This window comes from Anabrus simplex, chromosome 9 (genome assembly GCF_040414725.1).
Source record: "Anabrus simplex isolate iqAnaSimp1 chromosome 9, ASM4041472v1, whole genome shotgun sequence".
Lineage (NCBI taxonomy): Eukaryota > Metazoa > Arthropoda > Insecta > Orthoptera > Tettigoniidae > Anabrus > Anabrus simplex.
In genome coordinates, this window is record NC_090273.1 from 17,481,286 (window position 1) to 17,553,374 (window position 72,089).

Consider the following 72,089-nt stretch of genomic DNA (forward strand, 5'->3'; position numbering starts at 1 on the left):
GGGTTAAGACCCCTTAAATTCCTCTCGGCCGTGCTCAGTCTTCAAGATCGTTTCCCTAATAACCTTCATAATTGTTATGATTTTGAAGTACAATTATGCATGTACGTGCATTTTGCAAAGGAAAACTAATTTTTCTAGAATGATTGTTTTACATCTCGTTGTTTACATTTGAAAAATATTTAATGCATGAAAATCCAAACAGAAATGGTCTTAATGAAAGTACATTGGCAGAAAATATTAACACTCCATAGATTTTAATAATTCTACAATAAATTGCAACCACAGCACTAATGAACACATTGAAGAAATGTCTGTCTGTCTGTTAGGTCATCAGCCCAGAGGCTGGTTGGATCCTCAAATAGCACAACCAAAGGTTATGCGGTTATAACGAAACCGCAAAAAACAATGGCAGCACCAAAATGAGGCGCACTAGGCAAGACGAGGAGTGAGGTAGTTTGCCATTGCTTTCCTCATTGGGTCAGAAAGTGCTATTGCTACATGACTGACCCTATGAGCAACACCTTTCATAACACTCAGATGCACTAGTCGTGCTCCGAATGTCATTACTCACCACCACCCATACCCCAGCAGCTTCCATATTGTCACAGCCATGGATGAGACTGGGACTTCGGTGAAAGCTACACTTTACTCTGGCCTGTGTCAAGAGATGAATACAAAAGTACTGTATCCATCAAGAAATGGCAGCAGGCAAAATTGAAGAAATAATCATTCAAAATATTTATATTTGTATAAATTATCCGTGAAACTGCTAAACAATGCACCTTACACAGCCATCAATTTCAGCTAATTTTCTGTTACTACGCAAAGTAGACAATATTTTAGTACACTGGCGGAAAAATATCCAAACACCCATGCTAGGTTGACGAACGTTCGTTTATACATCTAAAAGATGACGTTGATTCAAATCCCCGCAAATCGCATTACCGTGGTGCTAGTAGCGGCCTCATGACGTTGCACATAAGGTTTGCTGTAAATACGGCCTGTACTGTGCGAGAGCGTTAGTTACCTGTGAGATTGGACGGAGTGACTGTGAGTGGGTCAAGAATGCCTTTACGACGACGAAGAGGCCAGTATCAACAGCTCACTGCGGTTGAAAGAGGCCGTGTAATAGGGCTACGTGAAGGTGGATTTTCCTTCCGCGCTATTGCAGAACGACGTGGCAGGGTTGTCTCCACTGTGCATGCGTGCCGGCAGCAGTGGTCACGAGAAGGTACGCTCACAAGAAGACCGGGCTGCGGACGTCCCAGTGGCAGCACCGAGACGGAGGACCGCCGTACTAGGGCTATGGCGCAGCGGACTGCGTCTGCAGCAGCAATTCGAGCGGCAGTTGGCACCACAGTGACGAAACGAACTGTTCGAAATCGGTTACTTGAAGGACAGCTCCGAGCCAGACGCCCTGCGGCGTGCGTTCCACTTATCCCAAACCACCGCCGTCTGCGTCTTCAGTGGTGTCAGGCGAGAGCTCATTAGAGGATGAAGTGGAGGTCTGAGCGCCTGAATTCCACCTGTCTGCGGCGTCGACACACTGGACCTACTCCGGGAGTTCTGGTCTGGGGAGCAATTTTCTATGACAGCAGGAGCACTCTCGTGGTTATCCTACGCACCCTGACTTAAGATGTGTACGTCCGTCTGGTGATTCGACTCGTTGTGCTGCCATTCATGAACAGCGTTCCCCGGGGGTGGGGGTTCGAACAGGATAAAGCACGCCCCAATGCCGCTGTTGTAACCCAATATGCTCTATATAGTGACGACATGTAGCCGTGGCCTGCTCGATTCCCCGATATGTCCCCAATTGAACACGTATGGGACATCAGTGGACGACAACTCCAGCGTCATCCAGAACCGGCATTAACCGTCCCTGCATTGACCGACCAAGTGCAACAGGCATGAAACTCACCCCACAAGCTGACATCCGGCACCTGTACCACACAATGCATGCACGTTTGCATGCCTGCATTAAATTGTCAGGCAATCACACCGGTTATTCATGGACCAACATGGCACATTTGCGATGGCTTTTCTCGCGCGGATATTAACCTGTAGTCTTTTACCTTTAATCAATTAAATATGTTACCTCGACAAATAATTTGCCAAAATTTGCGTGTTCTACATTCCTTATTTCATGGTGTTTGAATATTTTTTCCGCCAGTGTATATAGACATGTTGACAAAACAATGAGTGTTCGATACACAAGGTATAATTTAACTAACATATTCTGTTGCTGAGTAAAGAAAGAAACAACTTTTTCCTTTACGAAAATCAAATCATCATAAATATGTCTTTTGGTCATGGCCACCTATATAGGGCTGCTAATGATGACCGCCTGCACGGTTGCTAGTTAACATTGTCTGACCATCCATCCATACCTTACATCATAGCCTGCATGGTCGCTAGGTAACATTGTCTGACCATCCATCCATACCTTACATCATAGCCTGCATGGTCGCTAGGTAACATTGTCTGACCATCCATCCATACCTTACATTACAGCCTGCACGTTTGCTAGGTAACACTGTTTGGCCAATCATCCGTAACTTACATCACATTCTGCACTGCTAGGTAACATTGGTCATCCATCCATACCTTACATCACAGCCTGCACGGTCGCTAGTTAACATTGTCTGACCATCCATCCATACCTTACATCACAGCCTGCACGGTTGCTAGGTAACATTGTCTGACCATCCATTCATACCTTACATCACAGCCTGCACGGTTGCTAGGTAACATTGTCTGACCATCCATTCATACCATACATCACAGCCTGCACGGTTGCTAGGTAACATTGTCTGGCCATCCATCCATACCTTACATCATAGCCTGCACGGTTGCTAGGTAACATTGTCTGGCCATCCATCCACACCTTACATCACAGCCTGCACGGTTGCTAGGTAACATTGTCTGGCCATCCATACCTTACATCACAGCCTGCACGGTTGCTAGGTAACATTGTCTGGCCATCCATCCATACCTTACATCACAGCATGCATGGTTGCTAGGTAACATTGTCTGGCCATCCATCCATACCTTACATCACAGCCTGCACGGTTGCTAGTTAACATTGTCTGGCCATCCATCCACACCTTACATCACAGCCTGCACGGTTGCTAGGTAACACGGTTCGGCCAATTATCCGTAACTTACATCACAGCCTGATCGTTTGTTAAGGTTTCACTTCCGGCACGCAAAATTTTCAGATGACGCTCGGCCATAAGACGTTTTTTGAAGTTGAAATACAACGTATATTTAAGTAGTTAAATGTGTAAGTCCCCTTAATTGATCATCCTAGCAAGTCTTTTTGCGATCGATCAGGTGCAGTTCACTTAGTTATCTTGTATGACTTTCTTTTTACTCTACAAAGTATTTGGAAATGAAACAGTCTTGAAGCCTGAAGGCACCGGTCACCTCTTCAGTCGGTACTGTTCCATTCCACGACTCCAGTGTCCTGGAGCTGGAATTTTTAATGGTTGTTCATGCATAATTATGAAGACTACCATATCAAGTGCACTTTTGTTCCACTGAGATTATGCACCTGGTTTTAATGGCCAGTGGAGGTATTAATTTGAGAAGGAATTGCTTCGTAATTACAATGTCGGTTGCTAAGAATGTCTGGAACTAGTACTTTGGTATCTCGTTCGTCACAAGTAATCGCCCGAGTTAAACAGACGTGGGGCGTCCAATTACTGTGAGCGACATTTGAACGTGTTGAACTAAGTTCAAGAACAGAAACTACGTTTAATTAGACACACATCTCCATTATGGACTCTTATGCATTTCAGCGATCAGTCTGCGAGCCTATGTGAATTAATTAATTATCTCCATAATTCTCTGTTTGCAACCGGGATGAAATTCATCGTAGCGTGCAGTCTCTGAATTTTCCTGGTTTGAAAATGGGAAACCAGGGAAAACCATCTTCTAGGTTGCCGATAATGAGGTTCGAACGCACGATATCCCAAATGCAAGCCACTCACTCGATTGTCGGTAAACGCAGCTGCTCTTTGGTAAAGTGACCACTGTGACAGTTCATATTCCAAGAAGTGTTGACCGATATCTAAGAATTATTGTCAATTTATATCGGAATCAATCTGCTTCTGTGAGAACAGAAAGATAGAACACAGGGCATATGCAAATCCAACGGCAAGTGACCCAAGGTTGTATAGTATCACCATTGACATTTCACATCTATTTAGAATATACCTTTAGGGAGGCATTGGAGGAATCCAGTGGAAGTGGCAATGGATCAACAGCATTTGCTATGAAGATGACTCAGTACCGTACAAAGACGCGATTACAGTCTCAACATTAGACAAGGGCAATGACTGTTTCCCTACACTTCATCTTACCATCAAAGAGAAGCCCGAAGTACAAAATTCCTTGTTCGATTATTAATGACCAGTGGGATTCTTCTGAACAAGTCAAATGACGTACTGGGGGATACAGGGCGGTATTTAACATAATCGGTAACACGTTAAAAATTTATGACTTAAGAATGAATTTGAAGATGAGGTTAGTGAACTGTTAAGTGTTCTCTGTCCTATATTACGGAATTGGATCATGGACTCTAACAGAGTCGCTCTCTAAACGCCAGGAAGCCTCTTAGATGTGGCTCTACCGGATAATGCTGTGGGAAGGGTTGCCAGGTTTTTGAATGTAACGGACTCTTCACTTCACCGGCAACTACTGTTATCAACCTCGCCACGCACATAACCTTTTTCTACAATTAATATGGACTTACCTTCATCTGGATACACACCGCATTTTCTCTTCAACTGGAACTTGCATACTTAGCTGGATTTGCACACATCATACCTTGCACGAACTTTGCTCTATCCACCTTTACGACCGACGATAAACTAACCTCCTTTTCGCTGCCTGACGTCATGTGACATCGCCCGCTTTGTCACGCATGCTCCACTAACTTCTGGAATATTCCAGACATATCTCTCATTATTCCACACTATAAATTCCCGGCCTTCCTCTGAATGTGTTGAGATGGACTTTGGCCTGTGTGGAGGGAAGAACCTTTAACGTCATCTCCGTCTTTAGCGACATGTGCCCTGGACTCTCCATTTTTTGGGCAGAACTACTTGGTTCAAGATGAGGTATGACAAACTAAAAATGTCCTTATTGTAAATAATGCTGTGTTGCATTTGGAGCTATTTTCTTTGCAAATTCTAACTGGGAGCAGTGCATTTCCAGGCCGAGATTTTGCTTGGATTTTCAATTTCTATGCCTCATTTGACTATCCAGTGACTATTTGCTTTCCAAATGTGCGTGTGGTATATCCGCAACTCTGCGACTCCTATACACACTTGTGGTTAATTAGTGCTTCTCCATTTATGTTTTGGTATACTTTGAGACTGTTTCATTATAGTATACAGTGACTTACGCCAGTATGACAACGTTTGTTTGTGTCTATTCGGGTGATAATTGAAGAGGTGGCAACTTTCATATGACATTAGACTTTGCTTAGTGACTTCATGTTGGTATACTTCAATCTGGTAACTGCGAACATTCTTTTCTTATTCTCGTTGTTCAACATTTTTCTTTAAACTGTATTCATCCCTTTCTTGTCCATCCCTTTCCTCTCCTGGCCCATTCTCTTATTTGCTTTCATTTTCTTCGATATTTTACTCTTGATGTAACAATTTGTATTACTTGTGGTTGGGAAAATTCCGTATTTGTACAGACTTCTATTCTTCTAATATTGTAAGACCTTGATTAATTCTTCTAATATATGTATATTTCCAAATTTTATCTTGGTTTCTCATATTTTCACCTGTCATGTCCCTTATTTCTCCTGCCATTTTCTTTTAGTTTTTTTTTTAAATATTATCTAGCATAGTTTCCACTGCGCTATCTGTGTTTATTCTGCAATGTTTATTTGGAGAACCCTGTTTACCACGGCCTCAACTTGGCATTTTTCTCATTGCGTAACTTTATTCCCTACCGTTTGAAAGCACTCGGTGTCACCGATACTTTGGATTTCCCTTGGCTGGATTTATGAATAAATATATATATATATATATGCATATACCCCCATATAGGGGTTACATGAAATACCAATAAGGAACAGGTCATCTCGACACGACATAACATTTGCTCAAGAAAACACTGAGATGTATTTCTTTCTATCTTTCTTAATACGTTTACTGTACAGGGTTGGTTTTCCCTCGAACTCAGCGAGGGACCTCACCTCTGCCGCCTCAAGGTCAGCGTCCTGGAGTGTGAGACTTTGAGTCGGGAGATACAACTGGTGAGGAGGACCACGACCTCGCCCAGGCGGCCTCACCTGGTACGCTGCACAGGAATCTTTTGGGGTGATGAGAAGATCGGAAGGTATAGACAAGGAAGAGGGGAGCAAGCGGCCGTGGTCTAAGTTAGGTACCATCCCGGCATTTGTCTGGAGAAAAAGTGGAAAAACCACTTCGAGGATGATTGAGGAGGGAATCGAACCCCCTCCACCCAGATGACCTCCCGAGGCTGAGTGGAACCAATTCCAGCCCTCGTACTACTTTGCAAATTTCGTAGCAGAGCCGCGAATCGAACCCGGGCCTCCGGGGGGGTGGCAGGTAATCTCACTAACCACTGCACCTCACAGGCGGACAAGATATAATTTACTGCACTATAATCACATCATAGGCACAAACTTTATTGCAGTATTTTGCCGTTTCTTTTTCTACATAAAAAGTTTAAACCCCCTGTTTCTTTGCTTCACTTTTTTTTTCAATAATGCTAAATCTCCCTTAATCAAGTCATGACATTTCTGACAACTACGATCAAAATTAAGTGAGATTTGAATTTCTGACTTTATCAGAGTCGCTGAACATCTATTCCTTTTATCATTCCATTTGATTTTAAGAATCGAAAAGAGTTTTGCAACATTCCAAGGAAGTATACTCAGAACATTAGTACACTTGGAACAGCATCTAAATTAACGTTAACCCATTTTGAGTTCACATTAAAATTCTGATCACTATCAGTACAGCATCACGTAATTGAATGTTATGGGAAGAGAATTCTTCATAGAAAGCCGGACATATTTCGGTACATTTTAAAGAAATAATCCTTTCTTCAAACCCAGAAAACCTTTCCGATGTAAAACCTCTATTTTTTGAAACTATTAACATCGCTGAATTCGCAAACATTTTCCAGATAGTTTATTGCGGCGTTTTAAAAGCCCTTTAAGTTAAATTTCACTTGATTCATTCTGAAGGTTTGAAAAGAGTTGATCTATTAATGACTAAACTTCCTCACCGAAAAATTATAATCTTTCCTACAAATTAAATTGTACCTCAGTTTTGACGTTGTGTCCTAAATTTCAATAATGGTAAGTTTGTTTTTGCAAGCTTCACTTAAAGCTAATGTAAATAGATAAATTTAACCATGCCAGAAGTGAGTTATTTAAATATGGGAAAGAGGGCGTCCTGTATGCTGTTAAAACGGGGCAGTAATTAGAACTATAAATACGGGAAATCCCCCATGATACGCGATACCTGGCAACTCTAGCTGAGGGTGTCAGGGATAGACCATTTAAAAAATGTAGCGATTCTTAGGGGGATGGAAAAGGATAAGGAAGTTCGGACCACCGTGAAAACAAGGAAGCTTCAGTACTTAGCTACATTATCAGGAATGGAACCAGATATCAAGTTCTGCAGTCTATCGTTCAGAGACATTTATATAGAGAGAATGAAAGTGTTGGTAGGAGAAGGAATTCCTGGTTAAACCTGCAGCTCTACGTCAACTACAGAACTACTCCGAGCTGTGAAAACACTGCCAAGGTGGTTGTTTACATCCGGATGGCATGAGGACTAAAATGAAGAATAAGAAGAACTTCTGGTGAAGTATCTGGTCACCTGTAACTGTAGATGAAGACTGTGAGTCTCTGAAAGTGTAGCAGCTAAATTGAATTGTCTTGTGGTGCTCGACTGAAGAAGGTTAGCTTTTTCCCCGAGCCGCTGCCAGCGACCTGCTGCATTCCTGGGTATCGGATTGCGGGTCTGCTGGGCCCAGGTGTTCTGGACCGGGGACGCGTATGACCTCTTGCCCTCTCTTCTCTCTCTCTCGGCCCACGGGCGGCTGCTGAAACAAAAACACTGCTGCCACTCCACAAACAGCAGCATCTTCGTAGCGATTTCTCGCTCCTCTTGTGGGGCTATTTATCTTCCGCTCGCTATTGTGAGCCATGCACAGTTACTCTGGAACGTAATAATAATAATAATAATAATAATAATAATAATAATAATAATAATAATAATAATAATAATAATAATAATAATAATAATAATAGTAACTGCATGTGAAACTGGACTCGCAATCTCATACGAGAAAACCGAATACATGGAAGGTTTTCCTCGATACTTATACAAATAACCACTGGTAACTCAGTTTGGCAAAATCATCCAACCATCCGGATTAAGTCGTGAAGAAACAGAGAGCGAATTTTAATATTAAGAAAAGCCTATAGAATCACGTGAAGCAGGTACGACAAAAAAGCAATAGCTCGGAACGCTAAATTTAAACACTATAGCACACTAATCCTGAAACATTATACGCACCACAAACCTTTGTCATTGGAGGCAGATTACTAACTAAAACTTTAGAAAAACAAGAAAGAACAATCCTGAGGAAAATATTTGGCCCAGTATGCAGGGAAGGAGTGTGGGTGAGAAGGAGGTCTCCTGAATTATAGCAGCATTCTGAGAATATATCAGACACTATTAGAAATGTTATGGCCATATTCAAAGAATGGGAAACGAAAGACTTACTAAAAAGATATTTAATTATGCGTCCTGGCTAAATGTCAAGAATAATTTGGATAATCGAAACTGAAAAAGACCTTCAAGAAATCAGCATACCAGGTGAGATTATATGACACAGGCCTAGCTTTAGAACGTTGGTGAACAAACAAGATGAGAACCGCCACTGCATGGTCGGAAGAACGGGAGAAAAAACACAGCGAGAGGAAGAAGAGATTATGTGAAGAGAAGAATGTAAATAAGTTCAGTCGCGCTCGTTAGTTGAGCACAAAGTTGTGAAATAATAACTAACCCCGTCGCACTACAGCCGTTGAAGGGCCTTGGCCTACCAAGCGACCGCTGCTCAGCCTGAAGGCCTGCAGATTGCTCGGTGCCGTGTGGTCAGCGCGACGAATCCTCTTGGCCGCTGTTGTTGGCTTTCTAGACCGGGGCCGCTATCTCACCATCAGATAGCTTCTCAATTCTAATCACGTAGTCTGAGTAGACCTCGAACCAGCCCTCAGGTCCAGCTAAATATCCCTGATCTGGCGGGGAATCGAACCTGCAACCTCCAGGTAACAGGTATGCATGCTACCCCTACACCACGGGTCCAGCAATAATAATAATAATAATAATAATAATAATAATAATAATAATAATAATAATAATAATAATAATAATAATACGTGAAAAACATTCACGATAGAATCGCACGGTACCACATTTCTTTTCCTTTGAGAGCATGTATGAGGAAACTCAAGTCCTGACTAGCATTAGGCAGTAGGAAACCGCACTGGCTCTCCACCACTGATAACACCGTCCTTTCTATAATGCCTGTATACATCTCGCCTGATATACTGACCAGTACTCGATAGTTGTTGCAATCTTTGCTGTTCCCTTGCTTATAGATAGGTCCATTCAGAAGGTACTTCACTCAGATTTGATCACCATCAGAATGTTGGCCGGTAGGGTAGATTGCGTGCTGAAAGCCTGGATTCAATTCCAAACCTCTCCGCAGTGTTGATATGGAGTGACTGGCGAATGACTAGCGCCCGGTCCGGCTCCATGGTTAGCGGGCTGGTCTTTGGTCACATGGGCCCCGGGTTCGATTCCCGGCATGGTCGGGAATTTTAACCTTAATTGGTTAGTATCGCTGGCACGGGGGTGGGTGTATGAGTCGTCTTCATCATCATTTCATCCTCATCACGATGCGCAGGTCGCCTACGGGAGTCAAATCAAAAGACCTGCATCTGGCAAGCAGAACTTGTCCTCGGACACTCCCGACACTAAAAGCCATACGACATTTCAATTTATTACTAGCGCCTGAATTTTTACGTAATATCATAGTGCGAAATGTGTACATAAAAATGTAGTAAATGTCAATGGAATATGTAACAGTCACAAAATATATAACAGTATTAATGCACTAAATATACAAAAATATTCGTATATTCCTTTTATTATGACTTATATGAGACAATACCATTGTTTTAAACACCTCTAAATTTTACGACAAAGACAATGTTTTTGTTTTAGCTAATTTATTTATACTACTGTCTTCTAATTTTGACAATATTAAATAATAAAATTAAGGGCATAATCAAAATAGTTCAAATATTTTAAAATAATGTTATGCACTGCAAATCCCGGAGTATATTGTTGTAACTAATTTCTTGTCGCCCTCATGCGCTGACGATGAAAGAAATAAATGTTACTAAATAAAGTTAATATAGAATCTGACTTTAAACCCCTATTAAGTAACACAAAGAGTACGGTAACTTCTTATCGTGATGCGGAGTGTGTCACCAAGTACTTCTCCATATTTTCCATAGTGATGCTTCGGCGCAGATCCGATAAAATTTTCTTCTACACTGAGAAGGACCATTCAGCAACGCAGGAACTCTCCCATGCAGATTTTGAAAAGTAAAACTAGCTGGGTGGAATATCTTTCTTCTTGTTCGCCACTAATGACCTTGCAAACAGGTAGAGAGCTTGAATAATCTGGATCTCTTTTCGCTTTTTTTTTTTTTTTTTTTTTTTTGCTATTGGCTTTACGTCGCACCGACACAGATAGGTCTTGTGGCGACGATGGGACAGGAATGGGCTGGGAGTGGAAAGGAAGCGGCCGTGGCCTTAATTAAGGTACAGCCCCAGCATTTGCCTGGTGTGAAAATGGGAAACCACGGAAAACCATCTTCAGGGCTGCCGACAGTGGGGTTCGAACCTACTATCTCCCGAATACTGGATACTGGCCGCACTTAAGCGACTGCACCTATCGAGCTTGGTGGATCTCTTTTCAAGACAGCATGGGTTTTGTTAGAAACTCTGACGAACGAAAGGCAACAGCCATCCAAGGATTAGAGCTGTTGTATGTAGTTGAGGCTCTCGGTCCCAGTGTATTTCACAGACAAAGCCAACCTTATGAATTTAAATAATATATATTCTACATGAGATTAAATTCGCCAAATATTTTACTATTTTCTGAAAATTAAACGAGCTGACACAATTTTTACTTTTTTAATAATTACCTAGATATGTAGAAAAATGTTACATTCTTCACATAATATGTAAATATATGTAATACTAGCGCCACGCTAATGCGATTTACGGGAAATATGAATCAACGTCATATTTCAGACGTATAAACACGCCTACCAACATTCGTTAATCTAGCACAACCCCTTCTTGGTGTTTGGATATTTTTCCGCCATTATATTATATTATATTATATTATATTATATTATATTATATTATATTATATTATATTATATTATATTATATAGGATAACTCGTTCCATTCCAGTGTTGATATTCTATATCTTTCCCAGTTTCTTAAATAATTTTTCACAGTCATCTATTGCAAAGCTACGTTCTTCAAACTTGGCAGATCTATCGAAGACATGACATGAATCACGGCATGTTTGATTGCTATTTCCAAATAACAGGTACAGTCATGAACATCATAACAAGACAGGTACTTCATAAAACTGATGGCGTGTTCCAGTTCTCCTTTATACAGCATTTTCCGCCGGACTATCATGATACACCGTAAGCTGCTGTCGCCTAGCGACAATCTGTCCATCAAGTCGATCCAGTCTTGGCGCGGGTTTGCAGTTAAATTAATTACACACAATTCCTACTCATCGGATTACGTTCAAACCACTTCCTAAACCGCCTCAAGAGTAATAAGAGCAAATTGTGAAAATCTTAGCGAAATCGGTGGAGGCGTTTTGGAGTCAACGGAGACAAACACACACAGTTTTAATTATATATATAACATAGAGATCATAAACTTCTAAACAAGCTTCACAGTCTTGGTTTTAGCCCTGAACTGGTCGAATTACTTAACTCCTACTTCAGGAATAGATTTCAATTTGTTAGTTTCAAACGGGTAGCTTCAACCACGTATAAACCAAGGTTCAAAATTAGGTCCACTGTTGTTCATTCTGTTTATTAATGATATTGGTTCTGCATTGAAGAATTCTAAATTTCAGTTATATGACGATGACGTGAAAATTTACAGACGGAGTACTTCAAACAAGCAAAATGAAAAATTGCAAGACCTCACAGCACTGGTTGAATGGGAAAAACACAATTGCTTTCAATTCAATGTTAATAAATGTGAATCAGTGTTCTTTACTAGAAAAAGACAACCAAAAATCCATTCTTATGAATGCACGGCATCTACCTAAAACGAAATGAAGAAAGGAACGATTTAGGAGTAATATTTAATAGTAAACTTCAGTTCATTGTACACATAAACAACGCCGTAAATAAGGCCTATAGGAACCTAGGATTTGTAATGAGAAACACAAGCAAATTAAAAAATATCAAAGCCATTATACAGGTACACAATTAACTAGTTAGAACAGTAACAGAATATGCATCTATAGTCTGGAATGCATCATGCAATAAACGTATAAAAGAACTAGAAAATGTTTAAGCGTATTTCTGTATCTCTAAAACTACTGCAAAAATATGTGGCATATAGTGATTTAATACATTTTTTGGGATAGATAAGTTGCATACTAGGAGAATATTAACGAGTGTAAATATCTGCAATAGAATTCTCAAAGGTAAAGCAGATAACCGAGAGTTACTCCCTCTAATAAACATGTATGCACCGTTTGAAAGTAATAGAAATAATTAAACTTTCCTTATTGAAAGATAAAACACAAATCACCATATGAATTCACCAGAATATGTCAGTCAATTAATAAAATGCCAAACGTGGACATAATTCACGAGGAGAGTGTCCTGTTAAGGACAGTCAGAGGGGAGCTCACACAGAGAGAAGACATAAATTAATAGAGTACAGTAGCATTTATGTGTACCATGAATAGTTTAGTCCTTAGATTAATTTAAATTAACAAAGTATATTTTAGGAGAAATTAACATAATAATTTAAAACACACACTTACCACTGTCCATAGTTCATCAGTATAGCATTAGGTTTCATATTATAATTTTTATTGTAAATTATTTATAGAATAGGAAATAAGAAATGGAAATGGTCTGTAAGTGGGCAGAAATGCCTGTTCAACAATGAATCAAATAAATAAATAAATAAATAAATAAATAAATAAATAAATAAATAAATAAATAAATAAATAAATAAATAAATAAATAAATAAATAAATAAATAAGAAAATGTAAAAATAAGTAAGATGAAACAGAGGTATAACCATATCAGAACCAAACAACAGATAGGGAATCTGGCACCTGGGCGACTGCCCTAAATGCAGATCAGTAGTGATTGATTGAGAATTCACCGACATTTTTCGTTTTCAGGTGTCGACAATAAAGGAATCACGTAATAATCTGGGCCATGCATATTGGCGCTGTAGATGGCAGTTCGTCCGTCAGGTGGGCGCTCCATGGTATGTGCCGACTCCGGGTTTCACCTTCTCCCTACCTCATGATCATCATCATCCCACACCCATACGCGCAAGTCGCCCCCCACCCACCCAATGCCTGAACCAGGCGAACCGAACATGTCCTCAGACAATCCCGGCACTAAAAGCCATACTATAACATAATAATTAAAAAACCACTTCAAATCTAAGTTCATCTATTCTTGGTGCTTTATGACACTGTAATTTATTTATCCCCTGCCTGTCGTAACATGCGACTAAAAGGGGCCACCGGGGCTCTCAACTTGGGAGCGTGGGGGGGGGGGGGGGGTGACTAAGGGGGCCTGACCTGATTCCTGGCATTGTTTCCACTTACTTGTGCCAGTCTCCTCACGTTCATTTATCCTTTTTGACCTCGCTTGGTCAACTCTTGTTCTTTTCCGACCACGACGGTATTAGAGAGCTCGAGGCCTAGGCAGTCATTCATTTTCACACCCTTCGTGGCCCTTGTCTTCCTTTGGCCGATACCCTCATTTTTCGAAATGTCGGATTCCTTCCGTTCTTTCTTTGATTAGTGTTATATAGATGATGAATGTCTACTGGTGTGTACATTCTCTTAAATCAATAATCACCACTGCTCTCCACTTCTGCAGACGTAATTAATTGCATTGTAGGTCTGGGATGGAAGTGGCCGTTGCCTTAATTATGATACAAACTCAGCATTTGCATGCCATGAAAATGCGGAAAACATCTTCAGGGATGTCGAGAGTGGGGTTCGAACCAATTATTTCCCCAATGTAAGCTCACAGCTACTTGATCCAAACCGCGCAGTCAGCTCGCTCTGTAAATGAACACGTCTATTTGAACATTACTCAGAGAACATTTGTCTGTGTAGATTCTTCTGAGGAGTTGGAAATATAACAGCTTCAAACACGGCAAATGTACGGTAGTCGGATTTGTCATCTCACGCTCAGTTCTAACTGTGCTTAACAAAAATCTGTCCAGGCTATTTGAGTATTCTCCTATGTAACAACATTTCAAAGGCCTCTAATCTGTTTATGGAGGAAGCTCTGATAGTCCAGGTCTTTACACCATAAGGTAATGTTGAGCAGACTTAATATCTCTACATTTTTTGCCTGAATTTGCCGTTAAGATTATAATTCTTTTTTTGTTATTTGCTTTACGTCGCACCGACACAGATAGGTCTTATGGCGACGATGGAATGGGAAAGGTCTAGAAAAGGGAAGAAAGCGGCCGTGGCCTTAATTAAGGTACAGTCCCAGCATTTGCCTGGTGTGAAAATGGGAAACCACGGAAAACCATCTTCAGGGCTGCCGACAGTGGGATTCGAACCCACTATCTCCCAGATGCAAGCTCACAGCTGTGCGCTCCTAATTATAGTAAATGTAGGTGTGTATCTTTAAGTGTCACTCGCACATTAATTAACGTGTACTCACCACTAGAGACGGGAATTTGCCCATTTTATTCCTGTGTTCAGAAACGTAGGCTTTTGAGATATAAATCCGTTTTAGGGTCTTTTTAGCTATATTTCGGTAGTTTTATTGTGCCTATAAATGCCTATTTCAGGGGTTTGTGCCTATTTGGAGTATAAATGCCTATTTGATGTCTGTTTGATGCCTTTTGACTGTATTTTAAAAAGCCGATTTTCTTCCAGTGCATTATATTGTAGCTAGAGTGCTCGACGAAATTATCTTCTCTTTTTCCAATATCTGTTTACCCTACGAACAAAAATTGGGAATTCTCAGAAGTCATCAGAAATAGTTCTAGGGAAATTTCCATCAGGAGAAACAAGGAACAATTTGACCTCGAAGCCTTCAACCCCTCCAAGACATCAGCGAGAACCAGTCAAGGTCGAACTACGTTGCACAACCCATATGTCCTGTACCTCCCTTTCGATGCGAACTGTTGTACGCGTACGCTTTTTGTTCAGAACGTGTTATGATTTATTGCGAAGTGGAAGAAGAAAAAAGAAGTGTGTTTGCGGCAATGCCCAAAGAAAAATCTTCGAAGTCCTACTGGCTGAAGCAGTGGATCACAGGGGATTCCAATTTCACTACGGATGGAAGGGTAGTCTGACAAGCCTGCAGTAAGGAGGTAAGTTCGATTGAGAACTATGATCGCATTTCATTGTAGCATATATAGACCTATTAATTCATGTCTTGTGGCAAGTTGTTTTGTTGCAATGATGTGTTAGTCGTGAACTTTCAATTATTCTTTTATATTGCTAAAATATAAATAATCATTAAATTACTGAACGAGGAGTTAGAACGCCGGTGGTCTCTTGTCACAGAGTGGATGAAAATTAAATGGGTACTTTGAACTGTAATTCATTTCCTGTGAAAATAGAGATTTACAACTGAAATGCAATTTTAAAACTCTCTTTAAAAAACTGTGAACCGAGCTCGATAGCTGCAGTCACTTAAGTGCGGCCAGTATCCAGTATTCGGGAGATAGTGGGTTCGAACCCCTCTGTCGGCAGCCCTGAAGATGGTCTTCCGTGGTTTCCCATTTTCACATGCTGGGGCTGTAACTTAATTAAGTCCATGGCCGCTTCCTAACCACTCCTAACCCTTTCCTGTCCCATCGTCGCCATAAGATCTATCTGTGTCGGTGCGACGTAAAGCAACTTCCAAAATAAAAGTGAATTCTGTTACACACACTTCTGCTAAGCCTTCGCGAAACACAGGTTGCAGATTCAATGTAGCCCGGCTAGGACGATGCTACACCGTGTTTTACAAGGTTGCCAAGGCTATATTTACAAGACCAGGCCAGCGAAAAGACCGTTGGTCTGGATTGGTGAGGTCCGGTTAGTAACAGTTGTGCTTGGGGGGGGGGCAAAGAGAGTCTGAGGGGCGTAAGCTCCCAGGTTAACAAGCCTCTAGCATCCCCTCTAGAGTCTTACTAAATTGTGACAAAAATAAGGTTATGGGCGTATGTCACGACAGTTTCAAATTACGCGGTTTTTAATTTTCAACGAGGGTGGCGGCCTTGTGGGCACACATGATGCAGGATCTATTGCAGGCGACAGAATATAGTCTTCATGACAGCTGACCTGGCTGAACAAAGCTGGCGAATAGAAACAAGTAAAATGTTCACAAATCTGAGATTTATAGTGCCTCCGTTTTCATTCATCTTCTTGTTTCCGAATTTGGCCGCCTATGGACCGCATTGAACCTAAGGCTTCTTCTTCTTCTTCTTCTTCTTCTTCTTCTTCTTCTTCTTCTTCTTCTTCGTCTCCTCCTCCTCCTCCTCCTCCTCCTCCCAGCACCTCTTCATCCTTTCACTTCTAACCTTCCTTTCTTTCTCAGACATGACCAATTTGAGTCTACATTTTGGTGGTTTCTCCTGGAATGTTTTGATGCTGTACATTCGGCTTCTAAATTCTTTTCTGTTGTGAATCATGTCCATTGTAAGTCCACTTTCTATTGCATCTTTTTTTTTACCTCTTCTACCCACTTCGTCGAAGCTTTTAGTCCAGTGATGTACTTGAATATTTTCTTAGCTGTTCCTCATCCATTCTTCCTAGATGCCCATAGAATTTTAGCCTTCGCTTTCGCATGGTGACAGTGATTTCTTCGGTGTATTTGTAGAGACCATCATTTATCTATTCCTCCACTCCCCATCAGCATTTTTCTGTGGTCCTAAAATTTTCCTTACGATTCTCCTCTCCTTTTTTTTCGAGATCTTGAAGCTGAACTTTTTTATTCATTGCCAGGCTCTCTGAAGCTCTGGCTTTACCACCGTGCTGTAGTGTCTAAGTTTCGCTTTCATTCTTCTATATAAATAAAAATACTGCTAGGGCCAGCTTGGTGGGTCCTTGGCAAGCATAAAGGACGGATCTCTCCTTTACGCTACTCCGGTATCGTTTCACGTCTTTTTTATTATATTTTTCACTCGGTGAACTCGACACGATACTGCCAAATTATAACCGAAAATCCTTAAGGACATATTTCCATGTAAATTACTAATTCCCTTGTTCCTACTTTAAAGTTTTGTACTTCTAGAAACGTCATCTCTAATAGTATTTTTTTATGAAACAATTGCATGATATATACTAAGCATTATTGTCCAATTAGCCCAACTGTAGAAATTAAAGATATAGGGGCAATGTAATTGATGTCAATTTTTTTATTTTTCAGATCAAATGTGAGAAAATTACCACATAGATCAACTTAGAAATACTGCGATGCATCTGATACGAGTACAGAAATCTGTATCAACGCAGCCTTTCTACCAATCCACTTTGAGCAGCGACCAACAACCATTTTCTTCAGACCTGTGCACTGCAATGTATTCGTAAATGGTACCCAGGGTCTTGTAAAGTAACGTGTTACTTATTCTCATGGGATGATTGATTAATAACCGAGATATTGATACTAACTCCATATTATTAAATGAAATGGCAGGAATGCATACAGCTTGTCTAAAAGTTCAACTGCGTACAAGTTCAAATATCTAAGTATTTTCAAAATCGGACAGTTACTTTTTGAGATATCAATAAGAAAGCATTTGGGCTTCTGCGTGCCGTATCAGGCAGCGTACGGTCGGCCAAGGATGCATTGACATGCAAGCTGTTTCCTGGCATTGATTCCGGCCACAGAACGGATACCAGGCATGTACTGTAAATTATCGTACACATAATGTGATGTACCGTAACATAACCTGGGTGCGTAACGTTATTGTATGACTAGCGAACACACAAAGGGGAAGGGGGATTATTCGGACATTATTCATTTTGTTTTCCAGAAGGAGCTCTTCCAGTGTCCTGTATTATGTTTATTTCTCAATTCATACAGTAGTACTGTACACTCAAACCAGTGACAATTATAGCTTTCGTTATGTTCCTTTGGATTCAAAGTATTATTTTATTCCTTTTAAAAACATCAGACCTCCCTGACATGAGTTCGCCTGTCATACACACTTCACAAACCCATCACATGTACGATATGCTTACATTCTTCGTATCCATTCTGTGGCTGGAATCACACCCAAGAACCTGCTGGCGCGTCATTATGTCCTTGCCCGACTTCACGCATGCAAAACGGCGCATTCTGTTCTTATTGATATCTTAAAAACTAACTGTCCGATTTTGAAAATACTTAGATATTTGAACTTGTACGCAGTTGAACTTTTAGACAAGCTGTATGAATTTGTGCCGTTCTATTTAAAAATATGGAGTTAGTATCAATATCTCGGTTATTAATCACCCCATGAGAATACGTAGCACATTATTTTATAAACTCCTGGGTACCATTTACGAATATGAAAAAAGAATGCCGATAACTTTAATGGTTTAGAAGTTATTTCCGGGTAACATCTTGGGTGAATAACCCTGTATAATCGACCCTACCACCTTAATAAATAATAGTAAGTACTATAGAAAAACAGGAGAAGAATTTATAAACACTAATACATTAGAGGAACTGACCACCAAACTAAAATCGATAGCAGAAGAGTTAGCTCCAACAAATCCCAGAAAGAAACATGAATGGTGGAATGAAGAATGTGACCAGGCAATTGAGAGAAGACACCAAGCTTAGATAAATCATCAAGCCCAAAAGTCAGACAAATCAAATTTACAACTAATAAAAAAAGAAAGTCAACACATAAAATCATCAGACAAACCAAACGCAAACATCTTAAAAATACCTTACAAAATCTAGAAGGGAGTTTTAGCAAAAACAGTCACGAGATTATTATAAAACCTTTGGCAAATACCTTAAAATATGAGCCCCCAATATTAATGCGCCAACGGCCGTAGCCATGTTGAAACACCGGATCCCGTGCGATCTCCGAAGTTTAGCAACATTGGGCGTGGTCAAGATTTGGATGCGTTGCCACGCGCTGTTGGTGGGGGGTAAGGAGTGGAAAGGAACTGGCCACCCTACTGTACGCACCCTTACCCTTTTAATGTTAATGCTGAGAGGTAAATCAGAAAATGTAGAGACATTCAACAAACTTTTAAACTGCGATGACCCACTGGAAACGTTGGAAGTAAATACTAACACACCAATTTCAACCATCCCAGATATAATAGATTCGCCAACTATCAGTGAGGTAGAATTCGCAATTAAGGAACTAAAAAATTTTAAGGCATGTGGTGAAGGTCTAGTCTTTGCAGAAATCTGAAATAAACGCAGGGAAACCAGCAATCATAAATATCATTAGCATCTAGTCAAAATGTGGATCACAGAACATTGGACCTCATGCGGAATCCATCCATTACTCAAGAAAGGAAATGAAACTAATCCAGACAATTACAGAGGAATAACCCTTTTGGACTGCACTTACAAAATGTTCTCGCGCATAATTTACAATAGGATAAAAAACATTCTGGATCCACAACTTGGAGAATACCAAGGAGGATATCACCCTACAGAAGTTGCCCAGACCAAATTCTCAGCCTGAAACCAATCACGGAATATTACAAATATTACAAATGGATTTCGAAAAGGCTTATGATAGTATACACAGGCCCACTCTTTTAAACATCCTCAGATCATATGGCCTGCATCCTAAATTAACAAAAATTATTGAACTGACTTTCATGAACGCAATCTCAAAGGTAAAATTCATGGGAGAATTGTGAAATGCTTTTACAATAAATACTGGCCTCAGACAGATTATCATTGTAGCTCTAGATTATATCATGAACATTTGGCAGGAATAAAGCCCACCTAAAATCAAAATTGGATCAATACCCTCAATAAGGACAAACTGACTAGCGTTTGCAGATTATATAGCTCTCTTAGCCCTTGACATGGAAGAAGTCCGTGCTCAGATCACCAGTCTCCAGAAAACTGCATTAAAATAGGATTACAAATATCCTTTGAGAAAACGGAGATCATCCCTATGAAACCCCTAAACATAAAGGAAGTCATCATAAATGATCATAAAATTAACCTAGTCCTACAATTTAAATACCTTGGAGAAATCATTATGCACAACTTAAGCGAGAAAGCAACATGGATAAATACAACCAACAAAATGAAAAAAAGACAATTTCTAACCTGTCCAACTTATAACAAAAAATGCTTGCCAATAGACATTAAGACCCAACACTACAAAACTGTAACTTTGTCCGAAGCTACGTACGCTTGCGAAAACTTGTTCGAAATTTGAAATGAAAGAAGAACTGATGAGCTCCTCAAAACTGAAAGAAGAATGATATAAAGTACCAGGTTGAAGGAGTCTGGAGAATCGCCTCCAGTTACCAGCACGATGAAGAAGAAAATAATTTCTTATTTCTTTCACATCTTACGATTACCAGAAAGCAGGATTTTACGACAAGTAGTGATGAGAAGACAGGAGGGCACCGCATCAAAGAAATTCAAGAGGATCTCAAAACGGTTGGACTCGAAATTATAGATGCAGGAAACAATAATGAAATTACCACTCTTCTTAAGAATCACAAATTTTCAACTGGCATAATGCACAGAAGGCCTGTGGGGATTTCAGAACGAATGAAGAAGTACGGGGCAGATAAGAAGAATCAAACAGTACAAACTTCAAAGAAAACGTGTACCTCGAAGACTCAAGTGGTCCAATGAGGCCAATATAACAGCCGCTGGTATACGACCTTGCATTCTAAATACAGTAAGCTTTGCCTTTAGGCGGCTTCGAAATGGGGAAAGAGTAATAAATACATTTCTCACTATTAAGGTCTTCAGTTGCCATAAAAATAAACCTTATTAAACTTGTGATTCTTTTCTTCTTCTTTGCGAATAGATCACTTAGGACCACGCAGAATCAACATTTTTTTGGCCTTCCTTATTACCGAATAGTTCTTTATTCTTAGGAAATGTGCATGTTTCCGTTCATCAGACCATTTCACCCCGTATAGGTTGTTGTTGTTGTTCTTCTTCCTCAAATCACCGTGTTTGGAATATAATCCTGATTTAATTCCGATCCAGAAGATCGGGTGATCCTAGTTCAATATGGTCTTCTCCATTAGTTTATAGCTTTGTTGTGCAGAAATTTGTAAACTGTATGGGAAAGTGTGATAGACTCCATTCTTTGTAAATGCACTGTTAAGTGGATTCATCGCAGTCGCAGTATTCTGGAAACTCGTTGATTTATTTCACAGTTACATTTATGATAATGAATTCCATTTTTAACTTCAGGCCCTAATATTTTTCCTATAATATTTCGTTTTTTAAATCTCTATGTGTTTCATTACTGCTTTCTCTTACCGAATGATGGTTTCTGAAGCATATAGCGCCTCCAGTTTAATCGCTAGGGTTCGGATGTTTATGACCTGAAGAATTACAAAACTAGCTAAATATGCCCTAAAATAGTTAAATATGGCCTAAAACTACCTAAATATGACCTAAAACTAGCAAATATGACCCAAAACTAGCTAAATATGATCTAAAATGACATAAACTAGCTAAATATGACATGAGAACTAGCTAAATATGCCCTAAAACGAGCTAAATATGACCTAGAACTAGCTAAATATGCCCTTAAACTAGCTTAATATGACTTAAAACTAGGTAAATATACCCTAAATGAGTTAAATATGCCCTAAAACTAGTTACGTGTGCTCTAAATAGCAAAATATAACCTAAAGCTAGCTAAATAATACCTAAAACCTAGCCAAATATGCCCAAAAACTAGCTAAATATGGCCAAAAACCTAAATATGTCCTAAACCAGCAAATATGACCTAAAATTAGCTAAATATAACCTAAAACTAACTAAATGTGCCTAAATTTGCTAAATCTGACCTAAAACTAGCTACGTATGACCTAAAACTAGCTAAATATGCCCTAAACTTGCACGAAAACTAGCTAAACATCACCTAAGAACTAGTTAAATATGCCCTAAAACTAGCTAAATATGACCTGAACGAGCTAAATATGACCTAGAACTAGTTAAATATGCCCTTAAACTAGCTGAATATGACCTAAAACCATCTACATATGCCCTAAATCTAGCTGAATATGACATAGAACTAGCTAAATATGCCCTCAAACTAGCTAAATATGACCTAGAACTAAATATGCCCTTAAACTAGCTAAATATGACCTAAAACTAGCTAAACATGCCCTGAACGAGCTAAAATGACCTAAAACTAGTTAAATATGCCCTTAAACTAGCTAAATATGACATAAAACTAGCTAAATATAACCTAAAATAGCTAAATATGACCTAAAACTAGCTAAACATGCCCTTAAACTAGCTAAATATGACCTAAAAAGGTTAAATATGACAAAACGTTTTAGCGATAGGTAGCAAGTACTAACATTAAACGTGCCAACAAGTGATACGCGATAGTAGAGCAAATACAACCTGACGGAGCAACAGTCGGTAAATTACAGTTTATATATTCATTCTGTATCATAGCCCTGAGGTGCAGTTCTCGCTCTGTTTTCCTAAAAACGAGCAAAACAAAGAAGTACCCCATAGTATCTGCCTCCTCTTATTCTCGGAATTATGTCTTCTAAATCTGCTACCTATCTATTTCAGAAAAATAAAGGAAAATACATGCATTACAGTATTTTGAAATCCTGTGTTTGAAACTCGACACAGATTACATGTACCTTGTTAAAATCGACGCCTCAATTTAAACAAAACTGCTTTAAATATAACTGAATATGATCTTATATTAATAAAATCAACAAAATATGGCCAAAGCAATAAAAAATGGCCTAATACCCATGTATATGCAACATAAAATTGCTTTAAATTGGGTCAGGGACCCATCTTTCACAGTTATTTTTCAGATTTCGGGTAAAATTACCTCAGGAAAGAACTATGACTTATCCTTTACATACGAACGTTATTAATCACTGTTAGGTAATGCTGTTCGTTAGTAGGAAAACAGTTTCCACCTTCTGAATTCTTCATATCATGGATTTATTTTTATTGCTATTATTTTTTGTAATCAATTCACCTAGGTATGAAAATTATTTCACTCTGGAGATTGTATTAATACAAATGTTAAATTCCTGTGGCGCAATTTTGATGTCAGTCATAAACTTAGCTTTTTCATACGATATTTGAAGTCTAATGTTTGACTTTCAAAATCAGAATTCTCCGCATTTTCTTCAATTCTAAGTAGAATAAACCAATCAAATACAACTTTCTAGAATATCATTATCGTGCTCAGTAATCTTATATATATATATAAAATAAGAGTTTGTCTGTACATTGCTCAGTAACAAAGAAATGCACTTTTTACCTTTCTGTCTGTCTGTCTGTCTGTCTGTCTGTCTGTCTGTCTGTCTGTCTGAAGATAATTTAATTTAATCAAAATCGGTATGTAAAGTCGGGGAATGAGCCACTACTATCTAAGATATAAATCATTTTATTCACGCTGAGGGAAATGGTAGTTTAGTGGAAAGCCTAAAATTTAATTCTCAAATATTTATGTTATTAGTGGTTCTATCGATAAATATTGCTAACGTAACTTATATAGAATTACATTTACGATCATTTATGTCTTATGACGACGAAGGAACAGGAAAGGGCTAGGAGTGGTAAGGAAGCGGCCGTGGCCTTAATTTAGGTACAGCCCCAGCATTTGCCTGGCGTGAAAATGGGAAACCACGGAAAATCATCTTCAGGGCTGCCGACAGTGGGGGTTCGAACCCACTATCTCCCGAATACTGGATACTGACCGCAATTAACCGACTACAGCTATCGAGCTCCGTTGATACATTTTTACCATGTCGGCTATGATAACAGAGTCACGAGAAAATGAGTAAACAGAATTTGATGATTGGTATATAGAGTCAGGAAATAAGAAACTACAGTCTAAGATGTAAACAATTTTATTCACCCAGGATGAATTGGTAGTTTAAGGGAAGGCGCCTAAAATTTAATCCTTAAATAACTACCATTGGTCCTATCGAAAAGTATTACATAACAGAATTTATAAAGAATACCATTTCCGATCATTTATCTTTTATAAGGTTTTGCCGTACCGACTATGTTAAGAGTGGTATTTGAGAGTCGGAAGAAAACTGAATGTGAAGGTCTACAATATCGAAAGCTCATAAAAATTGATCAACAATAACATTACGTTGACCATGGTTTGTTGTGATGTTCTTTGTCTCTTATGCTGCCACTCATCTCAGATAGATGGGATTACTGCTGCGTACCGAGTATAACAACCTGCCTGAATATTGGCGGTAAATCACAGGGGAGTTAGATTCCTCAGGTTCATACACTTTCTGATGTTGCTGGTACGTAACACGCTGGTTCATCATAGTATTCCAGCTATTCGATCCCTACTCTGACGCGCTGATTGGATTGATCATTGTACACAATTAACGGAGTAATGGCGGAGGCTCACTTATGAACTGGTCTAGAATTACAATTTCGGCCTATTCCAAATTATAGCACCACATTTCACTAAATAACTTAAAATTCAACACTGAAATGAGCCTTTTCTTAACCCTCTACTGCATACTGTTGCCGTTAGGCAACAAATAACTTTACACCTGTATAAATATTGTAGACAGAGATAGTTTTACGGCACACCTTCAACTGCACAGTCAATTAAACACATATCCCAGTGATGCCTTGCTTTTTTTCTTTTTTTTTTTTTTTTACATAACACAAGGTAAAACATCCTTACAACCGAAGATACTCCTTCCACCCCGTCAACATCCACGCGTACCAACCACCGTTTATTTTACGTGGGCCCTCCCCATCACATTACCACAGGCTTCAGGAGTACCTCTGGCTCAACCTCAAAGACATTACCGACCTACGGTCGTGCAAGTTGTACTTGCGTCTTGCAGTACGTACCCATGGCCAGAAGGTAGTAATGTTCGGTCTTTGAATGTTAAAAGCTTAGCGTAAAATCGTGAAAAATCGTATATATATTCCACTATGGCAATCCACAGCACATACGAGTTCACCAAACGAAAACGAAAAATAATTCATGCAGTAGATGGTTAAGAAAAGCTTCTTTTTCTTCACTTTTATTAAATTTACATTCATTTTATTCCAAATTAGCAGCGAAGAGGGGCTACTCCTCTGGCTTGGAAGAAACATTTGCCTCCAAGTCAGATACATTTTCCCCCTCTAGTGTAGTGAATTGCGATTTCTCAACTCATCGGGTAGTCGTAGGAAGCAGAGAGTAAAAAGGCATAGTTTTTGCCCTGGGACTCGCGACTCTTCGCCTCCCCCTCACCCAGGAAAAGAGTGTCCACGGCTGTCTGCGGCCTGGTCATTCCAGCTCTGGAACTTTGAACCCTTAGATCGGCGTCGTACGACTGTTCGTTAAAAGTGTGAACATGTGTGGTTTTTCATTTGATCGAGTAGTTCATATGATAGCATAGCCTTTAATCGCGACATTACTACTGGCGTCATTGTAATGATATATGTTGATTTCAGTTGGGAAAACCACTAAGGCAGTCTTTCTGAGGATTTAAAAAGGCAGGTGAAGAGTGAGAGTCTACCATTATAATGAAAATTCCCCAACTTGATTGTGACTGATGGTAGGCAAGAGGGCCTATCATTACAATTAAAATTCCCTAACTCAGTCTTCACATAAAAAAGACGTTTGGTGGCTTCCCCGTCGCGTTTCTAGGGTAACGTTAAGAGCTATGCAATTTATTACAATCTTACAACATGTACATCTGGAATTCTGTATACATTGTAGAATTCCGTAGCGAAGCACGGGTACATCAGGTAGTGCCTACATAAGACAGAAATAATTGTTTGCAGGTATGCAAGAAACCAGTGTGTTTCAATTATCTCGGTACAGAAAAAAAAGACTTGGTACCTTTTAACAATGATCTGTCCGACTCGTTGCTGAACGGTCAGCGTACTGGCCTTCGGTTCACAGGGTTCCGGGTTCGATTCCCGGCCGGGTCGGGGATTTTAACCTTAATTGGTTAATTCTACTGGCACGGGGGCTGGGTGTATGTGTTGTCTTCATCATCATTTCTTCCTCATCACGACGCGCAGGTCGCCTACGAGCGTCAAATAGGAAGACCTGCACCTGGCGAGCCGAACCCGTCCTGGGATATCCCGGCACTAAAAGCCATACGACATTTCATTTCAACAATGATCTGTTCACTTATTGTGTTTACATATGTCAGAATCGCAATAAATACATAAATAAATAATGAGCGTGGATAATGCCAGACTCACAAATAAATTTTTAATCATGTTTACAAAAATAAGAATGGCCTTAAGTGGATGCAAAGTATAGTGAGAGATAAGGCAGAGATGGGAATAGCAACAGATATAATTCAGAACAGAACAAGTGGCTTTATTATATGTTGTTGTTGTTGTTGCCATCTCTGCTATGCGCTACGTGTGCTGGGGACACACATGATAGGCGCACCGTCAAACGGCTAAAAGGGTTACACCGCGCTCACTTTTTGTCAAGTTGTGAGTGATGACTTTTTAAAAAGCATTCTCTTCCTTTTGATTTAACGACATCATTATTTGACATCCCATTTGGGCGTTATCTGGCCAGCACTTAACGGAGAGTGGGGTCTCAGATAACGGCCGAATTAGCAGTGCACATACCTGCTGCAAATTGGGTGAGGACCGACCACCCTGGGTGGGCCACAGGTAGGCTGCTACTTTCGGGTGGTCACCACGGCTCTTCGTTAAATTACTCAAAATAAAATTTCAGGCTCATTTTTATGGAACAAAAACGTGAGTACGTGATCATTTGCCGCTTCAGCGGGCGCACGTCATGTGACTAGAACTTGCTACCGTTGCTCAGATAGTAAGAGATAAAAGAGCGTTGATACCGGCCATTCTGATGGTGAACTTCACCGGTAAGCCTAGGACCACTTGGACTCTACCTTATTTACCGGTGTAGGTCCTGTTTCAAACACTTAAAGCAAAATAATCCCATCTCCTTAAAACCACGAAGGCCCTCGGAGTAGTTTCTAAAAGCTCGACATTTAAGTGAGGTCGAGTGGTTAGCTCCGTGCCAAATCCCTTTACTCTCTGGAACTAACTCAGGACCATGTGTCCATCCAAAAGTGGAAATCACGTTCCTGATTAATATTTGACTTCCTGGTGGGGAATCGAATCAATATCCTTTCTTGTGAACCGAACACACCATTCTCGTGTGTTCTAGGCACATCCTTAATTTTCAAACACCTACTATGTATTAGCCGGCACCGTGGTGTAGAGGTAGCGTGTCTGCCTCTTATCCGGAGGCGCCGTGTTAGATTCCCGGCCAGGTCAGGGATTTTTACCTGGACCTGAGGGCTGGTTCGATGTCCACTCAGCCTACTTGATTAGAATTGAGGAGCTAACTGATGGTGAGATAGCGGCCCCGGTCTAGAAAACCAAGAATAACGGCCGAGAGGATTCTCCGTGCTGATCACACGACACCTCGTAATCTTCAGGCCTTCGGCCTGAGCAGCGGTCGCTTGGTAGGCCAAGACCCTTCAAGGGCTGTGGTGCCATGGGGTTTAGTTTTTACTATATACCAATTACATACAGTACAGTAGTACGGGTGATCTGACCGGCTGCGTACTAAGTTAGGTGATTATCTCGTACTTCCAGGTTGTGGGATTGAAACGAAGCATTAGGTTAGCATTTAATGTCACAAAGCTGGGATATGTCCATTAGACTCATTTGAGTTATACTGTGAATTGAACCAGGTAAACGCATTTTTCTTGGTAAGAGTCTGAGAATTCTTCAACACTTAAAAACATATTGTCAGTAATGTTTCGTTGGGGATGAGCTAACTAGATATCAACTAGATAATGAAAGAGACCATATAACAAATTGGAAGAAAAACGAGGGATGTTCCACATATCCTTTATTCTGGAAACACTCTTCATTTGAACATCCTTTATATTTTGAGATAGGAACACTTTTCACTCCCACAAATCTTTTCAAGAAACCCGTTTCTACTTTTTGTACTGTGATGGAATTGAAAACAAGCGACGCTTTATAACTGAAGGGGATAATCGACACATCGGTTAGATGGCCTATTCCCCTCATCTGCGTAATGACCATTTGATAAACAAAAGATGTTGTCACGGCTCGTTATGGTGGACATTGCTACGAAGAACTGAATAATTTTCAACAATTCCATGCTCCTGTCTTCAGAATGTCTGCTTATGAAATTTGCAGAGTAAACATTTTGCTCAAATTCAGATTTTATGGTATTTCTTTCCAAACTTCTCAGTAACATTTAATTCACCTTAGTATGTACTTTTGCCACACCACAGAAAATTAGACTTCTCTATATACTAAGTAAAAATTTCATATTCTTCGCTGATCAGCGTAATAGCCTTGGGTTCAGAGGGTCCCGGGTTCCATTGCTGGCCAGGCCAGAAATTTAAACCACTTCTGATTAATTCCTCTAGTTCCAGGGCTGGGGATTTGTGATAGTTTTAATACACATCTTCATTTACTTACAGTACATGACCACCAGAACGAATACATCCCTCCACGTTGAGTTGGCATCATGAAGGGCATCCGGCCGTAAAACTGAGTTTAATCCACATATAATACGAAGCGGTTGGGAAAAGGCCAGGAAGAAAAGTAAATCCTGAGTGAATGAGCTCATTGTTTCTCGCATTTCATATTTCATCAGACGTAATTTTAATTATTATAAAAATGTAATTCCCGCAGGCTTCCGGTTGGCCAAAAAAGACGCAGTCAGACTAAGCCACAATCAGGCGTCGTAATACAACCCTCCCTGCTGCACTGCTGACCTATTTGCATATCACTTGAGGAGCAGAATGCAGTTGACGGGAACACTTCTGTAATGTTTAGTAATATAACGGTGTAAGAATCTCTCGTCAGTTAGGAATCCTAAGTACACAACACGATATAGAAACAGATGTTCCAGCTGTGTTTAATGAAGCATATTTGTTTAATCATCTAACTGATTTTGAAGATAAACACTTCACACATATGTTGCAAGCCGAGTGTTCAACACTACTAAGACAACGTATGTAACTCACAGCCCCAAAATTATGCCACAACTGATTAGGGCTGATTTGACGGTTGCGTTCTACAATGTGATAAACAATATGCACAAGAAATTGGTATTTTAAGGCAGTATAAATCCCTCATCTCTACGGTTCTTTCCCGTATCGAGTGCGAAGGTTTGTCGTACGGTTTAGCAATGGTGGAGTATTGGGAGTTCGGCTGGCAACTGAAGCTTCTCCTATCAACCCGATTTCCAGTGTACTCAACCAACCGGGAGTTCCGTCTTTACGTAGGAGAAGGCAGCAGATACTATACTTGTGGATAATGCATGACGGCCTCAGTTCCTGGAAGTGATCTGGAAGCCACCAGCCAATCACACCCTGTACCCTGCTCAGTTAACGAGTTCTAAGTGGTCCTTATTTGGTGTGGAGAAGTTGCCAAGGCACTTTCTTCCACACTCTGTTCAGTCTTCACGCTTTCTTCGTGTTGAGTGCAGTATACGATATCACAACTCCGGCTACAGTAGACTACAAGCCGCTAGTAAACACTGAGGTGAGGTCGTCATGTTTTGTCCACAAGTATACTAACGTTCGCTGGAAAAATGTGTGAAATGCTGCATCATTCAAACTACCAATGCCTCTTTGATACCCAAACCACCAGACGTACAAAAACCGCCGAGAGCCACGCTACCGGTTGGAATTTGCATTGATGTATAGCTTCCGTCGAGATATGGATGTAGCTATAGGTGTTTGCCTTGAACAGTTCTACGACCGGATACAAAACACTCTATTCCTCGGAGGTCATGACTTCGTTCACCAGTATCCGAAAGCGCGACTTGCCTTCACGGACGGTTCGAAGAATGTTGGGTGCTAGCTCGTTTCCGATGACGTCAGCTTCCTAGTGTCTCTAGCGCGTATACTGTGGAGCTCTTCGTCGCCTTGGACGCTGAGGCTTCTTCATGTGCACCGACTAGTTAAGCCCTCTGCAGTCCATTGATTCATAGATGCCTTAGTTTAGTGCAGGTTGAGGATAGTTTATGTAAGATCTACACACACGTACCTCCTGAAGAGGTAAGACCGGCCCATCGCCAGTGAGCTCATGTAGTGCCGAATTCACCACGGCCCACATCCCTACAAAGTTCGCCGATCTCTCAGGCCTCAGTCGAAACTTCGGCCTGCAGGAGACATTCGAACTCATATTAGCTGATGAAAGATGATCTCACCATTCTTTATGTATGAGAAGGAATTAATCCAGCGTATGTCGATTTTAAGTGTTCTGTTTCTCAGGAAACTTGTGATTCCTTTTGATTTGTTTGTGTCTATTTCGGCTTCTGAAGTTCATTTATGTTTTATTGTTTCCTTCATTTTTTGAAATTCGTCCTTTGAAAAAGTGCTTTCATTTTATAATTATTAGCGTTTTCAATTAGTTTGTTATGAGAGGATGGTTGCCAAAACTTTGGGCTGGGAAGACTTGAAAGTAAAGAGACGAGCTGCTCGACTAAGTGGTATGGACCGAGTTGCCATTGGAGAAATGGAGTGGAATAACATCAGTAGAAGAATAAGCTTGTGTGGAACTTCTAAAAGTAGAGGAGATCATAATATATTAAAAAATTGAAATTCGAGAGGAAACATCGGAGCAAATGTTCATTTTTAGACTGGGCAAGTTGGCCGTAATGTTAGGGGCGCGCAGCTCCGAGCTTGCATCCGGGAGACAGTGGGTTTGAACCCCAATGTCAGCAGCCCTGAAGATAGTTTTCCTTGGTTTCCCATTTTCACACCAGGCAAATGCTGGAGTTGTACCTTAATTAAGGCCACGATCGCTTTCTTCCCATTCCTAGCCCTCAGCTGTCCCATCGTCGCCATAAGAACTATGTGTGTCTGTGCGACGTAAAGTAAATAGTAATAATAAAATAAATGCATTTGTAGGAAGACAAATTAGAGATTGGAATAATTTATACCAAGGAAGATGATGTATAAATTTCTTACTTTTTGGGAATCATTTAAGGAGAGTCTAGGGAACAATTTGTAAGGGATTGATAGGGAATCTACCACCTGGACGACATACCTAAATGCATATCCGTGGTAACTGACCGTTCGATTGATTGATTGATTGATTGATTGATTGATTGATTGATTGATTGATTGATTGATTGATTGATTGATTGATTGATTGATTGATTGATTGATTGATTGATTGATTGATTGATTGATTGAATTAATTCAAAATGTTGCAGGATATTGTAAATGCGGCAGTCTATTGATGTGCTGAGAAATTAATTACGTAGTCATTAAAATAAATAGAACACAGGTCTATGATGGGTTCTACCATAGATTTAGAGATTCGACAAATAGCTGCAGGATTACAAGGTAGTTTCCGGTCACTAAGGCATGTTCGACGAAACCTTGTAAAGAAGCTGTGTCATACAACATCTGGTAACCACATTCCTCTTGGCCGCGCTAACTCATCTCCACTCATGTCAACATGTCACTTGAAAAGTCGATATCTCAGTCAGGTGGCTCGCAGCAGAGCTCAGCACTTCAGAAGTTCATTGCGCGGATACCAGTGAAAATAGTTACGGAACAAATCTGTCGCTATCCGTCGGCTCTGTTTGTACTGGAGCAGTCAGATTTCAATAGAATTTAGGTTAATGTTAAACTAACGTCTATTAGCTGTAGAATCAACGGTAGTGTTAAAATTAGAGTCCAGATGTTGAAGAATTAATACGTTGGGATACACGTTTACTGAAATGCTATATTGTGCACAACAGTTCTGCTATGAGCTTTGCATAAACATTAGGGGTACTGCCTATTAGAACCCATAGACATGTTGGACGACACTTCCTACTAGGGAAATTCATTTGCATTCTAACCTGTTACTGCATAAACATATGGGCTCTACATAATTAACTGGTGAAATTTACTCAAAGTTCTATTTTAAAATTACATAAAATACTTTATATCGAAACAGGATTTTGACTTTACAAACTTCTGTACTATTTAATTAATTAATTATTAGTTCTTCATTCAGTACTGAAGTTAGGGCTCTCGGCCCTCTCTTACAGTTAATAAAATTATTTCGTTTACAATCTGAATGAAAATACTTAAATCATTGAATCAGTTAGAACTGAAATAAATTAATAGAGTCTAAATGAATTTAATGAATTTAAATAAGTAACAAACTAAATTAACATAAAAAAACTGCCAAAAAATAAGTTAAATCTAAGACTTAAAATAATTAAGATCATCGAAGTTGACTATGAGAATATAGAATATTCATTGTATTGAAAAGGTGGACCCTTAACATATTCATTTTACTGGTGAGAAAAACATATTGAGAAAGGTAGGAAAAAGGAATAGCTAGAGGAAAAACAACGATGTGACAAACTCCGTCTCAGCGAAAAGAAAAACTGTGCCTGACGGTAACAGAAAAATAACATTTGTGGATAGCTGTTCAGAAGAAGACAATTGTTATTGTCTGAATTGCGGGAACGCGAATAAAAAACAGGGGAGGTTTTAGTCCAGTGTGTGAAGTGTAAACAGTGGTCACATTGGGTGTGTGCTAAAAACAATATCGTGCCTGTGTGAACCGTTCTAACAATGATGAAGACTCAGATGGAGTATTTCATCATCTTACATGCAGTGTTGCAATTTACCCCTCAAGCGGTGTACATTGCAACAGGTGACACTCATTTTTCAAGTGTCATTTTGAGACACATTATCATTTTCAAATTATTTATAAATGTTGTTTTTATAGATAAAAATATAAAGTATCTCCCTATTGTTTTTAGTTTCAGTATGAATAAATAATCTTAATGAACCAAATCACTATAGGGCCCAATATGTTAATAATAAGAATGTGGCATAATTTGTGAGTCGCAAGGAATAAAGGCAGTAAGCCTGGAGGGCCGTGACATAGCTTACGAGAACCCCGTATAGATCTAATAGAAACCGATTCCTTGAATTCAAATCGAGCCGTTGGCCGGGTACTCAGTCAAGCACACCCACCACTTTCACCGCTAGTCCAATCGCCGCGACCTGGAGGGGATAGTATTTGAACATGAGGATTCACCTAACAGTTGTAACAGATTGGCAAACTTCGTTATCCCAAGACTGGTATCACCTGAATTTTAATCAATATATCCGCCACTGAGCTAGATTCCACGGAACCAAGTTCATATAAAATTGGGAACAGAATTATCATAGGCCAGGAGGCCATAATAATGACTATTAGTGCCATTATAATGGAAGTGCGAAGTTATAGTCTAGCCCGTTGAACCTTTGGGCGGCCGTTAAAAGCCAGCGGCAATTTTTGCTAGGAATTCACCTCGGCAGTGGCGTCATGGCTTGCCTATGCAACCCCGTGTAGAAGGGGAAGCGCCCTCAATCGTTATTTGTCAGTCGTGATATTTGTACGTGCCAGTTGATCGTCGTGTACGCTTTGTGCGTCACAAACACGTAAAAATTTATTATCGTTTTAGACTTGAAAGATTCAGACATAGTGTCTTTTATCTGAGATGCCAGGTGCGGCCTGGCGTAGTTGGTAATGTATCCAATTAAATTTAAATTACGACCTTGATAGAATAGTGCTCAATAACCGTAAAACAGCTTACCAGTACTAACTTTGAATACGCGTCCGCGAGTCGCGAAGTAACGTGTGCGCTCCACATATATAAAGTACGGCTGAGAACGACTGATTTTGACCGAGCTTGACTCCTTAATACAGTTGCGCGCAAATCGGGAGTAATTTATGTGCGCGTAGATTGTAGCAAATCGTAATCCAGCTAGGGTCATAATCGTGTGCACGTTCACGCCAAGCGGTGAAGAAGAAGTCCTAATATCCAGTATTATTGCAGACGATTCCCGGAGAAGAGGGAAGACAGGCATGTTAGTTCAGGAGTCGACTGGACGACCATTCAGCCCGTGATATGTGCAGTTGTGATGGGCTAAATGCGAACATAGCATAGCGGTTATGTAATTCGTCGCCGATAGAGAGGTGCTTGCAAAGTCTTTATTTTTAGCATGTCTATTGTAAGAGTCGAAATAGTATGGAGATTTTCATGTAATTCAAATGTTAATTAAATGTCAGCCATTAGGCACTTGCTTTGTTTAATTTTGAAATAACAGTAAATGCGTTCAGGGTCGTGAGGCATGTGTTAGCCCCTATTAAGTTGTGAATAAAAGGAAAAGATAGGTTAGATAGTTAGGTGTGTGTTTTAGTCCATTGTGTGAGTATGTTCAGATAGAGTTGTTGGATAAAGTCTTTGCATTATTAGGCAGGCTGCACGCCGGCAGCGTTGCGTAAGTCACTTTATAACAGATTAGAGACAGCCAATAGAATAGGATGTCATTCTTTGCATGCCTCATGTACATTCAGCTGTGGCAAGATTGTGTGATGTATTGCAATTCACCGTTGAGAGTAGGGAAATATCTTCTAATTTCGGGCCAGGCGAATTCAGGAACGCGAGGGTATCGAACGACGATATGTTATGTGAAAGCCCTTAGAGGCCGTGCCATGTTAATGGGGCGAAATGAATATGTGAAAGGCTTGAAAAGCCATGCTATGTAAATGGGGCTAAATTATATGGGAAAGGCAGTTTAAGCCGTGATGTTTATTGGGGACACGTATTCAATTATGGTAATAAACTAGCCTGAGGTTTGCTTGAACCTAGAGACGGTGAGAGAATATTTGTGTCGTGTCACAATGAGGAGAGTCGGCTGTGAGACCCGATCAGCCTGTTATGCGCCCAGGGATCCAGCTTGTATTCAGCTGTGTGCCTTGCGCGCCCATTCCAGTGAAAGTGTTTGCGACCCGTTAGTTTCTTGGAACTTTACCCCTGCCCTGGTTATTTAAATGTTTGTTGGTATCCAGTTGATCGTCCAGGCCATTTGGAAGAACGACGTTGTCTCTGCTTCGAGACATGGAAATGTCAGAGCCTGAATATTTTGAGATTGAATCCTGACGACTCTAGTTTATTGCAATATGTATTTGTGTATGTATTTCTATCCTACAGGTAATTTGTGTGTTTGTACCTTGTGGTGTTATTTTTGTCTTGTGTTTTGTTGTGTGCGATATTTGTCCAGCGCTGTGTAAGGGGACATGTCAGCTCGATGGCTCATTAAAGGGAAGTTGACTCTGTACAAATTCATTTGCCAATGGGTACGGACCCGTTCTTAGAATCAGTGATATTTTGGAAGAAAAAATTAGGGACAGCCTGAACAAGTGTTATATTTCTTTGTATCCGAATTTCGGAATGTATATATATATATATATATATATATATATATATATATATAATTTAGTCACACCAAATACTAGTTTCGATTATCACATGTGATGCTAACGGACGGTTTTAGATCGAGCCTCCGGGCAAAAGACTTATGGATATAACGGCGCAGACATCATATCCAAAAATCTATGTAACAATATCAAACTCCAATATAATATTTTGTTTATATAATTTCGGGTCGATACCCGCATTTTCTTTAATTAAATTGTAAATGTGTAAAATGTTCATGTGCGGATCACTTTTCACGACCATTTCTTGGGTCACATTTAATTTGATTTATATGTGATCTACATTTTATTTTTGATTAGTATGAGCGATTTTCATGCTTTTCGTGGAAGAAATATATCTTACTCGTATACCAGAGTTTTCATTCAGTATCTATGTATCCGTATTTACTGTGCATGTGCTTTCAAGTATTAGTTTTATTTACAGATTTTTGTGTCGCCCTTTTTTTGAACATAACCACGCGCTTTACACTTGGCTTAGCCAAATTCGTGACAGGATACGATGCATTAATAAAAACAATTCAAATTTTGGTTACAACATGCCTATGATTCCCCTATTGTTTATAGTGAAGCCGATCAATAGACATGTCATGATACCCAGCAAGACACGTGTGCCGTTTTCCGCATCATTCTACGAAATATTTGGTTGTAACAAGCATTTTGTGCCCAGTCCGGGATACGAACGACGCTGCGCGAGCTCGAGGACAGAAGCTCGAAGTACGCTTAAAGAGAGGGAGAGCTCTCAGTACAGCGTGGCCTTGGTTTGGCGCTCTCTCGTGAAAGCGAGTGCGAGATAGGACATTACGTTCAACTTCTGCCTAGGTCAGAAGGCGGAGTTAAATTTGCAGGGTTCTGACTTGAGAACTGGATATTCTCACTGATTTCCCTGCATATTCTTGGATTCCAACCCACAAATTTTACTCGTTAAGTAATAATAATAAAAAAAATCGTCACAAGCTTAAGCAATTTACAAGTAAGGAATCAATGATCAGCATAATTTGTAGTATAGGGAAATGTAAGAAAATTAATTACTTAACGAGCGCATATTTAATGACGCACTTGAGGCAGATGTGTGATGATGGAAGCTACCTGGGTTTAGCACATATCTCGACGCAGATAGGGTAGTCCCCATTCCGCTTCCCTTCGCACGCTAAAATGCAAGATGATGCTTTAGAGATTACCAGTGAACATGTGACGCGATTCCAACGAAAATAGACCAGTGAATAGAGGACGTTAATATCTATAAAAATGAATACCCATTAGACTCTGAGAGACACTTATTAGCGGAGCGATTTTTCCAATGTGGGAGGAGATTTTCCTCTCCATGTCCGGCAGCCTGTGTCTTCCATATAAGGACATGCCATGGCAACACTTGATATTCAGTATTTTCGATATTGTGCTAGACAGAGGTTTACTCCACGTCAGTCCGTTACCCATTCATAGTGCAGTTACATTTTCCTTGTCTGAAGTGATAGCTGTGGTGTGTGGATATGTGAAATACTAATCGCAGTATTCGTTAAGGGAATGCAGACAAGCAGTGTTATTGCAGACTAAGCAAATACTGTATGTTCAGAAAGAAGGGTAACATTACAAAAATCGTCACGACGTAGTGAGTTAATATAGAGAACCAGTAGTTATTGTACTGTGATTAACGTATGTGCAGTTGTAGGAGACAAACGTCCTAACAAATAAACGTTGTCAGATCAGCCAGGAATGTGCACCATTAATAAACAGTGACGCTCACCAACAAACAAATCAGTAAATAATTATCTCTATAACGAACGGGAATAAAGTAGTGCTCTTCAGGGACAGTAATCGCTACTTGGGTAGTTCATTTCGGGTCTATGAGTGGATCTATCAATGTCGTGTTATTCGAAGTCATAAAACAGTGCTTCAAGTAACCGATTCCTATTTGTTCGCATGTATGTGAGTGCTCTTCGAACTGAGGATTCATCACTACTAGATCGCGCCTGTGTGCCTGCGAAATTCACCTGATTGAAGACAACGCAGAACATACAAAAGCTGGAGGTAGCAGACCAAGACGTCATGGACTCAACCCGGAACAAGATGATCAGGACTTTGTGCTAGCGAGACGACAACAACGGATGAGTAAATCCATATGGGCACCTCTAGATGACAGCAGGTTACACAGCAACAAGAAAAGAACACTTGCATGATATTTTAGCATGAAAATCGCATTAATATGTAAAACTTAACTTTATAAATAGAACCTATCAGCATAGATGTTCATTTTTCTCATAACGCGTAGGTGACGCAATATGCGTGTTTCAATGGGGTAAATTATTTATTAATTAATTATTAATTTTATTTTCTTATCTTCCGTGATTATTGGTTAATCACAAAGTTATTCCGTGGATTTGCATGAACTAGGGTATAAGGCTCTATAGTTTATGTGTGAGTGAAGCATTCGTAAGGGCGGACTTAGATAATTCAGCGGACTTCATAATCCATTTCAGTTTCAATCAGCTGATATGGGTCTTCTCAATTTTTCGAATGTAGATTGTTTAGAGGCTTCAAAACTTTAATGCATGAATACAGTTACTCTCCCTTTTAGTCTAAGGATGCTGACAACTGGAGACAAGAAAGCTGACTCGAGGTGCGAACCGATGACTTTAGATAGATACGCGATTGCGTGATATGCTTATGACCAATCCTTGTCGGTAGGATCATATCAATGTGTGAATAACGTGGATACTAGGTACACGTGTGTGAGAAATGAAAGGGTAAAGCCATATATGTGAAAATATGCAAGGCAACACATTTGAGAATAATAATAATGGTGATGAGAGAAACCAATATTGAAACTGGCTGAGGTATAGAAAACAAATGATATTCGAAGGGTGTTCATAAATGGTCATATGCCGGGAGAATACGAGATAATTGAATTAAGAATTATGTGTTTGTGTCTGGATGAAAGTGGTTACTCAGCTGGGCGGAAGCCCATGCTGTCCTCAAACTGACAGATTTATGACCTCGGAAGGAGTGACAAGAAGGGTGAGCGCCAGACCCTAGCTGCTTGTCCCGTTAAATGTCTGTCGGCCGCTCGCAGAAACCACATAAGATGTTTTTCCCATTTCACAGTGTACTGAATATTCACGTATCAATAGTTTGTTACCATCAATGCTGTGTGTTTCCATTGATCCGATAGATGATACACTCACCCAATTTATATATTTAAATAAGACCGTAATAGGGATTTTCAGATTGCACTTCGAAGTCAAGATAGCGTGGTTCGAAACCCGATGGGTATCAACGTCCTTGGATTGACACCGGAAGTCCTGAACGGGGTCATAGATTTTCAAACAGCTTTAAAGCGTGTGTGTTATATATTGTATTTTTTTGTATTTACAGGGATAATGCTTCATTGTAATATGTGCTTATATTTTATATATTGTATCAGTGCATGTCGATTTCTGTAGAGTTACAGGCTAACCAACGTCGTGTGTCCGCTTTGTAAATATTAGAATAGGTTATTACCCCGGAGAAATGCGTATATTCGAGTGTGATAATAGTTAATGTGATAATGTAGACTTTATTAGCGACAAGGGACGACATGATTTTTATGACTGGATAATTATGCGTGAGTGCATTTTTATAAACGTCGAAACACTACCATGACAATGTAAAATATTAATTGTTTCCTCACGAGGATGCCACCTGTTCATATAATTTGTGTTGTTATGTAATAATATAGTGGACTCTCACGGGTGTCAGTATTAAGGTAAATCGCAGATCCCTATTAATTAACAATGAAAACGTATACATCCAGTGTTAATGAGTTGATTTGGGAATGCCAAAATGAGATTTAGGAGTGACCAACGATCTGATATAGGACATTTCACGGCATTATCCATACGATAAAGTTCAGTGTTTAAGATTGTCACGCAGGCGATAATATGGCATTTCTCGTGTGTGTAAATACTTCATACGACCCTCTCAGTAATTAAGAATGCGTTTTTGAATTGGGAACAGTCCGTTCTTGTCATTCGCGTATTCCTCTTACCATGGTGTCCTACTTTCAATATATTTAGATTAAGTGCCCACTTTATTTAACGAACAGAACCATTGACCCGAATGCTGTTGAGCATAGCCGTTGTGCTAGTTGAAAGTTGAGAGGATGGCACTTCGATGTCCGGGTTTGACATTCCGAAGTTCTTCACCCATAAGATTTCCGTCCGTTGATAAATTTGTGAAATGAAATTTGATATTCAGCACTATGTCGGCCTGGAACAGGTGCAATAACAATATCGTTAACAATAGTAATTATATTAATAATAAAAAGGGAATAAACAGTATTAAATGGAGTACGCGGACTGCAAACAATGATAATTGTACAAAAGTAATAAAGGGAATTAACTAAAGCATTTCGTGCTACGGCATTTAATTTTAGCATAACCTTCAAATAATTCAAACCTAAGTAAATAAACATGCCATATCTCATTAGGTAATCTTGTGCTGAAGGAGCATATTGCAGAACTTATACATTTAAGATGTTACTGTTCGCGCAATCGCATTGAAAAATAAAATACGTATTCCTTATGGTACGGTTGTCGCTTATCATTTGCAGCGCTTTGGAAGCAATGTGTGGCGTGTCATCCCGTTCATGTTACCCCTAACGGTTGAATGGACCGGCGTATCTGAGCTTCTTGAGCAACACCCTGCCTGTACTACTGGAACGTGTGCTCCTAGGAGTTCGTTGCACCATGTGGTTCATGCATTGTTGGTCTCGAGTGGACTTCAGTTTGCACGTACACCGGATTTTGCACAATACTTTCACAAAACGGTGTATCGTGAATCGAGTTCTACTGCATTGGCCTGCTCGGTCTCCTCACCTTAGACCACGGTCCTTTATCTGTACGCACTCATGAAATGTTTGGTGCAAACTACTCCGGTTTACGTCAGCTACCTGGAACATCCTATCAATAACGCCTGTGGAGGTGTTCGATAAGACCCAGATAACTTCCAGTGGCTTGATGGAACTTTGAGCTTCTCCTGTGATATGGCCAACAACAGATTGTAGGACATATGTTCTAAGGGACGTTTTTTCTCGTATTCATTTCAGAAATCCCCTCCGACGTTTGTTAGAATTACGTACACCGTGTATATAAACGTACGACTAACGTCACAAGATGAGTCAAGTCTCATCCCTCCTGCCGCTGTCAACGGAAGTTGGAAGAGAGAAAATCATTTGCCTATAAATAAACAGCTAAAAATTGGCCAAATTTGAGTTGAAAATAATGTACGGAAAATTACTTGTTCCTTAAGAGTCGTATCTGTATCGAGAAGTAAATAAGTATATATTTTCCTAAGCATCCATGTACTCACCACAAAATTCTGATTTGAAAGTGTGGAACAGTATAGGGCCGGCGATGAACATCTGGGACAACAATGATTATTGTCGGTAATATTTTTGCTTTAACATCTTATTCTGTTTAATATTTGTTTATGTTTGGTTGCCTCCTTTTATATTTTTAGGCGGTGGTATTTCTGGCATTTGGTATGTACTCCGTAATGTATTTCTCTCGAACTGTGTTTTTATTTGTTTGATTGTTTATTTGTTTGTTTGTTTGTTTGTTTGTTTGTTTGTTTGTTTGTTTGTTTGTTTGTTTGTTTCGGCTGTAATAAGTATATGCCTAATTGTAAATAAACTAATACTCTCTCCTCAGTTTCCCATCATATGGAACTGGCGGAGGGGTATGCTATTTTATATCAACGTATGTTGTTAATATTGTGCTAATGCAAACTGCCGTACACTTGTCGAGAATCTCCCATTTTGTCACGGCAGGTGTACAGCCGTACTTGATCATCACTACCATGTTTCATTGCGGTATGTCTTGTTATTATCAGACCCAGAATATACCTAGAATACCAAACCGATTTACAGCATTTTTCACATTCCAATCTAAAAGGCTATATAATGTCAGCCTACCAATATGTTGCCCTGACATTTTCTTACATGTTAATAAACTACAGATTTACTACTGATTTAGATTTATGTTCTGCATAGCGACACTCATAATAATTATTATTTTCCAAAACAATTTTTTGACACGAAAAAAGTAATATTTCAAAAGAAGGCAAAATAATATCAGTATTCGGCTTTCCAAATCATATGAATTTTCTCAATTTCTCTCCGATCTGTATGTCCAAGGAAGTAAGTACAGAAACTATCACTTAGAAATGTTCAATAATTTAAAAGTTATTCTATGATAAACGAGAGCACAACATGAAGTTCACAAATTTGTTTTGCGGATGCGAGAGAACGTTTCAATTCGTTGGTACCATAATTGTATCGATTATTTGAGAAAGCTCACGTGCCCACTACTGCTAGTTTTGAGAAAAGTGGAAAGAAAAAAGTGTCTACAGCTTCTAACGTTTGGAATTTGTGTACGGTTTTTATATCAATTATTTGTGAGATATTTTGTAATAACTCTGAGATCATTTTTGAAAAAACAAGTTTTCAAAAAAGGGTGATATGGGGACTGAAAGTTACTGGACATCTTTCAAATAAATAAATAAATAAATAAATAAATAAATAAATAAATAAATAAATAAATAAATAAATAAATAAATGAATGGATGAATGAATGAATGAATAAATAAATAAATAAATAAATAAATAAATAAATAAATAAATAAAGAAAGAAATAAAGAAATAAACGCTTGATAGAAAAAAGAAAATAACAGAATGAGGTTATTTAACGCTTACCAACATTTAAGGACACTACACATCACACTTTAATTATATAATCAAGTTTTATATTTAAATTTTCCTCCATTAAAGTGAACAGACAGAACATTTTCCAACATTATCCGTCTTGACAATATCACTTATTACAGTTGCTCAAGATATCCTCCCTGTTAACAACGCCAGGCGAATGCCTTGTCATGGATGTTATTCAAGTTCCTCAGATATGTCCTGCCTGTAGGCCAGGAGAAAATTGCCAAGGTACCCGTAAAACCCTTACAGTGAGGCCGACATGCATGTTTTCTGTCTGAAAGACGGCAATACATATAGTATAATTCTAACATGTATATGCATTAAACCCATTTTGTCCGAAAATGGACATGTGTGGTTTCTCAAGTAACCGATTCAATTAGGAACTACATTTGTTCCTTTATGGGAATAACACATGTAAATTACTGCCATCCATCGGATGCAACCTCATGCAAAAGTGCACTATTCAAATAATTATATATCATTGCTGGTACCTTGTGTACAAATATAGAACAATGGTACATGCTTTTTGGGCACTCTCAGCGTTAAATGTCAACGACCCCTGTCTGTAAACTCTCTGCCACAGTAATGATCCCTTTTCAAAAGCGTCATGAGCTCAACACGGTATTTTAAATAATAATAATAATAATAATAATAATAATAATAATAATAATAATAATAATAATAATAATAATAATAATAATAATAATAATAATAATAATAATAATAATAATAATAATATTTATTTATTTATGTTGGCAAAGTTAGGGATGTACTCCTTTTCTTACACTTAACCTAGAACACTGTTAATAATAACTACTGATGACAATAATATGAAAACAATATTAACAATAATGGCAGTAATGGTATTAATAAACATAATCACACGTAACAAAACGAATCATATCATCTATATAATATACATCGTACGTAGAATACATAACAATACTATATATACTACTTAAGAGAAAGTTTCAAATATGTATAAATGTCTACAATGTACCGAGATATCGGCTTCAATTGAGAGGTGAAGAGAAAGATTAGTAAGAAGAACAAGCAGAAGAAGAATATCAGTGAAAGGAAGAGGGAAATAATGATGAAGAGGAGGTAGGAGGAGGTGTTTTCAGGGCAAAAGTTGATTATTCTTGCATGTTTACCTAGTATTTCGATACAGGCATGTTTAAAAGCTGAAGTGCTGGACATGCTTCTGACTATGTTATAGCTGTTGATTCCCATAGCGAACTTGAAATATTTGTCCCGAATGAGTAAATTTATAATACCAATATAAATCGTCCGTTATTGGACATTCTAAATTTTCCAGCTAACTCATTCCCGGTTGCCAGCGTTTTGCCCCCGTGTGCTAAGTTGGGTTCATCAGTTGGTACATAGCACACCCACCAAGACACATGGCTAGTGCATACCGTGGAGTCCACTGCGTAATAAGACTAAGTCTCTCATAGTCCATTGCCACTGCTGGTGGCTCCAAGTAGCCTACGCAGTGGCCTCCACGGCATGCACTAGCCATGCGATTTGGTGGGTGTGCTATGTACCAAATGATGAGCCCAACTTAGCACACGGGGGCGAAACGCTGGCAACCAGGAATGAGTTAGCTAGAAAATGTATAACGTCCAAAAACGGACCATTTTCATTGGTATTATGCTTCTGACTGGTAAGAGATTCCATTGTTAGGCTGCGGTAACGGTGAATGATTAATTAATGATTTCGTACACATAGTGCTGCAGGATCGGGTATTTTTGTTATGGTCAGTGGAGAGGAGTTTCATGCGATCACGAAGATAGGCTGGTGGAGAAGTTTTAAGAATATTGTACATAAAGCAAAGAATATGAAGTGTGCGTCGTTCTTGCAGGCGGAGCCACCCAAGCCGTGTGTTGATAGGACACTAATCCTGGTTTCTTTTTCAAATCTAGTAATTATGTACTAAACAATAATGATGTATTGGTAAAAATCACTTCAAGAGGCAAGCATGAGTATGAATACATTGTCACATAATGGTAATAAAATCAGTGATTTGAATATTATGATGTGTTTATTTTTTAAGTCAATTCTAGAGCAGACCACTAACTGATTTGATGACCTGCAGTATCATGACATATAATGTTCAAGCTAAAATTTTGTTGAAATGTCCTACATTTCCGGGCTTAATGTATTTCATTTGAGTAGTGGTCATCTGGTCACCCTATGTATACTTCATTGATTGTTGTGATCGGAGAAGCGCTTCTCAGACAGCCTGTTGTGTTCTAGACTATATCACGATATTGCCGAGAAGCTCACGCCGTGGTGTGCTGTCGAACATCCTATGAACTACGCCCCAAAGTAGCTGCAGCTGTTAAGACATCTCCGGTATGCTACGGGCTGTGCAGGCAGATAAGGTGACTACAAGGGTGTATTATATTTATTGGAATTGTTGATACTTTAGGGTCGAGAAACAAGCCTTGAGGAATGCCATTAACCTAATGATGTCGTCTGTCTTTCTCCATTCCCTTGTCCTAAGTGCCCTCCACTCCCTTCAGCCCTTCAAGGGCAGCTCCTTTACTAACAAACTGTTCCCCAAGTTCCACCGACACCATTATTCATCATGTGACCAAATATTTGAAGTACAAATTTTGTAGCACTTATAAAGACCTTATCTCTAAGGGCGCGAGTTTGTTTTAAACAGCTGTATTGTGGGACATAGATCAGCTCGCTTAGTGCGTCGAGAGTGCAAGGCAGTGTTTTAATTCAGAAATTACCAACATTGCTTGATTATTTATCTTTGGACACGAATGAAATAGAACGATATTAAACCTCATAATTTGTGTTGTGTGGGAGGCAATATAAATTATGATTACATGAAATAAGAATGTCAGGACATTTAGAAGGGCTGGAAAATAAAAATATAATATTAAAGAGAATTAAATATTTTTAAACAGTTTTAAGAAAAACGGCATGTCGAAAATACACTTTTATAACAATCAAACATGTAAAAATCGTCCGCTCAATAATTGCCACCTCCCTGGGTAAGAAGAGTTTAGAAGTCCACAAAGAGCTTCACTGAATAGATGTATCGAGACTGTCGTCATCAATAAAGAAAAATAACGGTCAAATTTCCCTTTGGGAATAATCAAATCACCATAAATAGCATTTCAACAAATGAAACTCAAATTGATGACGATGAATTTATTTTCACCGAAGGACTCGTTTTCGAGGGACATCTGTGTGCATCCCTACTTTGTATGCTAAGAAATGTTTTCAATATTAGAACTGGCGCGCGACGAACAAGATAGAGCAAAAATCATAACTTATGTCCTCATCCCGAGGTGGTGCAGCTCCTTTTTCACGCACACCAGCTCTCCTGCCGTTCTTAAGTCTCTGAAAGTAAGGTATGGATGGATGACCAGACAATGTTATCTAGTAACCGTGCAGGCTGTGATGTAAGGTATGGATGGATGGCCGGACAATGTTATCTAGCAGCCGTGCAGGCTGTGATGTAAGGTATATATGAACCGACAGACAATGTTACCTAGCAACCGCGCAGTCTGTAATGTAAGGTATATATGAACCGACAGACAATGTTACCTAGCAACCGCGCAGTCTGTAATGTAAGGTATGGATGGATGGCCAGACAATGTTACCTAGCAACCGCGCAGTCTGTAATGTAAGGTATATATGAACCGACTGACAATGTTACCTAGCAACCGCGCAGTCTGTGATGTAAGGTATGGATGGATGGCCAGACAATGTTACATAGCAACCGTGCAGGCTGTGATGTAAGGTATGGATGGATGGCCAGACAATGTTACCTAGCAACCGCGCAGTCTGTGATGTAAGGTATATATGAACCGACAGACAATGTTACCTAGCAACCGCGCAGTCTGTAATGTAAGGTATATATGAACCGACAGACAATGTTACCTAGCAACCGCGCAGTCTGTAATGTAAGGTATGGATGGATGGCCAGACAATGTTACATAGCAACCGTGCAGGCTGTGATGTAAGGTATGGATGGATGGCCAGACAATGTTATCTAGCAACCGCGCAGTCTGTAATGTAAGGTATATATGAACCGACTGACAATGTTACCTAGCAACCGCGCAGTCTGTGATGTAAGGTATGGATGGATGGCCAGACAATGTTACATAGCAACCGTGCAGGCTGTGATGTAAGGTATGGATGGATGGCCAGACAATGTTACCTAGCAACCGCACAGTCTGTAATGTAAGGTATATATGAACCGACAGACAATGTTACCTAGCAACCGCGCAGTCTGTAATGTAAGGTATATATGAACCGACAGACAATGTTACCTAGCAACCGCGCAGTCTGTGATGTAAGGTATATATGAACCGACAGACAATGTTAGCTAGCAACCGCGCAGTCTGTGATGTAGGGTATGGATGGATGGCCAGACAATGTTACCTAGCAACCGCGCAGTCTGTAAAGCTGCGTTTACACTAGCGAAACACCCTCGCGAAAGTCACTCGGGCGAAACTTACTCGCTTCGAGTGAAATTTCGCACTAGCCAAAACAGAGCGCAATTCAGAGTGAAAAATAGCGCGAGTGGAGCAAGCCGCCTTCGACAAGCCTGAAAGCTTCAGTTCTGGTTTTGCAGTCAACTTAGAAAATTATTTTGTCCCTCGCTAGGCGCAATTCCCTCGCGAAATTATTTCGCGAGGAAATTGCGCTTGGTGTAAACGCAGCTTAATATAAGGTATAGTTGGACCGACAGACAATGTTACCTAGCAACCGCGCAGTCTGTGATGTAAGGTATGGATGAACGGCCAGACAGCCGTTCATCTATATCATGACTGAGAGACGTATTTATGATCAATTGAATTTCGCATAGGGGAAGTTGACACCATTTACTGCGTGCAGGTAGGCTTCGACGAATTAAATTTTCGAGAGCTTGCCAAGTGCCCAAACTTGAATGTAGCCTATTCCGTTGGAACAACTCCTGGTCACGACACCATTGTAGCCTTGTAGCTAGGTATCATTAATATGTGTAACCCGTGTTCTTGTTACTGTGTGTTGTTATGCCGTACGTGCTAAATGCGTCACATCTTAAAATGTACGGCGAGTTCAGAATTAAATGTCGACTGTTAGATGCTCCTCGGAATAATAGTTACAGAGCTGACCTTACACCTCCCTCTACAAAGCTTCATCGCCATGTTCAGCCGTGACGGCACCTCTAAGCCACAAGTTGCTGGGACGTTCATTCCACGGGAATATTGAGAGACTCCTTGTTTTTAGTACATACATTTATATGGACACAATAATAAGAATTATACATAAATAATAATAATAATAATAATAATAATAATAATAATAATAATAATAATAATAATAATAATAATAATAATAATAATAATAATAATAATAATAATAATGTTTTTATGTCCCACTAACTACTTTTGACTGTTTTCGGAGGACGAAGCCGAAGTGCCGACATTTTGTCCCGCAGGAATTCTTTTACGTCCCAGTAAATCTACCGACGTAGACGTATTTTAGCATCTTCAAGTGGCACCGGACTGAGCCAGCATCGTACCTGACATGGAAATAAAATCTTCCTGGAGTTTCCAAGAAGAAGAAGAACAAGAAGAAGAAGAAGTAGTAGAAGAAGAAGAAGAAGAAGAAGATAGCGCAGCCTACGCAGTCCTGGACCATAAATTGTGGTTCTGTGGTCGTTGTTAATAAGATGTGTTGAGTATGTGTGAATATAAGTGTATTAAGCCGAACACATGCACCCATTCCCCGAGTCTGAGGAACAGACAAGATGCCATTGAAACGATCGACGAGACTGATACCTCCTGAACCACTGACTATTTATTAAATTTATTAAATTTTATTTTTCCTAATTTCCATTTCTTTGAACAATTTTCTCCCTCCTTTTCTTGTCTTAAAGTTCTTCTGGATTGTTTCTTTTTGTTTTATTGCGCCGGCATATCCACATTTCTGCTGCTGTTTTGCTGTTTCATACAAAACATCTCCGTCCTTACAGGTAACAGCTTTAATGTACAGCTTGTGTCTTTCATGATGAGGAACTCGCTGTACAAGGTTCGTTGCAGAGACGACTTCAACGTACACGCTGCAGGTATTGCTGCGAAGTATTTCGTAGTCGGGGAAACCTATCCTATAAAGCGCAACATCTTCGACGAAACTGAAAGCTGAAAATGAAGGAAGTGGTGAAGAAAATGAGAATAAAGTGTCTTATTAGTTCAGGGAAAATCTCGCCAGTGTCTAGGTTTGCTAGAAAAGGAAGGCGTCTTGGAAAGTACAAACACCTCATATTTTAAAAAAACTATAAAGAAACTAGGGGAAAATAATGATGACAGAAAATGACATTGTAAAATCGTTTACTTGATCAAATTTTACTACTTTATAATTATCTGTCTGTAAAAAAGTATTATGAATATTGCTAAACATTTGGTATTCCATATAGGAAACTTTTCTTAAAATAATGATATTTAATTATCTTCACATTTTAATGTTCTTGACTGTATACATCACTGCCACCCCGTAAGCATACTGAATGGAGCGTGGTTCCTAACCAGAAATTCCGGTTTCGTTTCTCGGCCGGACCAGGGATTTTAATCTCGATGTTAGGGCTGGTTCGAGGTCCACTCTGTCTACCTGTGAACAGTAAAACTGAGGAGCTCTCTGACGGAGAGATAGCGGCGCAACGTAGAAAGGATTTGTTACACTGACTCATCGCCTCGTAAGTTGCAACCCTTCGGGACGAGCAGAGATCGCTCGGGAGACCAAGGCCCATCAAACCTCGTATGTCTTATGGCTGGGGAGTCATCTGAAATTTGCGATACAAAATGTGTGACCCAGTGTTGCCTAGCAGCCGTGCAGGCTGTGATGTGAAGTATTGATGGATGGCCATGAGGGAGAGACATATTATCATATAGGAGCGTTTGAGAAGAGATGGTCGATGTAATAGTGCAGGCTGTGATGCTAAGTATTTTTGGATGGCCATGACTGAGAGACATATATAAGGCTTTTTATCAATGAGGCCTCATCCCGTCATAGAGTAGAGAGCTGATTAATTAATTCATGGTAGTTTTTTTGAACCTTATGTCAGTTTCCCCTTTCGATTTTGCTTATTTGTAAAGCTTGGCACACTTGTTCTATAACGAGTGGGAGTTTTCGAGATTTTTGTAAGCACTTTTCTCTCCCCACACGAGCCTTAATTTAGCGCAGAAATTAAAGAAAGGAGGAAGGGTAGAAAGACACAGAAGACCGACAATTGGAGGAGACCGTACCTCCCACCTGGTCTAGATGCCAAGTCAGCACAGAAAATGACCGAGGAGTAAGAGGCCACTCCCCGGTGGCAGGTGAAGGGACCGCCACCCTCAAGAAGTCTTCAGCGGGTTCCAAGAACCCACTAAAGTGTTTCTGGGACTCAAACACGTACCGCCCTCAGCCCGTCACGTAAATGAGCACCGCTGTGAAATTCCCAAAACGGGGCCATACATTTGAATCGTAACTGGTTGAGAAACTTCCCTGCGAATATATTTTAGATGCTGACTAATACGAGAATGGGCAGTGTGTTTCTGAAATTAAAATTCAAAACTCGTGAGAGTGTCGTCGAGTTTATCGTGTTACAGGTGCCGCCTTGTGATGCGGAAGCAGAAGATTATGCTTCATAGAAGGCAGGTTAGAAGGGAAAGGTACACGTGGGTGAGGAGATTATCCTCGACGCGGAACCTCCTACAGTAGTTCGATATCCACTGTCGTACAGGAAACATCAAATATTCCGGGATGGTCCATCCTTCTAGTTTACTCAATATACGTATCATTCCCCTGCACGCAATATTTTTGACCTATAAACGATTTGTGCCTTACATTGAAACATTACGTCCTTTTATAGTTAATTTGTCTGTCGTATTACGTCAGGATTCTCCTGATCATCCCCAAAGCCAACATCCTTAACGCTTTCAAGTCCAAGTCCGAGTATAGCCATACATCGTGCTACCATATTCAACACCTTTCTGGTCAAATTATTTAAGACATTAATTCTTGGGAACTAAACATGGTTTTGCAGTGATGGGACTTCAAGGAATGAGAAACTATTTTGTAATTTTTCAAACGCAGGAACCAGAAAAAATGTGTGGAACTATACTTCTCATTAACCAAACTCTTGCACACAAAAATCAGGGCGTAGATTCTGAATATGTGAATTAATTGTAAACTACACAGAAGTACAAGTAGTAATTTATATTGAATCCATATATACCCAGCATTTCCGGTAGAATAAAATGAAATCCAAACAAATAATACGTCTACACTTGTATAGTAGAAATATAATCTAAACACATTTATGTACTACGAAACAAGCTAGTAATTCATTACATTCAACATAATACGCACATAATTTGTTTTACGTCGCACCGACACAGATAGGTCTTATGGCGACGATAGGACAGGAAAGGGCTAGGAGTGGGAAGGAAGCGGCCGTGGCCTTAATTAAGGTACATAACCAGCATTTGCCTGGTGCGAAAATTGGGAACCACGGAAAACCATCGTCAGGGCTGCCGACAGTGGGGTTCGACCGCACTATCTGCCGGATGCAAGCACACAGCTGCGCGCCGCTAACCGCACGACCACCTCGCCCGGTTCAACATAATAAATAAAATAATTAAAGAACTCTGGAGATGGATAGTGATGTTAAGGTGAAGAACGTGGATTCTTATGTTTCACCACTACATAAACCTTATTTATTTACCCATAAAGCAACCGAACATGGACTCCGTCTACACCTAAACTACTACAGAATAATATATGATAAGGTAAATGGTTTAGAATAACTTAGTCCATCTTTATGGTGTATTAAATCACTGTGCACTCCTGACAAACTCCGCATGCACAAACAAACACGTCCACCAACGTAGAATCTCTAAATCAACCAGATCGGAATTGTGTCTATATTTTCTGATGACCACACCAGGTAGCAGCACAAATCAAATGAGCGAATTGGATCGCCCAATCAATGCCCCATTAGCGGAAAAACGAGTGAGAAATATATCACCCAGTGGTGAAGAAAGGGTTCCGTATCATGGAAGAAATCTGTGTCCATTCCCTGAAGCCATGCCGTAACGGTAAGATGAGCGGCCCTATCATCTTGAGTCGCTTACCATCCAGGTACTTCTTCAACGGTCCAGAGAGGTAGAACTCACTAGGTGCCACGTCGGTGCTGTAGGGGCTGTGGTTCAGTACTGCCCACGATCCAAAGTGGTAGAACTCACCACGTGAGACGTCGGTGCTGTAGGGACAGTGGTTCAGTACTTTCCAAGGTCCAAAGAGATAGAACTCACTACGTGAGACGTCGGTGCTGTAGGGTCTGTGGTTCAGTACTTCTCATGGTCCAGAGAGGTAGAACTCAGTAGGTACCACGTCGGTGCTGTAGGGGCTGTGGTTCAGTACTTCCCACGATCCAAAGTGGTAGAACTCAATACGTGAGACGTCGGTGCTGTAGGGACAGTGGCTCAGTACCTCCCATGGTCCAAAGAGATAGAACTCACTGGATGCCACGTCGTTGCTGTAGTGACAGTGGTTCAGTACCTCCTGCAGGGAGCTCCGTAACAGTGCATGCATCCTGTTGGCTGCGTGTGGCCGGACATTGTCGTGCAGAAACACGTCGTATTTTGGGACAAGTCGAGGTGGTTTCCGGCGAACTGATATCCCCTAACGCTCCAGTGTTACAATATTATTATTTTGTGAAATTGTACTAAGTTTGGTACTGTGATGCATGCGGTACGTATGTATTTATCTGTACTTTAATACATGTCTAACCCGTATCCCATTTCTCTACGGGGTCGGGTGAGATGAATCTTCGTAGCGATCGTTTACAACCGGATGCCAGAGAAGTTAATGAGAGGCTATGTCTTTACTCTACATGCAAACTGAGGAGTGGTTTGGAATTTAACCCGGGCTTTTGGCATGCGATCTAGTGCCGGCCAAAATTCTGATGGTGAAAAATGTTTTCGGCCAACTACAGTGTCTGACGCCTTGACAATCATCGCCACCACGTGGGATCACTTTAAGACGACACTTAAAAGTAATAGTCTGACAAAATGTTGTCCCACCTCTCTCGACTGCGAGCAAAATTCTTGTTCACAGCGACACTCTTCTACTTGGATGTCATTATAACCATTCCAGTGTACGTCGTTATTAGCACTTAGCCTCCAACACCGTCACTAATGTCCAGCGACTCTGGTAGGTTAAAGTGTTTCCTTGAACTGCAAGAATCCTATTCAATAAACAAATAGGGTTTCTTCTTTGATAGTGAGTAGCTTTGCCCTCTGACTATAAATTGGCAGCTTCGATCCCACGTGACTCCGGTAGTAATTGAAGGTGCTCAAATACCTCAGCCTCATGTTGATAGATTTACCGGCGCAGAAAAGAACGCATGCGCAGAAAATTCCGGCAACTCGGCGCCTCAAAAATCCGCAAAGACAATAACATTATTATTATTATTATTATTATTATTATTATTATTATTATTATTATTATTATTATTATTATTATTACCGAGCTGGTTGGTCGTGCGGATAGGGTCGTGCAGCTGTGAGCTTGCATTCGGGAGATAGTGGTTTCGAATCCCACCGTCGGCAGCCCTGAAGATAGTTTTCCATGAGCTCCCACTTTCACACTAGGCAAATGCTGGGACTGTACCTTAATTAATACTTCGGCCGCTACTGTCCCAATCCTAGCCCTTCCCCATCACCGGAAACGTTCTATGCGTTCGTGCGATTTAAACAAGTAGCAAGAAAATAATGATTTCTTTTTGCAGAGGTGTGAGCGTCTATGGAGCGCGATAGAACTTATTTAGCTGATGTCCATTTTTCTTCTCCCAAAATCTCTTCATCTGGGCACTAAAAAATTTTCCCCCGTTCTTCAGTCCTAGTATTTATTTTCTCAGCAAAATAATGGTTTTTGACAGCTTTTTTGATTTGGAGTCGAACTTGAATAATTTCCTGTGGGATGCCAATTTCCTGAAGGTCGTTTTCTATTTCACTAAGCCAGTTGTTAGTGACTTTGTTCATTCTGAGATTGTGGCCATAGAACTTCAGTCGCCTTTTCCTGTTACTGTCGGTTCTCAGGATGCTGATGTAGCTCCAGAGACTTCCGTTTCATCCAGATTTCCCCTGAGTACACTGAACGAAAGATTTTTCTCAATATTTTCCTCCCCTGTTTCTCTAAGTCTTTAATAAATGATCTGCCTGCAATGATCAAGTTTTTGGAGGCGTATACTCCTGGTTTGATAACTGAGTTCTAATGTCTTAATTTTGCTATCCTGGATATTTATTTTTTTGTTATGTCCGTTCTACATGAGTCTATGGGCCTTCTATAATTTTTTGATCCTCTGCTTATTTGCTTCACGATTATTATTATTATTATTATTATTATTATTATTATTATTATTATTATTATTATTATTATTATTATTATTATTATTATTATTATTGTGTGATGCTACCCGACGACGAGCCAATTACAAGAGGAAAGAGGTGGCTGCCACAAACTCAGGACTTAGCCGAGGTAATGTGGCGTACCAAAGCGGCTTACAGGTAAACACTCGAGCGTTGTGTTTGCCTACATCAAAAGAGTGAAGCGGCTAATCTCGACCATGTAATGGACCATGCTGGATGTCCCGTCCTCTTTGTGTAACTCTATACTCCTTTAAGTTGCTACCCTTTCAAGTAAACTGGCTCTCCTGTGAGCAAGACGCGCTGTGCGGTTAGCTGTTCCTGTCCTTAAATTACAGTTCCGAACCCGACAATGTTCTTTACAGCATGACGACCAGTGGAAGCTAAATACAATAATAATAATTGTTACCGTGTTTTTGTGGATCACATAGGTGAAAAAAGGTCCGGGCAATCAGAAAATTGATTTAAAGGTTTAAAATTATTGTTATATTTCTTTCTAAGGTCTTTTTTTTCTTTTCTCCAAAAATAAGACTTTACAAAATTCAGGTGCAAAAGATCGTAAAATTGGATAACAATTGTAGAAAATCGAATAAAAATTAATTAAACAATTGATTAACAACCTTCAGCTTGACGCTCCCTACTCATACAATTTCCATTAGCGCTGCGACTTCTTTCAAAGAACAGTCAAGGAGAAGAACCTCCCAATTTCTTTCACAATGTTTCAAGAGCTAGGAGTCTAGGAGACTATTCTCCTAACATTCCACCATTACAGCCTTCAATGTTTACCTTAAAACCCAGAGCGTCTTCTCTCTATAAAATGTACTTTTTCAACAAAATGTCCAGGCCTATCAAAGGCACAACTTACATTTTACGTTTCCAACAATATTCACTGTCTTAGACACTCAACAATATATCCTCTTAACATAAAAGAATGATGAATATTGAATTTTCACGACCGCATTGTAATCGAAACCAACTTTCAACTTATTAGGTCGTGTTGCGTACATTTAGTACGTGTTGAAGAGATGTTAAGTACAGTACAAAAATGGCCAACCAGACCTGTAGCTCAGATCCTTTCCAACAGAACAAAGATGGCCTAGGCCACCATAGCTCAACTGGTAGAGCAACCGACGCGAAATCGGGAGGTTGTGGGTTCGGATCCCACTGGTGTCTGGTTGGCCATTTTTGTTCTGTACTTAACATCTCTTCAACACGTACTAAATGTACGCAACACGACCTAATAAGTTGAAAGTTGGTTTCGATAAAAGAATGAAATTGAATTTCACAGGGGTATCCAATACCCATTCTACCGGGCCTTTGTGGGAAACAAAAACACAGGTTAAAGTTACTGGCCCAAAAATCAAAATAATGCGGAGGTGGACACTTGCCCTCCTTAAAACCCCATTTGGGCTTCAGGCCCGAAGTTACAGAGGCTACTAAGGTGACTAGATGGAGGAAAGCTCCAGACAAAAAACGGTTTTACCAAGTCATAGTCACCTCAAATTCAGGTTGGGGGTGTCACACTGTCTATTCCCGAATTACGGCTGAGTTTCTTAGGCTAGTTTTCAGATTTACATTATAGAAGCTAGGAAATTTAAGGTTACATTATTAAATATTGGACACCTTCCCCTCGAGCTAGCTTTCAGTGGTTATCACATAGTTATAAGGTGGCGAGACGCCCCCGCCTCCACTATTAACACACACTCAGTAGACTGGGCGATCAATAAGACAACCTTATCAAAAAAATGTGCCAGCTTTTATATCCGAGAAGAAGGTTCTAGAGAGCTCTGGGCTAAGGCCCGACACGCCTCCAAATTTTATTGGATAATTTATAGGCAGAACATGAAAATTATTGGTGGAATAATACATATACAAAATTTCCTATTGGTCAATTTTGAAGTTGGCGGAAAGAGGTGGAAGTATTGACAACTTTAACACACCAAAAAACAAAGAACAATCAACTCAGTGTAGTACACCTTAAAGTAAAAAAATACTCTAGGATTTTAATAGTTCCTCTTTACACTAGAGGGCATAACATATGTTTTTGGTAGAGACATCTGTGAGGAAAATTCCAAACTTCTTGCACACGTTGTTGCAAACTTCGTATATCAGATGGCATTCTTAAGGGCGCTTCATTTGAATGAACGGGGCGGGTGTACTTCGCTTTACACTAATAATAATAATAATAATAATAATAATAATAATAATAATAATAATAATAATAAAATATTAATTCATCACCAATATTAGAGATTTACACACAGCACTAAAAGCAGAATACAGAAAAATCAACAAAGTTAATAAATTTAAATACCTAGCCCTATACGTGGGTACTAAATTCTTCACATGTGTGACCTGCCCTGAGTAAATTTGTTCCCACTTTGTATAATTGAAATATTTTCTGCATAAGTGTGGAGACAGTTAATTTAATGGCAATGGTTATTATACTTCAATATTGGGTTAGTAACGTTATTTACGTCATTTATCTCGTTATATATCCAGATGATTACAAGCAATGTAGAATGATATCTGTGTGATTTAGACGGAAACAAGGTCATGCACAGTGAGTTTCTCTCATTGGTTGGCCGCCAACTTATCTGTGTACCGTTGACTCATCACTGCCCGCTGCACGGCGTAGGAACAAGGACAGCACTTCGTTCACTTTATCCGTGCATGACATGAGATAACAATTGAAATTCAGAAAATAAGAGCCAAGAAAATTAGCTATTAAGAATTAAGAAAATAAACTCGTACCTTATGACAGGATATGTTAGAAATGTTCTCCTCCAGCATCCACACGTTTCTGGCATCGTTTGAGGAAACTCCGATTCACACACATAAGTTCGTCTTCCGTAATTGAAGCCATTTCTCTCCGAATGTGTTCTTTCAGTTCGTCCAACGTGTGAGGGTTTCCTGCATACACTTTATTTTTTAAGCTCCCGCCGTAAATAAAAGTCACAAACAGTTAAATGACGGCCCATAAGTCCATACTAATAGTACGGCCTTCGAAAATGTCCTCAATTAAGTAGAATGTATCATTAAATGTATGCGCGGTGGCAGAGTCTTGCTAAAAATATCCATTTCGACAGTCAGTTTGTCAAAAATGGTTTGAGTATTGTACCAGAGCATGAGGTCGTTCTGAGGGGTGCCTAGTCCTTAGGAGAGGGTACAGAGAGGGAGGATCGCAAGGCGAAATAATAGATAGCATAACTTTCTTCCATTTATTCAATCTATGAAAAGTTACCCTATTATAATGCGGAATTGTAGTAATCATAGATATTTATTGGAAAATATATTCCAATTTCAACAACAAAACATCGAAAATTATGTTGATCGTGTAAAAAGCCAAATCATTAATGTTCTATTCAACCAGTTATGTACATCATGATTTTCTTAATGTAAAATAATAAAGCATGTTGAAAGTAAGTTAATATTCCGCTTCAACGAAATCCTAAAATCCTTTCTAACATCACTTGTGATTTCAGAGTATGTTTTCTACGTGAATTAAACAAAGTAAATTTTGTAATTCCTTCTCGTGAACATCTCAAACTATTTATATTCAGATATAAAACACTTGAAATTAAATTCGATCTTCTGGTAGAAAGCTCTAAGTGTTGTTCTATTTTACGTAACTTATTATACACTTTATTTGCATATTCCTAATTAAGAGTTTATTGTTCGCCTTCACTATAAATAAAGCACTGAATTGAAATTCTAAAGTTCCAACAAGTGAGAGAATACGATATTACGAGTGCACACTGTCTTCCAAAAATCCGTCTGTACTTTTAAGTATTGTAAAACGTTAATTTTTAAAGTTTGTAATCTGCTAATAATTGTTCGTCAAAATATTAGGTAAGTGAACCTCTGAATTTAATTAAAGTTATTTGTCAGCAATGACATTGTCTATAAGAGTTCTGTTGAAAGCAGAATTATGTTTTTGAATGAAAAGTCACTTATATCACCTGAATTATGTGTTCTTGTTAAGCTCGAACTGTTGAATACTGCTCTACAAGCAGCAATCTGGAACTCAGCTAACAGCAAGCACCACGATGTTCCATAGTACTACGTCCCTGGTACCGCCCCTCGTAGTACCAAGTCCACGTTCGGCGTTGATCTGCGTCAAATCTCCGTCCATCTACGTCGTTCTCCGTCGTCGATCTCCGTCGTCTTGAGTCAGGATTTATCATGTTAACAAAAGAGTGATTTTAACACCAGAAAGTCCATCTGACTAGCCCACTGATAGAGCACCATTTGATTTGTGGTGTTAGAACTGATTATAACTGTTTCAGAAATAATCACCATTCACTAGATGAGAAATGTGTCGAAGCACTGCTTCTTTTCGTAAGTTGCGATAATTGGAGAATGAAAAACACATTTCTATGCATAGTTCATCTTTATACTCACTGCACATCGTTCGTATTGTCAGAAATAACTGTCATTCGAAGCACAGTTTATCATGACTCACTTCCATAGCAAAGAAGTAAATAAATAGCTCTCTCTCGTAATATATCGTAATGTTCCTTCTCACTGTCACAGTTCCTCAAGTATTCGTGTACTAATCCTATAATTCACAATGTCACTGAATTACGAAGTATGCGTAATGTATTACGGCGAATTTACAGTTCATTAAACAGTCTATTCACACGAATTGGTTTCAGATGGTACAGTCTGTTACGAAGATTAGGAACCAGTATTTATGCACAAGTTAAAGTGGTTTTAGACTTTGATAATATTCAAAATAGTTAATGTGCGCAAACCTACACTCACGATTTTCTAAGATGAAACAGTTCATGACCATTAAAAATTTAAAGTAGTCGTGCTAGCTTCAAGTTTGTCAAAGTTATTCACACGGAATCGAGATATATTATAAGTTCTAATATTGGCGAAGTACATCAAGTCTTGTAACTTCGACGTTATAAACACGTTAATTTCCGAAGTTCCAATGTCCCCGACGAATTAAGTCCAACAATTTATAGGTTACTCACTGGTGTTCACATAAACTAAGTGTCAACTTGCTGTCGGAAATTATACAAGTATCACGACGTTCCCGCAGAATGAGCACTGAGTTCGACTTCACTTGTCGCGAGCAGCATGACAGACGAGCCAGCTGTGAAGGATTTGAACAGGTTTGCTTCGGCCCGGACCGCGGCTTATATTCCTTAAGGCCAAGGTTACTCGCCACGTCACGAGGAGAAATGTGGTTTCTTTCTCGCTTATTATCTCTTGAACGCCCTGCTGGAATTTGTTGAGATTGACATATGTTTGCCTTCAGAATACTAGCTACACGACGAGGTATGTATCTTCATCGGTTAAAAAGTTAGAAAATGTTTATTACAGTACATTCGAGAGAAAGGCATACAACATGTGGCACTGACGTCACCCGCAGGTTCATTGCTCGTGACGTGTCCTGCTTGCCTCGAGGAACTTCGTATCGAGCTCACATAAGATGTCGGGAACATGAACACATATTACTGCCATACTTTTCCAAATATTCCGGCAACTTTAAAATAATGTACCTGGCTAAAACAGATCCTGGTACAGTATATTATCCCTGTATCTTTGTGTCCTGAAAGAAGATGGGCCTATATTCTGTATCTATTCACTGTGCACCACACTCCGATTCGTTTGTCATGTAGAGGAATTTCGTTTTTGCGAAGGGGTTTTTCTGTACTCCAATATATGTTATTCTGCGTCGAAACAAACCCGTGTAAATGCTTCGTGAGAGAAAAATATTAAGCGAGGATCGATTATTTCATCAGGAACGTTTCGCAACATTCAATTACAAAAGCGTACCCGCTTATATGATCACGTAGATGCAGTTCGTGTACTACAGTTACCTTGTAAGGTTTCAATTTTAACATTTTCGTAGGCCGCCGTGCTGAGCTCTTCGAAACCTTGGCTTCTTGTTGTCCAAGTCGTCTTAGGAAGTTTCTAGGCGTATATTCTAATCCTTGTGCGATTTTATTTACTTTTTCCTCGATAAGTATATGTTTTTAACACTTCGCTCTTTATCGAGTGAAGAAACAGTTCTTCTGAGTTAGTTTACGAGTTTGCCCACGATCTCTCTATGTGGAGGGCGTACACCTGTAAATTGTGTTACAAACCGCCTAACGACTTCCCCACAAGACTCTGTTTTCAAATAATTATTGTACATAAATACCCTTTCCTATACTATGTACATATGTGGGGGCATTATGAGAATTATACACTTTACAATTCGAGAACAGTTGGAGCGACAGATCAACACTTAATGCACGTTCTGAGCACGGACATAAACTGCGAAGTGCGGGTATTCCCGTGTTGTCACTGCGTTATGTTGCAAGGAATGATGAGTCAACGGGAAGCAGATAAGCTGGGCGCGCCTGCTGGCCAACCGATGAGAGAAATGCACTGTACATTACTAAAAACTGCACTGATCAGCCAGTACATTGTGGTCACCTACCAACATCGATATAAACCCGTGCACGTGAAAGCAGCGTCACCTGGCGAGGAATGACTGCTAGTCAGACACACGCACGGTGCATGTAGTATCAGTGAGTGCGCTGTCCGTGTGTGGAATGGGGAAGGCGCGCGATCTATCTGAGTTTCATCGAGGGCAGTTTGTGATGGCCCGGAGGCTCGGTACGAGCATTTCGGAAACTGCACGATTTGTCGGGTGTTTGAGGAGTGCTGTGGTGAGTGTCTTCAACAACTGGCCAAACCTTGGCGAAACCACGTCCAAACGTCGAGGGGTTGGGCGGTCACCCCTCATTACAGATGTCGGACGTCGTAGGATGGACGGACCGGTAAAGCAGGACACGCGGCGAATTGTGGCTGAACTAACATCAGACTTAAATGCTGGACAGAGTATAAGTGTGTCTGAACACGCAGTGCACCGAACACTCCTAAGGATGAACCTCCGCAGCCGACGACCCATGCATGTGCCAGTGTTAACACCACGACATAGGCAACTACGACTGAATGGGCACGTGACCATCTTCACTGGACGTTGGCGCAGTGGAAGAGCGTTGTATGGTCTGATGAATCCCGACACCTTCATCATGCCGATAAGAGGGTGCGAATCCATTGTCTTCCAGGGGAACACCTCCTTGACACCTGTACCGCGCGACGGAGACAAGCTGGCGACGGCCCAATTATGCTCTAGAAAATATTCATGTGGGCATCCATGGGTCCAGTGGAACTCGTGCAAGGCACCATGACGGCCGAGAAGTATGGTACACTGGTTTCAGACCACGTACACTCCTGCGTGACGATCATGTTTCCCAACAAGATATGCGCCATGTCGCAAGGCCAGGAGTGTGATGGTGTGGCTCGAGGAACACAGTGGCGAGTTGCAATTGATGTGCTGGCCCCCAAACTCGCCAGATCTTAACCAGATCGAACACATCTGGGATGTGATTGAACGTGGCGTCAGACCTAATCGTCCCCCTCCCAATAATTTACGGGAATTAGGTGACTTGTGTATGCAGATGTGGTACGGAATCCCTCCAGCGAACTACCAAGGGCTCATTGCTTCCATGCCAGGACGCGTCACCGCTGTTAACCGTGCCATAGGTGGACATATTGGCTATTAGGTAGGTGGTCATAATGTTCTGGCTGATCAGTGTATATTTATCGTATTTACCCCTGAAAAAGCAAATCTTGGTTTTAGGGTACCACTCATAATGTATTGAGCGGCTGTTGTATTCTGAACGTCTTCCTCGTCATTTGGTTCTCTGGAAATACTTCACATTTACTCTCAGGATCACGTTTACTGTTCTTTTCTTCAGTATATATCCCCCATCATCACTCTCCGGTTCTAGAACCGCACAATCAAGCTGATCTACTTCATGTTTGGAAACCATGTTCCTCGTCATAATTAGTTGCGCGGAAGCATCATCCAAGGCGCCAAAACCTTTTTTTTTTTTTTTGCTATTTGTTTTACTTCGCACCGACACAGCTAGGTCTTATCGCAACGATGGGACAGGAATAAGCCTAGGAATGGGAAGGAAGCGGCCGTGGCCGTAATTAAGGTACAACCCGAGCATTTGCCTGGTGTAAAAATGGGAAACCACCGAAAACCATCTTCAGGGCTGCCGACAGTGGGCTTCGAACCCACTATCTCCCGGATGCGAGCTCACAGTTGCGAGCTCGTAACCGCACGGCCAACTCGTCCAGTAGGCGCCAAAACATACATGCACATACATACATACATACATACATACATACATTATCATCATAGGCCGTTATTCCTTCCAGCGTTCAGTCTGCAAGCCTTTGTGAATTTACTAAACGTCGCCACATTCCTCTTTTTTGCAACTAGTTCTATTTGTCTTTAAATCGTTAGAAACTGAGTCTAACCATCGTCGTCTTGGTCTCCCCCTACTTCTCTTACCCTCCATGACAGAGTCCATTATTTTCCTAGGTAACCTATCCTCCTCCATTCGCCTCACATGAGCTCACCACCGAGGCTGTTTTATGCGCACAGCTTCATCCATCAAGTCCATTCCTAACTTAGCCTTTATCTCCACATTCCGAGGGCCTTCCTGCCATTGTTCCCACCTGTTTGTACCAGTACTCATTCTCGCTACTTTCATGTCTGTTACTTCTAACTTATGTATAAGATATCCTGAGTCCACCCAGTTTTCGCTCCCGTAATGCGAAGTTGGTTTTAAAACAGACCGATGTAAAGATAGTTTCGTCCGGGAGCTGACTCCCTTCCTACAGGATACTGTTGATCGCAACTGCGAGCTCACTGCATTATCTTTGCTGCACCTTCATTCAGTCTCACTTACTATATCACCATCCTGAGGAGAACACACAACTCTAAATACACATCTCATTTTAAGCTAATGAGCGATTGGTTGTTTTTTTTTTTCAGGGGAAAACATTTACTGTGAAGGTGCTGCTTGTTTCGCTACAAGATGCCAGAGACACAGCCTACCAAATCTATCATAAAGAATTATAACATATGTTGTTTTTAAACATAAACATGATGCTGAACGATCGTTACTGAGTCAGTGACAAAACTTTCCAGCAAGGAACAAACTAAACTAAATAATACTTTCGCTACCAGTTGATAAATCGTTCCCCTCGCAACGAACAGAAGGCCAGGAACGACGAAATCTCTGTTGTCGTAACTTCTACTGCATTTCTTCTTCAGAAAAAGAAATGCAGGTTTCATAGATGTTTTTTTTTTCCTCTTACTGATATTTTGAGCTTGACGATTGTGCTTGTTTCGTGGCGTATTATCGGGACAACAATAAGTTTTTCGCCTCAACATTCTACAAATCGTTTCGCTCCTGCACCATCTAAGGCATGGACTTCTTAGGTGTCATATATGTGATCTTTCAATAACTGGGGAAATGTATGTGTTTCTTAATAAGCAGAGGTGGGATGTTCAGGCAGTAGCAGGTTAGAATGTAAACTAATATGTTTATTATTAAGTGCTGACTAGCCCACTCTTCCGTAGTGTAGTGAGAGTAACATAAATTCTAGGACTTATAATAGGGCCGTACCCCTAATGTTTATGCAAAACTCATAGCACAACCGTTGTGCAGGACTGTATACTTCTTACCCGTATTCTAACCTGTTACTTCCTAAACGTCCAGCTCCATGGCTAAATGTTTAGCGTGCTGGCCTGTGGTCACAGGAGTCTCGAGTTCGATTCCCGGTAGGGTTTGGAATTTGAATTATCATTGGTTAATTCCGCTGGCACGGGGGCTGGGTGTATGTGTTGTCTTCGTCATCATTTCATCCTCATCACGACGCGCAGGTCGCCTACGGACGTCAGTTCAGAAGACCTGCACCTGGCGAGCCGAACATGTCCTCGGACACTCCCGGCACTAAAAGTCAGACGTCATTTCAATTTTTACTTCCTAAACACCCGGGACATGAACTGAGTACAAGCTCGGAGTTGTTTCCTCCTTCGCATACGTGCTGGGAAAAAAAAGTTCCATTTCCTCCACTATCATTGCCAGGAACTCCACGAAGATTAGTGAAACGTATGTTCACTTTTCGTTAGCCATGTAACAGTTTCCTCAGAGAAATGTGCAATATTTCATAAAATTCAGCTGTGTCTTTCAACAACGAAGTAATTTCGGAAGGCAGACAGACGTCGATTGTTTTGTGTTTAGTTAAAGAAAGTTCCGGGAGGAGACGTGTTATACCCAGTAAGCGTTCGCCACTGCATCAAGCAAATTCTGGAGCTGTATCTCAATGAATTCTACGACCACTTCCTACCTTCTCTCACGTTCCAGCTTCCAAACACCTGTAGGTCTCTGTTCTGGTGTAAAGTTAAAAAAAACAATATAAAAGAAGCCATGCAAGAACGTTCTGTTTTGATTACGAGGTTGTCGAAAAATGTGACTACCTTCTAAATGTCAAGATAAATATCTTTGACTGTGACCTGCCAGTCTTACTATCAACATTTTAGTTCTCCTAATGTTGTGTACACACACAATGAGACCGCCCTAAGAGCTTCTCAACCAACCGAGTGAGTCCATATCACTAACGGTACAACTGGAACTCGTGAACTTTCACTACCATCGCTGTTTCATTACCTTCATACAAACCGAAACTTAAGATCTCTATCTCTGTGTAGATCGATACGAAAGTTTTCAATTTCTTTTCACCACTAATCACCACGAACGGTTCTGTGTTGTAAACCAATCCCGACAGCCTTTGCGTATTTAATTTAACTGAACAACTTCCGTTCAAATGGACCCGAGGACGTACGGGACGTCACGGAAATGAACGAGCTGATCTAGCTGAAGTGGATTGCACAAGACAGAAAATGATTACATTATCCCTACACATACCTCCGTAATGGACTGTACATATCCTCTCCAAAAGCCTCATCCAGAAAACTGTTCTACTTCCTCATTCGTCCTAGAGCACAAGTGCTATCCAACCACGCGGTTAGATAGTAATGATTGTGTGTGGTAGTAGATACAATAATGACACTAATCGCACACTTACATACACTAACACAAATCTCTTCTTCTTAGAACCTCCTCACAGTGCACAGTAGTACAGTGTATACACATTCCACTAATACTGCACAGTATTGTCATGTACTTGTACGCTGGACACGACTATCCCTGGTAGCGCGGTTCTCAATTAAAATACGGGCAGGACAAATGATGTCAAACAATTCGGCGTCACTTTTGGTTAGCGAATTAGACTGAATGTTCTTTACGGCTCATAGGGCATGGCTGCAGGAATTCACGTTACATAAACCATCTTCTTCATCGTCTTCGTTCTCGTCTTCATCGCCATCAATTTCTGTTCCTTTCCGTGGAGGTGACGGGTGACAAAGTCTTCGACGTTTTCTAACGCCGACTCTGTTTCAGTTTCTGTGTAATCTTCTGCACTGACATTAATTACATTGTTGAAGAGTTTGTTATAGTAACCAGTATCTCGACCATCCTACATCCATTTGGAATACGCATGTACTGAGAAGGGTTAGGAAGGAATTTTACAATTTTGCCCCCCCCCCCCTCTCCCATTATAATCACTAAATTCCCTTTCGTTTCCGCGTCACACAAGTTCCGCTAAATACAGGTAATCGTACATGAATATTAAAACATAATTCACAGGGCCGGGAAAATTTTCCGATATGGACATTTTGCCGGTTTATAAAGGTTCCGATAAAGGCAGGCTTTACTGTATTAATACTGTCCGACGTTAGGTCTAATCCCTTCTTAATTGGTATATACACTGACTGACAGAGCAAATGCAACACCAAGAAGGAGTGGTCAGAACTTTATGCCAATTGCAGGGTAGATTGACGTCACTGAGGTATGCTCATGATGTGAAATGCGCCGCTGTGCTGCGTACGTAGCAACGATAAATGGGACACGGCGTTGGCGAATGGCCCACTTCGTACCGTGATTTCTCAGCCGACAGTCATTGTAGAACGTGTTGTCGTGTGCCACAGGACACGTGTATAGCTAAGAATGCCAGGCCGCCGTCAACGGAGGCATTTCCAGCAGACAGACGACTTTACGAGGGGTATGGTGATCGGGCTGAGAAGGGCAGGTTGGTCGCTTCGTCAAATCGCAGCCGATACCCATAGGGATGTGTCCACGGTGCAGCGCCTGTGGCGAAGATGGTTGGCGCAGGGATATGTGGCACGTGCGAGGGGTCCAGGCGCAGCCCGAGTGACGTCAGCACGCGAGGATCGGCGCATCCGCCGCCAAGCGGTGGCAGCCCCGCACGCCACGTCAACCGCCGTTCATCAGCATGTGCAAGACACCCTGGCTGTTCCAATATCGACCAGAACAATTTCCCGTCGATTGGTTGAAGGAGGCCTGCACTCCCGGCGGCCGCTCAGAAGACTACCATTGACTCCACAGCATAGACGTGCACGCCTGGCATGGTGCCGGGCTAGAGCGACTTGGATGAGGGAATGGCGGAACGTCGTGTTCTCCGATGAGTCACGCTTCTGTTCTGTCAGTGATAGTCACCGCAGACGAGTGTGGCGTCGGCGTGGAGAAAGGTCAAATCCGGCAGTAACTGTGGAGCGCCCTACCGCTACACAACGCGGCATCATGGTTTGGGGCGCTATTGCGTATGATTCCACGTCACCTCTAGTGCGTATTCAAGGCACGTTAAATGCCCACCGCTACGTGCAGCATGTGCTGCGGCCGGTGGCACTCCCGTACCTTCAGGGGCTGCCCAATGCTCTGTTTCAGCAGGATAATGCCCACCCACACACTGCTCGCATCTCCCAACAGGCTCTACGAGGTGTACAGATGCTTCCGTGGCCAGCGTACTCTCCGGATCTCTCACCAATCGAACACGTGTGGGATCTCATTGGACGCCGTTTGCAAACTCTGCCCCAGCCTCGTACGGACGACCTACTGTGGCAAATGGTTGACAGAGAATGGAGAACCATCCCTCAGGACACCATCCGCACTCTTATTGACTCTGTACCTCGACGTGTTTCTGCGTGCATCGCCGCTCGCGGTGGTCCTACATCCTACTGAGTCGATGGCGTGCGCATTGTGTAACCTGCATATCGGTTTGAAATAAACATCAATTATTCGTCCGTGCCGTCTCTGTTTTTTCCCCAACTTTCATCCCTTTCGAACCACTCCTTCTTGGTGTTGCATTTGCTCTGTCAGTCAGTGTATAATATCTTCAATAAATCGGTCAATCACCACTGATCTGTATTTAGGGCTCTTGCCCATGTGCCACATACCCTATCGTTCCCTTACCTAGCCTTTATATGTCATCAAAGAATATTTCCCTTCATAAATTTTTCTAATCGCTAATTATTCCTGCAGTAAGTGAATATTTTCTCTAATTTATCCTCTTCAGTTCCAACTTTCACTCATTTTCATAATCTTTCCTACTTTTCCTACTTTTAAAAGCTCCACTCAAGCTTATTCGTCTACTAATGTCATTCCAAGCCAATTCTCCACTGACATACCACTCAGTCGAGCAGTTCGTCTCCTTACTCCGAAGTCTTCTCAGCCCGAAGTTTTCAACATTTTTGTAACAAACCGTGCTGATTTCCTCTGAATCTTCTCCAGTTCACGTACCAAGTATTCCTGGTTTGGGCCCCATACTCTAGTTGTGGTGTCACCAGTGACTTACATGCACTCTTCTTTACATCCTTACTACAGCTCCTAAACGCCCTCATAACCATGTGAAATGATTTGTAACGACCTCTTTAACTTTTTCCTACTTGTTTAACTTTACACTAACACGTCGACACTTATCTGGTGTGAAAATTAGAAACCACGGACAACCATATTCATTTACGACCTCCTTAATGTCATTACCCGAATGAAGCTCTTTCGTTAAATTAACACCTGGGTATTTACAGTGATCTCCATAAGGTGCTTTCACCCCATCAACGCAGTAATTAAAACTGAGAAGACTATTCCTCTTGGAGAAACTTACAACCTTTATTTTATCTCTTTTGTCATCATACCATCACTCAACGTCCATCTCACAACATTTTCTACTCTATAAAGTATATCATCCGCAAAACAAAAACCTTATCTGGCATTCCAGTTCTTTACCCATATCATTTAGTCTACATACATTGTTGTTGCGCCTGCGAAAACCGCTCTGTGAAATGTTGTTGGAGAAATACTGACCCGCAGCACAGATCATCGTACAATATTGAACCTTAGACGACAGATCACTACCGCCCAAATTTCTAAAATGAAATATTTCACATAGCGGTTTACGCAGGCGCAACGTAAAGTTCCAATAATATTCCAATAATATTTCAGGGTCAGGTAAAGCTTCACGTACTCTGTTTTCCCTGTACTCGGCTCATGCCGCAATTCGCTTGCGGGTGCATGAACTGTCTATGCCCCGTGGGACCGTGTCTCTCAGTCGCGGGCCTTCCTTGCTGTTCAGCTGTGCGTGTGTACAGGAAGAAATAAAAAACATCTCCAAAGAAGAGCTGCAATCAGTTAATGGAAATGTGTAAACACGCTGAATTGCTAAATAACGTTACTAAGGAAACCTCGTCCCGTGGTCTGTTTTATGTTGACGCGTGAGTGTGCACGTGTTGGCCCGACGAAGGGACTGGAGTATCGGCAGTTGAGCGATGCGTGGCCGAAGTCAAGGTGTAGCTGCGAGCAGGCCCAAATAAAATGATTGCATGTCTCCGCCGTTATGGATATAGTGCACGCCTACAAAAAGACGTGCATTGAAACGAACTCAAAAACGCAGTCTCCGAGCTAGAGGAATTAACCAGACGCGGCCATTATCGTCACCCGGGCCGGGAATCGAACCTGCTATTTGTGAACCGACGTTCACTACCTTGACCATTTACTTCAGGAGCTGAACTTAAAATTATTAAAGTATTATTGTTGTTGTTGTTGTTGTTTCGGTGTGCCCATTCATGACATTCGCCTTCCTATTCCTCAAAAATCTCTTCATGAACTCACTGTTCTTGCCGGGCTGAATGGCTCAGACGGTTGAGACGCTGGCCTTCTGACCAGAATTTTCCAGGTTCGATCATGGCTCAGTCCGGTGTTATTTGAAAGTGCTCACTTGTCAGTAGATTTACTGGCACGTAAAGGAACTAAATTCTGCCACTTCGGTGTCTCCGAAAACCGTAAAGGTAGTTAGTGAGACGTAAAACAAATAACATTACTAATTAACTTCCGTTCTTCTGACCACATTGTACCAGTCCTGCTGCTAGTTTATTTACTGAGGTCCTGCAGACTTCCCGATTTTTCCTGATGTCTTCCCCGATGTTGAATTCATTCGGGTTCCTTTTTGTTCCCTTCAGCCAATTTATTTTCCTGTTTTGGAAATGCATTACTTTGAATAATCTTCATGTGAGTCCATTATTATCCACCCTAAAATGTGTTCAAAATTTTTTAAACGTCTCCGTACTGTATTGATGAAACTATCTCGGTGACTATATAAGTCTGCAGTTCGCCTTTGATCCAAATTCCATTTTCTTGTGTGTGGGTCGCAAATTTTCCTAAAAATGTTTCATTTTTGTTTTTCAACATCTGCAATTTTAGAATGATCTCCTCAAGTTAAGGTTTCTCAGAGCTTCCGGCAGGACAACTGTTTTGTAATGTTTCATTACGTGACATTATTCGTTTATTGTAGCGATCCCATGTTAGTCTAAATGCCCGCTGAAGTTTTGAGACCCTTTCTGTATCTCCCAAACTGCCTAATCCTGAAGGAAGAATTATTTCGCCAAGACATTTAAGAAAAGATACCAGTGAAATCGACCAGTATGATTATATTTTTATTATTATTACGTACTAGCTGTAGTGCCCGGCGTTGCCCGGATAGTTTCTGAATATTTACCTTTAAGATTTGCATTACCTGTTAGTTATGTGTGAAGTGAAGTGAAGTGAAGTGAATTTTTATAGAATTCCTTTTTGACTTGCAGATTGATATGTTACGATCTATTATGTAGTTCTAGAATTATATAGATTTGTTTCATTTCAAGTTTTAGATTATTTAATTTTCGAGTAAAACTTCGTCCTTATGGAAGCTCGAATCGATTGGGAAGTATCTGATCCCGTCAAAAATTAATAAGTGATGACTAAATGTATTTAGCCGTCGTAGTATAGATACAATGTACAGGATTTCAACTGTCAATGAGACTGTCCCCCACTCGCCCCCTACCCCTAAGAGATAGAAAATCTGGATTGTCACCATTCATCTCATTGACCCTGCAAACTGTAGATTCGACACTGTTTTCGATTATTTTTATATCTCACTCGCCCCTCACCCTCACCCCAAAGGAGGCTGAACATGAAATTTAAACATTTGAGTGTCACTATTCATTTCAGCGACCACAAAAACTATGGATTCGATACTATTCCAGATTATGTTATACCACCCACCTCGCCCCCTGCCCATAAGGGTGCTTAGGGGTGTCTTACCGCCACCCCCACGCGGTTCGTCTCCTGACAGTAATTGATAAGTGTACCAAGTTTGGTGAAATTGCTCCAGTGGTTTAGGAGGAGATGTGTCATTTACACCCCCCCCCCACACACATACATCCATTTTATATATAGTAAGAAGAAGAAGATAAGATTTTTATTTTTATTTTTTCGATTATTTTTATATCTCACCCCCCTCCACCCACTTGGACTTGTAAAAATTCCGGAATATTACTATTCATCCCAGACACCCTGAAATCTATGGATTCGAAACTGTTTTGAATTATTTCTATATCTCACCCCCTTCGCTCTCCACCTAAAAGGGGGCTGAACTTGGACTTTAAACAATTCTGGAGTATTACTTTTCAACTCAGCGACTCCGAAAACTATGAATTCGACACTATCCTCGATTATTTTTATAACTCACCCCCCCCCCTGAGCCCCATCTCTTTAGGTGGCTAGGGATGGCTTACCCCCTCAGTGCTCGTCTCCCGATAGTAAGAAATGCGTGTACCAAGTTTAGTTGAAATTGCTCCAGTGGTTTCGGAGGAGATGTGTCATTTACACACACACACATACATCCATTTTAATGCATAGTAAGATAAGATTTTAATACTTCACCCCCTTTCCATCCCCGCCCAAAGGAGTCCTATGAGTGCCTTGCACAACAGTATATTTTTTACAGATAGTAAGTCTTATATGTACCAATTTTGGTTGGCAGCTATGCCCAAACGTACATGCATTATCTCGCTGCTCTAGAATCCTGGAGCTAACGTTGCCATGGTTACGACAGTTCATTTCTTTTATCCGATTCTTAGAGCAGGGGTATTGTGGTGCGAATATCTCCGTAACGGTTGGTTTTAGGGCCTTAAAACATGGTTTTCGGGCCCGTAGGGCTTACCGGGTTTTGTTCTTTGCGTCAAGAGGATTAAATTGAGGAAGTCTCGTCCTTATACGACAAATTCGATATTTTGCCCATATTAGCCTATTATTTTTATATCTTCCCCCGTGCCCCCACCTCGAACTGTTTTGAAAATAAAATACAGCCCATGTTACTCACTCTCAATGTAGCTTTCTATAGGTGAAGTAATTTTAAAAATCGGTTCAGTAGTTTTTGAGTATATTCGTTACAAACAAACATACACATTTTTCCTCTTTATAATATTATAATTATTAGTCAAGATATACGAGAAGCCTCCGTGGCTCAGGCGGCAACGTGCCGGACTCTCACGGCTGGGTTCCGTGGTTCAAATCACGGTCACTCCATGTGAGATTTGTGCTGGACAAAGCGGAGGCGAAAAAAGTGTTCCTCCGGGTACTCCGGTTTTCCCTGTCATCTTTCATTCCAGCAACTCTCCAATATCATTCCATTTCATCTATCAGTCATTAACCATTGCCCCAGCTTTCCCCAACTGGGAATTGCCCCTGAGGGCAAAGTATACATTAAAACAAGATAGATTTTCAAAAGTAATTGTGAGTTGATTACATACTGGTTGTAAAGCACATTTGTTGCATTATACTTGGGAGAAATGGTTCATCAGGATTTGGACGAAATATTTCAAGGCAGTCACTGCAGCTTCTCTTCTTAATGCCTGATCGCGGTTAAATGATTTACAGAACTCGATGAAAAAGAGAGGGATGGTTCCTCTAGCGTCAATCATAAATCCTATGACTTCGATAGCATCCAACTGGTATTCTTGTTGATCGAATGGGAAGGTTCGTTCATATGTTCTTCCCTTCTTCATGAACCTCAGG